We start from the raw sequence: 72,089 nt of genomic DNA, 5'->3' as shown, positions 1-72,089 counted from the left end.
ATTTGCAAATATTATGGGTCCAGTGTCTTTATTTGTATCAGTTTAAATGTCTAAACAATATTCCATTGATTTCTGGACAAAAAAAAAAAAAACATTAAAAATTCCAAGAATCAAGAGGACTAGGGTGTGGCTCAAGTGATAGAGCACCTGTCTAGCAAGCACAAGGTCTTGAGTCCAAATCCCAGTACCACCAAAAAGCCAAACAAACAAACAAAAAACTCCAAGAATCAGAAAATGCTGCAGAAAAAAATATTAGGGATGAGAGATTAAAATTAATTTTTCTCACAGGCAGTATTTTTAGTGTCCGTGTGTTTTGCATACGGTAAACAAGATGATAAATGCTATGCATGTACTCTTTCATGAAATCTTTATATAACTGTGTGCTATGCATAGCAGTATTCTTAGAATTCCCAGCCTCATTTATACACTAAAGAAGTGCTGACAATGAATAAAAGCAAATTATTTAATCATTCAGTTGGTGTCGAGATAACACATGACATAGAAGAATATGGCTTGGCCACCTTCCCACTGTCTCTTGAGAATATGCAATAAACATACTGAATAATACATTTCAAAATACATAGAAACAAAATGGAAGTTATTGAAGACATCCAGAGTGTAATAATATTGAGATACATATTGAGACCATTTGCAGTCTTTTATCTGTATGCCTTTGATTGTAACTTAAATGCTTTTTTAAACTCTATTACTATCTGTAACTCTAGATGGCAAGTAATATTATCACCTCTATTTTGTATAGAAATAAAACTAAGTCACAGAAGATGTAAGTAACTTGCCCAAGTTTGCCTAGCTGCTCAATGGCAGAGCAGGAGGTTCCTTGCAGGCAGGCCAACTCAGAGCCCTCAGTCCCCAGGCATAACAAGTTCAGAATTAGCAGATAAGCTAGGGAAGCAAATCTGCTCAAAATCCTATTGCTTAGGAAAAGGGGACCAGGAACTAGAGAAAAGGTTAGATCAAAAAGAATTCACCTAGAAGGTAACACCCACACACAGGAAATCAATGTGAGTCAATGCCCTGTATAGCTATCCTTATCTCAACCAGCAAAACCCCTTGTTCCTTCCTATTATTGCTTATACTCTCTCTACAACAAAATTAGAGATAAGGGCAAAATAGTTTCTGCTGGGTATTGAGGGGGGGAGCGGGAGGGGGTGGAGTGGGTGGTAAGGGAGGGGGTGGGGGCAGGGGGGAGAAATGAACCAAGCCTTGTATGCACATATGAATAATAAAAGAAAAATGAAAAAAAAAAAATCCTATTGCTTCCATTCTTTCCTGCCAAGAAGATTGACTTTCACCCTGGAAATGGAAGAAAGGATCAGGAGAAAGGAACTTTCAGCTGACCTAGGTAAGAAGTTTGTTAGAAGAACACCAACTATCTCAAAATGATTTTCTACCCAGAGCCCTAAAGATCACTTCTCAAGAGAAGGAGAGAACTTACCACCAAAATGCCTAGACTGGCCTGGTGATGTTTGAGGAAAACAAGAAATCAGGAAAACAGGTGAAATGAAGGTGACAAGCAAACTCATTAAATATATTATAGGAGGTATGGTTTTTTTGATTCTAGAAAAGGAAGTGGTGACAATTAGCAGCCAGGCAGTATGAAAACAAGCAACGACAGTTATGTGTCACTCAGTAACAGAGACACACTCTGAGAAATGCATGATTAGATGATTTCATCCTTGTGTGAGCATTAGTGTCTACCTGCCCAAACTTGATAAGCAAAATCTTCAAAAATGTGTTCTTCTTCCTATCATAATTCCCCTCGTCACTGACAGAGCAACTCCAGAGGACATCATAGAAGAGGATCTGGTCTTTCATGATTTTTTTCTTGCTCTCATAATACACTAGCAGTATGTGATCTTGGTAAGTTTGAAGGCACTGGGGTTCTCACTGTGCCAGATCACAAAGGCATTCAATTTTTACCATGCAATATTGCCCCCAAGAAAGTCTGTTATCTTATGCTTAAAATCTTTGAAACCTGGCTTGATTACACCTCTCCATGAATAAAAGTCCTTTTATACATCCATTTCCAGAATAGGGGCATGCTGAAGATATACTCACTCACTCAGCATGTCTAGGGTTTCCAAAACTCCTTCAGTCACTGTGGCATCAATCCATTATGTAATGAATAACAATTATGAATTGTTTAAACAACTGCCAATTGTGGCCAGTATTCCTTTTTTAAATTTATTTATTCATTTTTTTTCTTGTGCTAGGTGCGGGTACATTGTCACATTTACAAACTTCTTACAATATATTAAATATATCATACTTGAATTCACCCTCTCCACCATTGTTCTTTATCTCTCCCCCTTAGTCCTGAAACAGTTTCAACAGGTCTCATATTTCCATTTTCATTTGTGAGTACATAGTATTTGCACCATATTCACCTTCTGACACCCTTTCTCCACATTCTCTCCCTTCCCACTGGTACCAACCCCCACCCCCACCCCAGGCAAAACCTGTTCTACCCTCCTGTTCTCTGATTTTGTAAAAGAAAAAAAATGTAATTTTTGTTTGTTTAAGATAGCTTCACAGGGAGTTTCCTTATGACATTTCCATGTTTACATGTATTATAACCCGAATTGGTTCATCTCTTCTACTTTTCTTTCCATCTTAGTCTTCTTATGGTGATTTCAATAGGTTTAAAAATTCTATATTCATTCTTGTATAGAAACTACATCAACTATATTCACCTTCTTAACGTCCTTCTTTTACCCCTTAACATGACCTGTTTCTTTCAACATGGCTTTTTTTCTTTGCCTGTGATTTTCATGGCCCAGAGGGACTTATTCCTGGCCTGGTCTTCAATATAGGTCTTTATCCGATACAGGCCTTTCTTGAGTGTTTTGGTCCCCTTGCCTTCTAGGAAGCTTTCATCACTGAGTTCTTGTTCTTCAAGATGGTAGCTATGGTAGAATAAAAGAGACCTGACAGGTGAGAACCAATCACCACTGATTGTCTGCTTTCTTGGTCTTAATCACTTCTAACTTTGTTTCTAGGTCAATCACTAGACTTGGCCTTTTACTGGACACATTGACAGTAGATTGTGTACAAAAGAAAATAAGAATATCAAGAGGTGCATAAACACAAGATGTCTGGCCGTATAAACAGAACATCCTGCTCTGCAGTGACCTTTCTTAATATAGAAATGAAGTTTAGCATCATAAGTACCTAAACCAGCAACATCATTTATTATCAAGTGTCATATGCTAGACTTTTATATAACTAGCAGTTTAGTAGGTTTATTTACACAGGCATTGCCATAAATATGTGAGTTATGCATTGTGCAAAAATGTCACCATAACTAAGACATCAGTAGGTCGTAGGAATGTCTCAGCTCCATTGTGAACTTACAGAAAGACTGATGTATATACAGTTCCTATTTGACTAAAATGTCATTATGCAGTGCATGACTGCATAGCTAATTAATACTACTTTGCCTGAGATTTCTCTTGGACAGCAAGCAGTGGGCACTACCCTTCATAATTATGTGCTCTAGGGTTGACACTGTGCTAATTGCTTCACACTCAAACTCATCACTTGACATAACTGAAATGTTTATTGCAAAAACTTTGTCCACTACCTAGTAAATTGTCATATATCAGCACTTTACTGAACTACTTCTGTTACCTTCATGAAAACAGAAAGAAAGTGATATCAACTATCCACAGATGAGAAAACTGAAGCTCCATCAAACAACTTCTGAGGTCAGAGTTCAAGATAGTTTATTTGGCTGCAAGGCACCATGGGAAACAGATGCCATGACAGTTCCAGGTGGATTGAAGGAACACACTGCAATTTGTGTTACTCAGTTAAAGAAGATATTTGGCAGTGAGTTTTACTTTGTTTGATGATTTTTTTTCTTGAGGACAAAATGAAATGTGAGCTAGGTGAGAATATAAAGAACATGATTTATATCAGTTGGATTTCCTTAAAATAAGGCAGACCCTGAGTAATGCAGCTAGCATCATTGTTCACCTCTCTCAGAGGAGTGATTCTCAAACTAACATGCATCACAATTGCTTGGAAATCTTGTTAATACACAAATTCATGAGCTTCCACTCCAGAAGTCCTAATTCAATAGGTCTAGGGTACTGCTTGAGAACTTGCATGTCTCACAAGCCCTGCTTATGCTGATGTGTGTGCCCTGGTCATGACTTGAGGGCCATGACTGTACTCAACATGGATGTGCTCTACACTGACCTATGTGACCATCTGATGTGGACTGGGATTTTGAAAGCTTACTATTGAAATTCATGAATGGTAAGAGCTTCACTTTTAAAAGCAAATAGCTCAAATTTTTAAGAAATATAACTTACTGTTCTAAATACTGTTCAAATATTATTCTAAATATAAAAAACATGATCTATCTATAAACAAATAAGTAGCTAAACATGTGAAATTGTAGCTTTACATATATATATGTATGTGTATATATACACAATTATATACAATATATAAATACAATTATATACATACAATTGTAAGAATATATATATTATACACAATTATATACTAAATATATATATACACACACAGACACAATATATACTACAATTATTCCGTTAACACTTTTAGGTAACTGTCAAAAGAAGTAAAATATCTTAAACTGAATATAATGTTGCGAATGAAAAGAAAATTTGCAGCTTGAGGGTATACAGTAGTGAAAGACACCCAGTAAAGCACACAGATGACAGGACCATAGGGAAAAGTCTAAGCCTTCCTATGGGAGGCTTCTGTTTCTCTAAGAACAGAGAAAATATCCATAGCAGACAGCATTAACAGGTAGAGAACCACAGGAAGAAGGCAAAAGCTACCAGGAAGGCAAGGAATACTATTTAATAATAATATCATTAAATTGAGTATGAGCTTAGTGTTTGCTCCTCTGGTTTGTGGCATTTTGTTTATGAATTTTGTATCCACATTCATGAGAGAGAAACTATACATTAGTTTTATTTTTGTGAATATTAGTTTTGTTTGCTTGTTGGGTTTGCTACAAAACTTATGTTGGCCTCATAAAAACCAGTTGAGAGTTTCTAACTCCTGTTTTCTCATTTTTTAGTCCATATTAATTGTACAAAAGGGATTTCACTGCTATAGTCCTTGGTTTTCTATTCTTAGAAGTCTTCATTTCAGCTTGGATTTTTTGTTTGTTTTGTTGATTGGTTGGTTGGTTTTCGGCTATGTTAGGGTTTGAATACTTGTTCAGCAGGTGTTCTACTACTTGAGCCATGCCCTTAGTTCTTTTTCACTTTTAGTTACTTTTCATTAAGGTTTCAAATTTTTTGCCCAGGACCAGCCTCAGACTTCAATCCTCCAACCCACTGCCTCCAACATAGATGGTATGACAGGCACAAACCACCATTGCCCAGCTTATTTTGTTGAGATGGAGTCTGGCTAACTTTTTGCCTGGGCTGTCCTCAACTGTAATCCTCCTGATCACCACTTACCATGTAGCTGGAATTACAAGGGTAAGCCATCATGCCTGGCTCTCAACTCAGTCATTTCTAATGTAAGTGTTTGATACAATTTATCACTTCTTAGCATACTACACTAAATCCTACAGAGCACACCACACCACACACACTGGAGCATACTGTGTTGTACTGTGCACCACCACACCCTACACCATACCACAGAGCACAATAACACCCTACACCATACCAATGGAACATCCCTCAAGGCCAAAGAGCAACTCGGTTAATTAAAAGTGGTTCCAAACATCTTCTATTTGTGGACGGTATAGACAAAAAGAAATCTGATAAATACTTCACTAGTGAAATACTGAAAACTTTTCTTTTTGAGATAAGGAATGAAATATCAATTTCCAGTATCACAATAGGATTTCAGGTACTAGTCATAGCAGTAAGAAAGTTATGAAAAATTCACAAAAATTGTAAATAATTAAACTATCTATTGATAATTTGTAGCAATTTTGGAATTAATATGTGAACTGAACAAAGTTATATGATACAAGTTCAATATATAAATTCATCTATACTTACACACCTTGACAATTTTTATTACTAAATTTGATATACCATATATAAAAGCATAAATATTATTATCTAAAATAAATTTAAAGGGCTGACTCACAAGTGTGAGGCCATGAGTTCAAACCCCAGTACTGTCAAAAAAAAATAATGCTAATAAAATAAAATAAATGTGAAGAAAGTTGTCTCAATTTTATTGAACTAATTTATAACTTAAAGGCTATCCAAATCAAAATATTAGCAGGTCTATGAAAATAGATGAGCTAATTCTAAGGTTTACATGAAAATGCAAATGACTGAGAAAAGCAGTCTTGATGAAAGAGCAAAAGATAGAGTAATGTGCTTTAATAAATATACAGATTTTTATAAAGCTACAATAAAGATGCTGATGCCAACTGCATGACTGAAAATTTCTCCTATGGAATTTACTAAAGAGTCCAGAAACAGACCTGTCTGATGATGGACACTCAGAGCAAGGATAAAGGATATCGTTTTTTCATTTTTCTCTTTCCTTTACTTCTTTTTTTTCTATTTCTTTGAAATAGGATCTTGCTATGTTGCCCAGGCTGACCTTGAACTCATGCTCCTCCTGCCTCAGCCTCCCAAGCACTGGGATTACCAACCCAGCCACCATGCTTGGAGGTATGTTAAATAATTTACATGATGTTGGGTAAATTGCAAAAACAGAACACAAAAGCACCAATAACAAAAACAAAATTAATTACATCTTGTTAAAATAAAAAATGTTTCATGTAGCAATATCACTAAGTAGACGAAAACGTAGACCTCTGAGGGGGAGCAGTCAGCTATTTCTATAAATACCACCAATCACCTGCAAACTACTATATCATTTGATGACCCCAAGAATAACTGCTACCCAATAGGTACTAACCAGTTAGATAACCTTTGTGATCTTGGTTGAGCAAGGAAACCACTTCTTAGGTAGGACACAAGAAAACGTAACCATAAAAGAAGAAAATGATATGCACATCTTATCAAAATATACTTTTTCTCATCAAAGACACTATTAAATAAAAGAAAAAGGTAAACCACAGAAAAGGAGAAAATATTTTCAAAGCACTCATGATAGCAAAAGACCACTTCCCACTTCATCTTAATTGCAATAAAACATAAGTACATTTGAACAAATACTCTACTAAATAAGATATATGATTTCTCAGTAAGTATAGGAAAGAATTTCAACATTGTACCTCATGAAAGACACAAACTGAAGCCAAGGTGAGATCCCCTGCTCACTCAGTTATCCTACCTTATTTAAAAAGATTGTAAATACTGCATATTGGGGAGCATTTAAACACCCCTCACTCATTGCTACTGAGCATGTATAATAAAATAACCATATTTGGAAATTTCTTAAAAAATTTTAACCCTAAATATATGGCCAATTCATTCTATTCCTTGGTATATACTTAGGAGATGCAAAAATATTGTATTTTATTTACAATGACCAAAAAGTTGAACTAAACCAAATCACCATAAACAGGTGTATATAACATTTATTTATATATTTGCACATATGTAAGTATATGCATATACATTTATATGTAAATATAGGTAGTCTGTACATATATAGAATTTTTATATATGACAGAACTGAGTGCTATCTACAAATACTTTAAAACTGTAACATCATCTATATACATTGGAATGTTACTAAATTCAATACTAGTTAATTCTAAAAATTAAACTACTGAGGCAGGCTGGATGAATTTGTAAAGATTATGCTGAGAGAAAGAAGCAAACATTCAAAAATATGCATTGCTCAATTCCTTTTCCGTGATGTTTTAGAAAGAGTTCCAAACAGAGCAGTGATTAATCAGAGTGCGATGTGGTATGTATTCATAAGAAAGGGACACAGGGGAAGTTTTTGTAATGATGAAAATATTCTGTATTTGTTGTTGGTATAGAATCAGATACCATGTATCTACTTAAAATATATCATTTTAAAACAGATTATGTTTATCATATGCAGTTACACCTCAAGAGAATTGCTGAACTAAATCAAAACTTATATAAATAACATGAGTTTTCAAAGAAAGAAGGTTTTTGTTTGTTTGTTTTGTTTTATTATTCATATGTGCATACAAGGCTTGGGTCATTTCTCCCCCCTGCCCCCACCCCCTCCCTTACCACCCACTCTGCCCCTTCCCTCTCCCGCCCCCCGCAATACCCAGCAGAAACTATTTTGCCCTTATTTCTAATTTTGTTGTAGAGAAAGTATAAGCAATAATAGGAAGGAACAAGGGTTTTTGCTGGTTGAGATAAGGATAGCTATACAGGTCATTGACTCACATTGATTTCCTGTGCATGGGTGTTACCTTCTAGGTTAATTCTTTTTGATCTAACCTTTTCTCTAGTACCTGTTCCCCTTTTCCTATTGGCCTCAGTTGCTTTAAGGTATCTGCTTTAGTTTCTCTTCGTTAAGGGCAACAAATGCTAGCTAGTTTTTTAGGTGTCTTACCTATCCTCACCCCTCCCTTGTGTGTTCTCGTTTTTATCATGTGCTCAAAGTCCAATCCCATTGTTGTGTTTGCCCTTGATCTAATGTCCACATATGAGGGAGAACATACGAATTTTGGTCTTTTGGGCCAGGCTAACCTCACTCAGAATGATGTTCTCCAATTCCATCCATTTACCAGTGAATGATAACATTTCATTCTTCTTCATGGCTGCATAGAATTCCATTGTGTATAGATACCACATTTTCTTAATCCATTCGTCAGTGGTGGGGCATCTTGGCTGTTTCCATAACTTGGCTATTGTGAATAGTGCCGCAATAAACGTGGATGTGCAGGTGCCTCTGGAGTAACAGTCTTTTGGGTATATCCCCAAGAGTGGTATTGCTGGATCAAATGGTAGATCGATGTCCAGCTTTTTAAGTAGCCTCCAAATTTTTTTCCAGAGTGGTTGTACTAGTCTACATTCCCACCAACAGTGTAAGAGGGTTCCTTTTTCCCCGCATCCTTGCCAACACCTGTTGTTGGTGGTGTTGCTGATGATGGGCACGTGAACTAAACAGAACTTTCTCAAAAGAAGAAATTCAAATGGCCAGAAAACACATGAAAAAATGCTCACCATCTCTAGCAATAAAGGAAATGCAAATTAAAACCACGCTAAGATTCCACCTCACCCCTGTTAGAATAGGTTAATTCTTCTTGATCTAACCTTTTCTCTAGTTCCTGGTCCGCTTTTCCTATTGGCCTCAATTGTTTTTAAGGTATCTGCTTTAGTTTCTCTGCATTAAGGGCAACAAATGCTAGCTAATTTTTTAGGTGTCTTACCTATCCTCACCCCTCCCGAAAGAAGGTTTTGAATGAAAGTGAATATACGTAGAAGTCTTTGTATGTGGACTCCCCTGCATAGCTCCTAAAGACTCTTATCCAACCTCACAGCTCTCTTGGTAGTGACCTGACATTTGGCATAATTCATCTTGGGGAGTACTCCTACACCAATAATTAAGATCTGAATCTCAATTTCTCCTGCCTGGAATGATAGCACCCACTCATCCCAAATGATTGCTTGCATCTTAGATACTGAGTTTTCCTCTTTGATATCTCTTCTCAAACCTCCACATTGGATTGTCATGTGCTGTGTGATCCACTTGAGTTGCCATAGACTTTATTTGACATTTCACTGCACTATTTGCTCTTTGGCACGTAGTTTCTGCTCTTTTCCCACAGGCACTTGTAATTACTGTTGAGACAGACAGAGACAGGCAGAGACAGAGAGAGAAATACAGAAAGAGACAGAGAGAGAAAGAGAGAGAGACTTCCAAATTATGGCAACTTACTAGGAAAAGATAGTTATCATGAGAACATTATTATTTAAAATATGAATTTATAGAGTTCTGTTATTGCTTGCTACTGATATAAATTAAAGAATCCACTTAGACAAGATGATAGAGGCTACCTTATCCACTAAAAGTTACAGAAGGCTTTGCTCTTTCTAATGTTTCCATAGAAACAGATACAGTACTGTCAAAGGTGATGTCAGGTCCTTTAATACGATTTTCTATCACTAGTGATTTGAAGACTCAGGTTTTATTTTTCTGTGATCAAGATCATTATCCAATGTTTGAAGTTTACCAGTGCCCTTGCTTTCACAGACGTCAAGGTACAGCTCATTGAAATGCAGGGTAAGTGGGAAACTGTCGCTTTAGAACAATAAGTCTTGATTTTCTGGATTCAGTGACATCTGACTTATAGCTCTATCACAGCTGCTCCCAGGTTGTTAAAAAGATACCTATGTAGAAGCAGAAAAAGACAAAAATAGCCTCACAATACGGAGATTCAGGACTTAGCATTCAACGTACCCAAGAGGAATTTTTATTAACCACAATGCCAAGAGATTTGACTTGAGACACAGACTTAATAGTTTTCTCATGCTATGTCCTGGTTGAAAAACAGGTCAGTCTGACATCTTTTTTTTCTCATTGACTTTATCTCTGTCAGAAATGCAAGCTCTCTCTTTATTGCAAGACTGGTTTTGTAGTTGTGGTTTTGTGGGATTGGTTTGTTGTTTGTTTTTGACACATCTACCGGTAGTCTCCTCCCTTTCTTCCTGCTAGCCAGATAGTCTAGCCCTGGACAACCTTCACCTTAGGGGCATAATTCAACTGACTCACACACACTAGTATGTGGTCATGCACTGGAGCGGTTGGAGCACTTTTACTCTGTGCAGAGGCACTGGTACAGCAAGGAGGGCTCCTAGGGCACTGTCAGCCTCCTTTAGAGAGAAAGGGGGCATGAGAGAAGGGAAGGGAAGAAAGGATGAGCCATGTTGGTGGTACATTCCCTGTGGTTACTGCTTATCTCATCTCCAGAGTCTAGCATATGGACACAGAAAAGAGAGAACTACCCACCTGGCCTGCACTTGAGGCAGGCAACTAAATAGAATTGCAAATACCAGTAAATCACCTTAGCTCCTGAAACTTCAGTCCTTGTTTCTCTTAGCTATCTGTTAATTGGTCTGGAGTTAATGGTTTCCATCCCTCCCCCAGCCTTTAGCATCCAATTTTCTGCAGGGACAATCAGTTAAAGGGTTTGTGTTAGGTGACATCTTCACTCCTCTCCTTTTTTTGTAGTAGATTTCTGCAAGGCTCTTGCTCCTTTTCTTTGAGCATCATTAGTGTATATTGCTTGGAATTATGTGTCCCCCTAGCATGGCTGTAGAAGGTCACACATCCCTCTATCCTCTCCTCATCATAAATTAGGGATTACATCTAACCTAGGAGCATTTAGCATAGAGTACTGAGTATCTTTGCTCATCTTTCCAGGGAAATAGAGAGTAGTACAATGAAATGAAAAAGAATAGATCATATACAAAGCTGAAGAAATACATTTCCTGACCTGGGAGCATGGCTCAAATGGTAGAGTGACTGGGTAGCAATTACAAGGCCATGAGTTCAAATCCCAGTACAGCCAAAAAAGGAAGGAAGGGAAGAAAGAGAAAAGAAGGAAGGAAGAAAAGAAGGAGGGAAGGAGGGAGAGAAGAAGGAAGAGTTGAGAGCAGAATGCAGAGGAGAATAAGAAGAAAGAATGGAGAATAGTTGATGTAAGATATTAAGTTATAGCTAAATTGTAGTAAGAAATTCAAGTGTGCTATTGCACAGTAAGGTTAATATAGGTAACAATTGTGTACTATGAAAGGATTTTAAAAGTTCTTACCATAAAGTAAGGATGAATGTTTACCTTGACTTGAACATTACACAATATATACATGTGTTAAAGCATTGCATGGTGCTCCAAAAATACCTATGACTTTTATGTTTTATGTATGGTAAACACTAATTTAAATTAATAATAAGAAATACATTTCTAAGACATTGCCCTCAGTCAATTATCTCTACATTAGTCTTAAGCCACAGTGGTTGTTCTGTTTCAGTCATGTTTTTAGAAAGAAATCTAAACTCTGAAGGAAGGGCCTGCAGTCACACCTAGGCCCGTGGAGGCCCCTCCACTCAATACCCAGCCTTGTTTCAGAGACCACCTTGAACTTCGCCATCAGGGGCATTTGTATCCCAAAAGGCCTTCATGCCAGGCAGTAGCACCTCTGTCTCAGGACATCCAAATTGCTTCTACAAGGCCCTCAACCCTGTGTTGACACCTAGTGAATCCTACTCTGATGTTAGCTACAATATCCATTCTAGATGGACATTTAAGAAGTTCTGGGGTTTGTACGGTATTTATTCTTGGCTTCTTAGGAAAAATCTGACTGGGTTTTAAATCCAGTTCTTAGTGTGGGTTTCTTAGCACCAACTCCAGGGAAAGAAATCTCATGAGCTGACAAGGGGAGGGGACGATCAATCCATGACATGACCATACCTGGTGCTGCTCTACTCCTGATACTACAGAATCTGTTAGCCACTGGAAAGGCCATTTTGTGGCAATCACGAGAATTAAAAATAGAATTAAAAGGAAAACAGCATGGCTACATTGATTTTAAATAAAAGACACAAAATTTCTTTTTTGCCTTTCAACTATCCAACTTACTCTGTACTCCAATAATACTGAAGCTCTAGAGACTGGGTTAAAAAAATTACCTCTTTAGTTATCAGTGTTATCTTTGAAAGAAAAGAGAGAGAGAGAGAGAGAGAGAGAGAAGTGGATATATTCCCCTACTGTGCTTGTCAAATATTAAGCCCTCTCACTCTGAAAATGACAAAGGAACAGGAATTCTTGCTCGCAAATTTATGCACACATGTCCCTAGGTTTGGGCTACAAATGCAGAATCACTAAATGACTTAAATCACCCAGAAGCACCCATAACTTCAGGAAAATGGCAGTATTTATTGCAGACATTTCCAAAAGCAGTGTTACAGTGCTTACTTCTATGTGTAAGGAAAAAGAGCAGAGATAAGGGTGTTGGTTGAGTGAATTTATCAGAGTGACAGTAAACTTGCAGTCCTCTTCTCACTGCCTCCTGGGACTTATAACTCTCTTCTGAAGACAGCAGATTGTCTAAGAGGGCCTTGATGATGGAAGTCCTCAAGCTCAGGAACTCAATCTAAGTTAGTGGAAACTGGCAAGTTAATATCACCTTTCCAAACTAATCAGTGTCTCTAAATGGCATTGTTTTGTGTGTGAACAGTTTTATTGAGGTTTAAATAACATAGCATAAAATTCACTCAATAGTATGCAATTTATTGCTTTTAGTATGTACATAAAATTATATTTCATTCTAAATTAAGAAGTGAAGGGAAAGGAAAAATCAGTATTCACTAATCATCAGGCATGAAGTTTCTATTAGGCAAGATGAATAATCTGTAGGAATCTCACATAGTATTTTTATTAGCATATATCAGTTGTATGGGGAGGTCACTGTGAAATTTACACAAGTGCTTACATTGTATCTTCATTAGATTCACCCCCTCCATCATTCTCCCTCATCTCCCCTTTTTTAGAACAATTTCAATAAGTTTCATTGTTCCATTATTATACGTAATTGCAAAACACATCCACCATATTCACCCTCCTTCACCCATTCCTTGTGCCCTCCCTTCTTCCACTGGTGCACACCCCCAGGCAGGACCTCTTTTATCTTCCCATCTTTCACTTTTTTTTTAGTGAATATTGATCGTTCAAGGGGGTTTAGCCTTGACATTTCAGCATTCTGCCATTCAATATTGCACCTTCCCTCAACAATATTGTATTGTACACTTTAAAGTTTGTTTAAAAGTGGTAGATCTCATGTTGGATATTTTTGCCAGACTGAGACAAAAATTATTTGAAAAACATGTTTTGGTTTTTTGGATTCCCTGCATTTCCATGTACATTTTTGCTTCTCCATCTTTATTTCTGCAGTGTGTTGGCTGGAATTTTGATGGCGATTGGTTTGAATCCGTAGATGGAGATTGAGTGGGTCTGCCATTTAAACAATATTCAGTCTCATAACCCATAAACATGAGATTCCCTTAGATACACCCTTAGGTAATCTTCCATTTCTTTCAGTTATTGACAGTTTTCAGCCTACAAGCTTTGCATCATTTGTTAGATTCATACCTTAGCAGTACAGGAGCAGGTGGGTGTAGGCAACAGATATCAGCTGTGGCTACAGCTTAGCCTCCTTCCAGGCCACAGGAAAATTTTTTTTTAATTAATGAATATTTCATTCTTATTTATGATACTATAAGAGTTTTAGTTTCCTTTTCAGATAGTTCATTTCTTGTATATGAAAACATGATTTATTTTGTGTATTGGTTTTATATTCCTCAAGTATGTATAACTTGTTTATTTGAATATTTTAGTGGGATTTATAGTGATTTCTATATGATATAACATCAGCTATAAATTGAAACAGTTTGGTTTCTTCTTATTCAATATGAATGATTTTATTTCTTTTTCTTTCCTATTCTGGTTGAATATGAATGACAAAAGCAGACATTCTTGTCTTGTTATTTATGTTAAAACTATTCATTCTTTCAGTTTTATTGAGGCACAATTTAGTGTAAAATTTTATAGATTTTTGTAGATATTTTCAAAGAACTAACTTTTGGGTTTGTTGATGGTCTGTAGTATTTTACTAGCACTTTAATTTTTATTAATTTATTCCTTCTGACTGCATTAGGTTTCTTTTTTTCTCCCCTTTTTTTGTTTCTTAAGGTTGAAGTTTAGGCTGCTGATTTTAAGATTTTATTTATAATATAGGTATCTTGTAGCTACCACTTTCCCTCTCATAAATCTTACTAGGTTGTGTTTTCATTTTCATTCATCTCAAAACATTTTATTTCTTCTTTTGCTGCTTATTATTTTCACATATTTATTAACCTTGGAATTTTACCTTATATTACTGATTTGGGTCTTTTCCCTCCTCATTTTACTTGTCAATTTTGTTTATTTTTTTTTCAAAGAGCCAGCTTTTTGTTTCATTGATTTGTTGCATGGTTTTTTTTGGTCTCGATTTCATTAATTTTGGCCCTTATTATTATTTCTCTCCTGCTTATTTTGCTTGCTCTTGCTTTTCTAGGTGTTTGAGATGTAGCATTAGGTCATTTATTTATTTATCTTTCTGTTTTTTTAATATATGCACTCACGACTGTAAACTTTCCTCTTAGGACTGCTTTTGCTGTGTTCCATAGGTTCTGGTAAGTGGTGTTCTCATTTTCAGTAGCTTCCAAGAAACCTTTGATTTCCTTTTTTATTACATCTATGACCCACTGATCATTGAGCAATGTGTTATTCAGCCTCCAATTATTTGCATGTTTTTTGTTGCTTTTGTTATTGAGATCTAGTTTTAACACATTGTGATCAGATAGAATGCAGGGAATTATTTTTATTTTCTTATATTTGCTGAGGCTTGTTTTGTGCCCTAAGATATGACCACTTTTAGAGAAGGTTCCATGGGCTGCTGAGAAGAATGTATATTGTGCAGATGTTGGGTGAAATATTCTGTAGACATCAGCTAGGTCCATCTGATCTATGGTGTGATTTAGATCTGGGATTTCTTTATTGATTTTTTTATTTGGATGAATTATCTATTGGTGATGGGGGGTATTAAAATCTCCCACTACCACTGTGTTGGAGTTTATATATGTTTTTAGGTCCTTCAGAGTATGTTTGATGAAACTGGGTACATTGATACTGGTTTCATATAGGTTGATAATTGTTATTTCCTTTTTTTGTTGTATTTCTCCTTTTATTAGTATGGAATGTCCTTTTTTGTCTCGTTTGATCAATGTATGTTTTTGGTTTTTTTTATTTTTTTTAAATTTAATTTTATTTTTTAAATTTTTACTTTATTCATATGTGCATACAATCTTTGGGTCATTTCTCCCCTGATCAATGTAGGTTTGAAGTCCACTTTATCTGAGATAAGTATTGCTACTCTTGCCTGTTTTTGGGGGCCATTGTCTTGGTAAATCTTCTTCCAGCCTTTCATCCTAAGCCAGTGTTTATTTCTATCAATAAGATGGATCTCTTGTAAACAACAGATTGTCTGATCTTCCTTTTTAATCCAGTTTGCCAAACAGTATCTTTTGATGGGGTTGTTGAGAGTCCATTGACATTCAGTGTTAATATTGATAGGTATATGGTGTTTCCTGCCATTTAGCTGTTTTTATTGTTTAAGGATTTGATTGTGTGCAGCTGAATCAATGCTGCTCTCTGATTCCTTGTCTTTTCTTCTCCTGTGGCTTGATACTTCCTGTCCTCTTGTGATTTTGCTTGCTTTCATCTTTTGTGTATGGAATTCATTGTAGAATCTTTTATAGTAGTGTCTTGGTGGTCATTTATTGTTTTAGTTTCTGTTTACTGTGGAAGATTTTTACTGCTCCAACAATTTTGAATGATAGTTTTGCTGGTAGAGTAGACTAGGGTTGAAGTTATTTTCATTCAGTGCCTGAAATACCTCACTCCAGGCCCTTCTTGCTTTTAAGGTTTCTGTTGAGGAATCTGCTGTGATTTTGATGAGTTTACCTTTATATGTCATTTGTTTCTTCCTCTCTTACAGCTTTCAATATTCTTTGTTCTCTGTCCTTGTTTTAATGATAATATGCTGTGGGGATGTTCTGTTTTTGTCAAGTCTGTTTAGTATTCTGGAGGCATCCTGTACCTGAATGGACAAAACTTTCTGAGATTTGGGAAATTTTCAATTATTATTTTATTGAATATATTTTGTATCCCTTTGGTTTGCACAAGTTTACTCTTTTGATGGAGTCACTGAGTTCTTACAGATTCCTTTCACAGCTCTTAAGTTGTTTGACTAAGATTTCTTCTGTTTTTTTTTTTTAATTTCTATTTTATCTTTGAGCTCTGAGATTCTGTCTTCCACTTGTTTTAGTCTGCTGGAGTGGCCTTCAACTGTGTTTTTTGTTTGACTATAGGGACTTTTTATTTCTGTTTTTTTTTAGGATTTCTATTTGATTCTTTTTTCTGAGGTTTTTCATATCTTTGTTCAACTCCTCTTTTATATTTTGTGTTGTCATCTTTAATTCCCCACCTGGTGCTGTGCAACTATGTTTTTAATAGGCTAGTAGGTCATTTTGATTGCCTGATTTCTTTCCCAGATATAATTTTTGTGTTGTGACTGATTTGGTTGCTAACTAGGTTGGTGTGTCTTTCTGTCCCTACCCTGGAGGTATAATTTAGCAATAACAAATTCATAGGTTCAATGCCAGACCAGTTGTTTATATATTATATAGAAAGCCCCTTGATGAGAGGAAAAAAAAAGAAACAGTTGGGGGGTCCTTTTTTCCCCGGGGCTGGACACACCTTGCCGGTTGTGCTGCAGGGGATTTTCACAGCTGTTAGGTGCAATTAAAGGCCAAATTAAGGGTTAGTCTTTGAATTTTATCTGCACTTAATATGATAGTGGTTATTGTTTTGGCTAGGAGCACTCAGAATTAATCTTAGCCCCAACATCTCAAGGAAGTATCTAGTGTCACAGAGCTTAAGATTTCTGATTCCCCACCCTAGCCACCATTTTGGATCTCTCCAACTTATTTCTTATTTCTTTTTTTTTTCACCTTTTTGAAGAAAAAATTAATTTCTCTTTCATTTGTATAGTTCAGCTTTGCTGATATAGATTTATTAGAGTTGTGTTGTTTTTTTTTTTTTTTTTCCCAGCACTTTGGATATCATTCAACTGCTTTTGGGTCTTCAAGGGTTCTGATTAGGAGGTTTTCAATCTAATAAGAAGCTAATCTAAATGCTTTCATATACAGTGAGGATGTTGTCTTTACTTGTTGCTGCTTTCAAAGTTTTTTCTTTTGTGTTTTCCCCCAGGGAGTTAAATATGAGTTGTCTAAGAATGAATCTCTGTGAGTTGATCAGACCTGGAATTTGTTGAGCTTCAGGGGTATGCAGATTAATGGCATTTCATAGAACTTTCAATTACTTGAAATATGCTTTGTGTTCCCTTCTCTCTCTTTTGGGCTTCCTATATGTACATGTTGGTGTCCTTCACTTCATCACAAAGTCTTCAGAGCTCAAGCCATATCCTTGATCACCTTTGTTCTCATGAAATAACAATTTCAGTTGCCCCATCTTCAGATTTATTGATTCTATATGCTCTCGAGCCTTTATTGTGTTTCTCCATGTTTGCCTTGTTCTTTTAAAAAAATATGTAATTTCCAGTTGACTTTTCTTAAGAATTTTATTTTTTTTTTCATTTTTCTTTTATTATTCATATGTGCATACAAGGCTTGGTTTATTTCTCCCCCCTGCCCCCACCCCCTCCCTTACCACCCACTCCACCCCCTCCCGCTCCCCCCCTCAATACCCAGCAGAAACTATTTTGCCCTTATCTCTAATTTTGTTGTAGAGAGAGTATAAGCAATAATAGGAAGGAACAAGGGGTTTTGCTGGTTGAGATAAGGATAGCTATACAGGGCATTGACTCACATTGATTTCCTGTGCGTGGGTGTTACCTTCTAGGTTAATTCTTTTTAATCTAACCTTTTCTCTAGTTCCTGGTCCCCTTTTCCTATTGGCCTCAGTTGCTTTAAGGTATCTGCTTTAGTTTCTCTGCATTAAGGGCAACAAATGCTAGCTAGTTTTTTTAGGTGTCTTACCTATCCTCACCCCTCCCTTGTGTGCTCTCGCTTTTATCATGTGCTCATAGTCCAATCCCCTTGTTGTGTTGTCTTAAGAATTTTAGTATCTTTAAGGATGCTTTCAATTTAGTAAGACATTATATCATTATTTTATTTGATTCTGTCAACATGGTTTCCTTCAGTTGTTTCAGCATATTTACAAAGACTGATTACTATAATTTTCTAGTCAGTCCAAATTTGGGGTCTTTCAGTCACAGTTTCTTTGAGAGAGTCATAAGCATTATTTATTTATTGTACAAAACTGGACCTTTTAGGTTGTCAATGTTCTAACTCTATTTTAAGACTTTTTTGTGGTTTGTTTCTTTTATTTTTTCATTTATTGATTTTTATTTTTGTTAGATCATACATTAATAATACAAGGGGATTTCACTGTGATAATTCCACATATGTATTCAGTGTACCTTGAACAAGTTTACCCCCTCTACTATATTCTCATTCTCTCTCCCTCCTCTTGCAAACAATGTTTGGTGGGCTTCATGATGCTATCTTCATATGTGTATGTGTAGTGTACTTCCATCCTCTTAACTCCTCAATATTCTTTCCTTTTCCCCTTCCCCTCATTTTGATCCCCAGAAAGTTCCCCACATATATTCATGTCCCATTATTATTTTGTCAGTCACTGATTAAGAAAGGCTAAATAGTGACAAAACCTTGTAAATAAGGCTTTTAAAAAACCTGTGGTTGATTATGTTCTAAAAGTAGGTATTTTGAAGTGTGTTAACAGCTCAGACACCTTTCTAGAAACAGAAAGGTGTCTACTTTTCAAGGATTCCATGACACTGAAGACTGAAATGGGAGGATGTGAGGTTAGAGCCACAAACCTTACTGTTCTTTCTCTACCACTGCAGTTTCTCAAGAGTAAACACTACTCAAGACTGCAATTAATTTCAGCATAGCATGAGGCTGGCCCAGGCAAAAAGCTCAAGACTCTGTCTGAAAAATAACTAAAGCAAAAAGGAGTGGGTCCATGGCTCAAGTGTTGCAGCACACGCCTAGAAGCCCAACCAAGAAGTCCTTAGTTTAAACCTCATAGCCACACACACAAAAGACCTTCAAAATACACTCCACACACTTAAAAGTCTAATTTAAATGAATAAAATGTAAATAATGCTGCCTTGGTGTCTGAACCAGCTTGGTGACAGTCATGAGGACACACTGTCACTCAGAAGACAATAGCCAAAGATTTCTGTCTTTCACTTCTGAGTTTCCCAATGAATAAATTCTTCTACACACACCTGTGACCATTATTACCAGTGTTTTCTGTTTATAAAGTGAACAAATGTGCTTATACATACAGCCTTTTGTCCCACGCTTAGAGACAAAGACCCAAAGTCAACATAGTAAAAATGGCTGTACTACCAAAAGAAATCTACATATTCAATGCAATTCCCATCAAAATCCTTAAGACATTCAGCACAGAGATTGAAAAGTGTACGGTAAAGTTCCTTTGGAAACCCAAAAGACCATGAATAGTCAAGGCAATACTGTTCAAACCTTGACATCGAGAGGGAGGAAAATGAGCATTTGTTGAATGTCTACACCAGGGAATTAGGGACTGCGTTAATTTATAATTCACATACATTTTCAAAAGTTTGCAGTTTCTAAATACAAAATTTATATCATAATCCTCATTTTATCTGCAAGGAAACAAAAGAATTCATCCAAAACCAGAAGGGGTAGCAGATCCTATATTTAAATTAAGTTTCATGAGTGCTCCACCTTTTATGAGAAGATCATATATAAGTGGCCATGGCCACCTGAGAAAAAATAATCATAGAGTCCAGAGGGAGTTGTTGCCTATCCTTCTATAAGAGGTAATCATTGGCTCGCTGTCCAGCCTGTCAGCCTCATCACAAAGACAGTGTTCATTGTTGGTTTGTTTGTTTTACAGAGTCGGGGATGGAACACAGAGTCTCACAAATGCTAAGCAAGAACTCTACCAGGTCAGGCACAGGGTTTAAAGCCAATCCTTATGGTGTAAGGATTCTTAGGATTCATATGAAGTATTTTCACACAAGCTCAGTATTATCATGTTTCCAGTAAAACAAGCCATTTTTTAAATGCAGGATAACTAAGAATTCTTAACAAAGTCTGAAGAGCAAAGGTCACTTATGAGCCCATATTTTGGTAGCCAATAAAGGCCAATATATGTGGGTCTTAAAAAGTGTCCAAGTCCTCAAATGGAGTGGTCTATATAGGATTAACTTGAGAGCCCCAGGCTACATTCCTACATCATTTTCTTTGCTCAAAATTCATAGAGGACTAGAAAAAAATGTTCCTACATACTCAGGTATATGATATTTCTTTTAAAAAGCATTTTCTAGGTTCAGCAAAAATGGGGAAAACCACTAGTATTCAACATAATTTAGACCAAGAAGGATCCAATGTGCATCAGAAATTTAGGGAAACTGTGACAAATGAATGGAAAGACAGAATGGAAGAAGGGAGGAAGGGAGGGAAAAAAGAAGAGAGGGAGGGAGGGAAGAAAGGAGGTAGGAAAAGAAACAAACAGAGGAAAGAACATTAAAAAGTGCTCTACCTGACAATAAGTTTGATCAGAGAAGAGATTATGACAGACAAAATTGTGATTATGATGATGGAAAAGATCAAAGTCAGAAAAGAAGTTGGGGTCCTCCAAGAAAATAAGATTGCCACACTAAACCCACTGAGGCCAGGTAATATTTATGAAAGTTTAATCGGTTAGTGGAATTTTTAAAAGACAGATTTTTAAGCAGGCCTTAAGAATATTTAAAAGCCATGAATAACCAAAGCATTGTAAAATTTCTAGGAACAACAAAATGAGTTGTTAGATTCAACAAAAATAAGTGCCCATTTTGTAGAGCCAATAATAGCGATTTATCACATAAGTACCACTTAGTAAGTACTTATTTCACTTAATAAGTACTTACTGACTGTGTAAACTGTGACTGTAGAAGAATATGGAGGATGACAAACAGAGAGATAGATGGACTTGTGGTCTGACCATATTTAAGACTGTAAACAAGAGCTGGAATTGTGGTTGAAGTGGTAGAGCACCTACCTAGCAAGCACAAGGCTATGAGTTCAAACCCCCATACTACCAAAAAAAAAAAAAAAAGAAGACAAATATGACGACAGATAATGAATAAAATGTTGTGTAAGTCTCTATTATAAAACAAAGGATCATTGGGTCTTAGTTTGAATTTACTAAGAAGTCACCATGAGGTTAACTTCATTTCCTTTTGGATGGAAGACTCAGTTGAAGAAAAAGAAAATGTGTAGAAATAACATATGTTACCTGCTTGGACAATGGTAAATACTATCAATGTTCTCATGTGTGATGTCTGCATGAAAGGGCTATTTAAATGTCATGAACCAATGTATTGAACATTAAAATACAGTGTGTATGATAATTATTGAAATCTGACTCCACAATACTGAAAATTGCATATTTGGCTTACACATATTTAAAAGTAAGCACACCCTTCCATAAAGTTGAGCACCCATCTCCAATATGTGTGTGTGTCATAGAACACAATAAATACAAGTGAACTAATAAATGTCTAAAGGAGATATTCAAATGCATTCTTTTCTTTTCTCACAGTGAGGGGACTCTCACACACCTCTAGGATTAGTGTGTCACTGGTTCCATATTTTGGAAAAGAAAAAGGGAAAAGCATCAATTTTGTTTTATAAGACAATAAAGGTGCCTTCCAAATCTGAGATGGCAGTCGTTGTTGCTAAAAATGTAGATATGTGTATTTATAACTCCTTTCTCTGGGATTTGAATATTCTTAAGCACTAGGACAGCATTTTGAAATCCTTTGAAAAATCTCAGAACCTCAACCAGGTAATGCACTTTGTGGTAGCTTCATGCATATTTATTGACTGACTGACTGATTGAGTGAGGGGAAAGATAAAATACCATTGAATGCTTACACACTCAATCTACTGTTAATGTTTGCTCTTGACTTCAAACTATTTTGAAAACATATGAAAAGATGTCTCTGTCTGTGATACCCTGCTTGCCTAGGAATTCTGCCCATCTCTGCCACTATGTTATCAGCCCTCCCTCCAAACACCACTTCTCAGGATTCTAACTCATGACTGCATGGTCTACTTCCCTCTCTTGTCAGATGTCTTAGTCTCCATTTATCTTACCTTTCACTAGGTCCCTGTCCCCTTGGTCAAGGCCTCCTCCCTACAGCCCCCATCAGGAAGAGGGAATTTCATACTTTTTCTTTACCATGATGTAAAATTCTTTTAAGTGACAGGTTTCTTTCTTTCTTTCTTTCTTTCTTTCTTTCTTTCTTTCTTTCTTTCTTTCTTTCTTTCTTCTTTCTTTTTGTTTTTTTAGGTCTGTGCTTTATAACATACATTGACATGGAAGCAAGAAAAAGCATAAAACATAATTTAATGATATGCTCATGATTCTACTATCTGATTTCAAAATTTTGAACCTTAGGTGGAGTCACCTTAGGTGACTCCAGACACTTACTGGCCCTAAATCAAGCCAGTGACATATCTCTCTCTCTCTCTCTCTCTCTCTCTCTCTCTCTCACACACACACACACACACACACACACACACATATATGCACGAGATCACCATGTATTAAGTTTGGTTATCTTTGCTCTACTGACTTGGTATTAAAAATAAGGCTTAAGTACACTAAGGAGAGGTCACATAGGAGAGAGGGAGGATAAAAGAAGGAAGTTAGAACGTGAATATGGTTGATATACTTTCTACACAAGTGAATATAGAATGTTTAAACCTGCTGAAACCACCATATGAAGGGGATTAAGGTAGAAAGGAGAAAAATAGAGGGAATGAACCAATTCTTGTGACGTGGAATGTCACAAGAAAGCCCTTTGTGTAGCTATCTTAAACAAACAAATATGTCAGTCTTTTTCTTTTACAAAATGAGGAAACAAGAGGACAGAACAGGTCCTGTCTGGGGTTGGTACCAGTGGGAGAAAGGAGGCAGTGGGGAAAGGGTGTAGTAGGGTGAATATGGACAAATACTATGCATACATATATGTAAATGGAAAAATGATACCTGTTGAAACTATTCCAGGAATAGGGGGAAGGGGGATAAAGGAGAATGATGGAGTAAATTCAAGTATTATATATTTTCTATATTGTAAGAGCTTGTGTAAATGCCACAATGTACCACCACCCAGAAAAATAAAAAAAAATTAAGTAAGGCTTAAAAATAGGCAATGCATAATTTGCATCTCAGATATCTTTCTAAGAATTTACTTCAATCAATGCAAGAGCTTTTGTTTTCACACTTCTTTTACTGGTTCATTCTCTTCCCCTTCTCTTTCCTCTTCTCCTCCTCCTTCCTTAATTAGTGAATATATGACATGTATACAATGCACAACATTCAAAAGGGACAGAGCAGCTCTTTGTTCTATGTGAATGAAAACAAGTATTATATATCTTTACCCCAACTGCCTCCATGCCCTCCTTGGAAGACAGCCTGTGGTTCTAGTTGTGTGTGTCCTTCCAGATATGTGTCTGTGTACACACACTCATACATGCAAACTCTGTATGCTAATAAGCACAAATATGTATGATAAAATTAATAAGTCACTTAAAGGGATTTGTAGCTTTAATATATATTTTAAGTCTTTATGGTAAGAATGAAACAGCTGATAATCCAGTTTGAAACATTAGAAATGAAAATAAGGAAAAGCAAATAAAATTAAGTAGAGAAAATCAGGTACAAATGTTACTTAACTCATTTATCAGCAGTAGAGAGACAGAGACAAAGAGAGAAACTTCCAACAAATCTAAAAGCTGGGCTGTTCCACACCATGACCAGAAAAAAGACAAAAGTATAAACAAATCATGATAAACTAAAAGAGGCCAAGATCCCAGCTAAAGTGGATCTTTATTTTATTTTTGTTGTTGTTTTTGTCTTATTATTCCTATGTGCATACAACGCTTGGGTCATTTCTCCCCCCTGAGCCCACCCCCTCCCTTACCACCCACTCCGCCCCCTTCCTCTCGCCCCCACCCCCTCAATACCCAGCAGAAACTATTTTGCCCTTATCTCTAATTTTGTTGAAGAGAGAGTATAAGCAATAATAGGAAGGAACAAGGGTTTTTGCTAGTTGAGATAAGGATAGCTATACAGGGAGTTGACTCACTTTAATTTCCTGTGCATGTGTGTTACCTTCTAGGTTAATTCTTCTTGATCTAACCTTTTCTCTAGTTCCTGGTCCCCTTCTCCTATTGGCCTCAGTTGCTTTTAAGGAATCTGCTTTAGTTTCTCTGAGTTGAGGACAACAAATTCTAGCTAATTTTTTAGGTGTCTTATCTATCCTCACCCCTCCCTTGTGTGCTCTCGCTTTTATCATGTGCTCAAAGTCCAGTCCCCTTGTTGTATATGTCCTTGATCTAATGTCCATATATGAGGGAGAACATATAATTTTTGGTCTTTTGGGCCAGGCTAACCTCACTCAGAATGATGTTCTCCAAACAGCGAATGATAACATTTCATTCTTCTTCATGGCCGTAAAAAATTCCATTGTGTATAGATACAACATTTTCTTAATACATTCATCAGTAGTGGGGCATCTTGGCTGTTTCCATAACTTGGCTATTGTGAATAGCGCCACAATAAACACGGGTGTGCAGGTGCCTCTGGTGTAACTTTTGGGTATATCCCCAAGAGTGGTATTGCTGGATGAAATGGTAGATCAATGTTTAGCTTTTTAAGTAGCCTCCAAATTTTTTTCCAGAGTGGTTGCACTAGTTCACATTCCCACCAACAGTGTAAGAGGGTTCCTTTTTCCCTGCATCCTCACCAACACCTGTTGTTGGTGGTGTTGCTAATGATGGCTATTCTAACAGGGGTGAGGTGGAATCTTAGTGTGGTTTTAATTCGCATTTCCTTTATTGCTAGAGATGGTGAGCATTTTTTCATGTGTTTTTTGGCCATTTGAATTTCTTCTTTTGAGAAAGTTCTGTTTAGTTCACTTGCCCATTTCTTTATTGGTTCATTAGTTTTGGGAGAATTTAGTTTTTTAAGTTCCCTATATATTCTGGTTATCAGTCCTTTGTCTGATGTGTAGCTGGCAAATATTTTCTCCCACTGTGTGGGTGTTCTCTTCAGTTTAGAGACCATTTCTTTTGATGAACAGAAGCTTTTTAGTTTTATGAGGTCCCATGTATCTATGCATTCTCTTAGTTGCTGTGCTGCTGGGGTTCCGTTGAGAAAGTTCTTACCTATACCTACTAACTCCAGAGTATTTCCTACTCTTTCCTGTATCAACTTTAGAGTTTGGGGTCTGATATTAAGATCCTTGATCCATTTTGAATTAATATTGGTATAGGGTGATATACATGGATCTAGTTTCAGTTTTTTGCAGACTGCTAACCAGTTTTCCCAGCAGTTTTTGTTGAAGAGGCTGCTATTTCGCCATCGTATATTTTTAGCTCCTTTGTCAAAGACAAGTTGGTTATAGTTGTGTGGCTTCATATCTGGGTCCTCTATTCTCTTCCACTGGTCTTCATGTCTGTTTTTGTGCCAGTACCATGCTGTTTTTATTGTTATTGCTTTGTAATATAGTTTGAAGTCGGGTATCGTGATACCTCCAGCATTGTTCTTTTGACTGAGTATTGCCTTGGCTATTCGTGGCCTCTTGTGTTTCCATATAAATTTAACAGTAGATTTTTCAATCTCTTTAATGAATGTCATTGGAATTTTGATGGAATTCCATTAAACATGTAGATTACTTTTGAGAGTGTAGACATTTTTACTATGTTGATTCTACCAATCCATGAGCATGGGAGATCTCTCCACTTTCTGTAGTCTTCCTCAATCTCTTTCTTCATAAGTTTATAGTTTTCCTTGTAGAGGTCATTCACATCTTTTGTTAGGTTTACACCTAGGTATTTGATTTTTTTTGAGGCTATTGTATATGGAATTGTTTTCATACATTCTTTTTCAGTTTGCTCATTATTAGTGTATAGAAATACTAATGATTTTTCTATGTTGATTTTATATCCTGCTACCTTGCTATAGCTATTGATGATGTCTAGGAGCTTCTGAGTAGAGTTTTTTGGGTCTTTAAGGTATAGGATCTTGTCATCTGCAAATAGGGATATTTTGACAATTTTTTTACCTATTTGTATTCCTTTTATTCCTTCTTCTTGCCTAATTGCTCTGGCTAGGAATTCCAGTACTATGTTGAATAGGAGTGGAGATAGTGGGCATCCTTGTCTGGTTCCTGATTTTAGAGGGAACAGTTTCAGTTTCTCTCCATTAAGTATAATGCTGGCTGTGGGTTTGTCATGTATAGCTTTTAAAATGTTGAGGTACTTTCCTTCTATTCCTAGTTTTCTTAGAGCTTTTATCATGAAATGGTGTTGGATCTTATCAAAGGCTTTTTCTGCATCTATTGAGATTATCAAGTGGTTTTTGTCTTTGCTTCTGTTAATGTGGTTTATTATGTTTATTGATTTTCATATGTTGAACCACCCCTGCATCCCTGGGATGAAGTCTACTTGGTTGTGGTGAATAATCCTTTTGATGTGTTGTTGAATTCAGTTTGCCATTATTTTGTTGAGGATTTTTGCATTAATGTTCATTAAGGAGACTGGCCTATAGCTCTCCTTTTTGGAGGTGTCTTTGCCTGGTGTTGGGGTAAGTGTAATACTGGCATCATAAAATGTGTTAGGCAGTTTTTCTTCCCTCTCTATTTTGTGGAACAGTTTAAGAAGGGTTGGTATCACTTCTTCTTTAAGGGTCTGATAGAATTCAGCAGAGAATCCATCAGGTCCTGGACATTTTTTTTAGGGACACTCTTGATTGCTGCTTCAATTTCATTTTGTGCTATAGTTCTATTCAGGTGATTAGTTTCCTCTTTTTTCAGTTTTGGATGATCGTATGTATCTAGAAATCTGTCCATTTCTTTAAGATTTTCAAATTTATTTGAATATAGGTTCTCGAAGTAGTCTCTGATGATTTCCTGGACTTCCATGGCGTTTGTTGTTATCTCCCCTTTTGCATTCCTGATTCTACTAATTTGGGTTTTTTCTCTCCTCATTTTAGTCAGGTTTGCCAGGGGTCTGTCAATCTTGTTTATTTTTTCAAAGAACCAACTTTTTGTTTCATTAATTCTTTGTGTGGTTTTTTGGTTTCTATTTTGTTGATTTCAGCTCTTGTTTTTATTATTTGTCTCCTATTTCTCTTGGGATTTGCTTGTTCTTATTTTTCTAGGAGTTTATTAGGTCATTGATTTGGGATCTTTGGTCTTTTTAACATATGCACTCATGGCTATAAACTTTCCTCTCAGGACTGCCTTTGCTGCGTCCCAGAGGTTCTGCTAGGTTGTGTTTTCATTTTCATTGACTTCCAGGAACTTTTTAATTTCCTCTTTTATTTCATCAATGACCCATTGTTCATTAAGTAATGAGTTATTCAGTTTCCAGCTGTTTTCATGTTCTTTGTCTTTACTTTTGTTGTTGAGTTCTAGTTTTACTGCATTGTGATCAGATAGTATGCATGGTATAATTTCTATTTTCTTATATTTGCTGAGGCTTGCTTTGTACCCTAGGATATAATCTATTTTGGAGAGGGTTCCATGGGCTGCTGAGAAGAATGTATATTGTGTAGAAGTTGGATGAAATGTTCTGTAGACATCAAGTAGGTCCATTTGATCTTTGGTATATTTTAGATCTTGGATTTCTTTATTGATTTTTTGTTTGGATGACCTATCTATTGATGATAATGGGGTGTTAAAGTCTCCCACAACCACTGTGTTGGAGTTAATATATTCTTTTAGGTTTTTCAGGGTGTGTTTGATGAAATTGGGTGCATTGACATTGGGTGCATAGAGATTGATAATTATTATTTCCTTTTGGTCTATTTCCCTTTTATTAGTATGGAATGTCCTTTATCTCATTTGATCAATGTAGGTTTGAAGTCTACTTTGTCAGAGATTAGTATTGGTACTCCTGCCTGTTTTGGGGGTCTATTGGCTTGGTAAATCTTCTTCCAGCCTTTCATCCTAAGCCTATGCTTATTTCTGTTGGTGAGATGGGTCTCCTGTAAGCAACAAATGGTTGGATCTTCCTCAAGTGGTGCCTTTTGATGGGTGAATTAAGTCTGATAACATTAACTGTTAGTACTGATATGTATTTGATGATTCATGTCATTCAGTTGTCTTAGTTGTTGGAAGGTTTGATTGTGTGTACCTAAATTGAGGTTACTCTCTACTTTCTTGCTTTTTTTTTCCTTTGGTTTGGTGCTGCCTGTCTTTTCATGGTTATGTTGGGTTTCACTTTCTGTGTGCAGAATCCCTTGAAGAATCTTTTGTAGTGGTGGCTTTGTGGTCACATATTGTTTTAGTTTCTGCTTATCATGGAAGACTTTTATTTTGAATGATAGTTTTGCTGGGTAGAAATCCTGGGGTTGAAGTTATTTTCATTCAGTGCCCAGAAGAACTCCCCCCATGCTCTTCTTGCTTTTAATGTTTCTGTTGAGAAGTCTGATTTTGTGATTTTGATTTTGATGGGTTTACCTTTGTATGTTATTTGTTTTTTCTCTCTTACAGCCTTCAATATTCTTTCTCTAGTTTCTGAACTTGTTGTTTTAATGATGATATGTCGTGGGGTAGTTCTATTTTGATCTGGTCTGTTTGGTGTCCTGGAGGCCTCTTGAATCTGTATGGGAATATCTTTCTCTAGATTTGGGAAATTTTCTGTTATTATTTTGTTGAATATATTACGCGTTCCCTTTGCTTGCACCTCTTCTTCTTCAATGCTCATGATTCTCAACTTTGGGCTTTTGATGGAGTCGGTGAGTTCTTGCATTTTCTTTTCATAGGACTTGAGTTGTTTAATTAATAGTTCTTCGGTTTTTCCTTTAATTACCATTTCATCTTCAAGTTCTGAGATTCTGTCTTCTGTTTGTTCTATTCTGCTGGATTGGCCTTCCATTTTGTTTTCAGTTCTGTTTCATTCTTTTTTCTGAGGTTTTCCATATCCTGGGTGGTTTCCTCTTTAATGTTGTCTGTTTTTGTCCTGAGTTCATTTATCTGTTTATTAATTGTGTTCTCTGTTTCACTTTGATGTTTATACAGTGCTTCTATGGTTTCCTTTATTTCTTCTTTTGTTTTTTCAAATTCTCTATTTTTGTTGTCTTGGAATTTCCTGAGTGTCTCCTGTACATTTTGGTTGACCATATCCAGTATCCTCTCTATAAAATTCTCATTGAGTACTTGTAGTATGTCTTCTTTTAAATTATTCTTGTGGGTTTCATTGGGTTCTTTGGTATAGTTTATCTTCATTTTGTTGGAGTCTGGATCTGAGTATCTGTTTTCTTCATTTCCCTCTGGTTCCTGTACTTATTTTTTTGCTGTGGGGAAACTGGTTTCCCTGTTTTTTCTGTCTTCCCGTCATTGTCCTTGGTGTTGTTATTGTCCCTGTACTGTGTGCAATTAAGTATTTTCTAGCTTGTAATAATAACAATGGTGAAATTTAGAATGGAAGGGTGAGAGGAGATGGAAAACAAAGAAGTTAAGGAAAAGGGAAAAACAAATAAACAGACAAGTAGGAAAAAAAACGAAGAATCAAACAAAAAAGTTTCAAAGATATAAACAGGGAGCATTAGTGTACTAATCAACATTAAGCTAAACAGGCATAGAGAGACAGAGAGAGGATTGAAAATAAAAAATAAAAAGAATAAAGATAAGAATAAAAATAAAAAATAAGTAAATGAAAGAAAAAATATATAAGTAAAATAAAATAAAACTATGAAAAATAGAAAATAAAAAAAAACCTCCAAGTTCAAATGCAATGAAGTTTCAGTCTTAATAATTTTGGTGTTCCTCTCAGCCTCCAATCTTGGAGATGGTGCCTCAGATGTTGTCCTGTAGTTGTCTCATCAAAGGGGTAACATAAGAAAAAAAAAACCAAAAAAATACCCCACAAAGTGTCCCAAGTTCAAGAGCAATACCGTTTCAGTAAGTTTTTCAGCATGGAGGTGTAGTTCAGTTGTTTTCTCATCAAAGGTAGAGAGAGAGAAAAAAAAGAGTCTGGAGACAGTTCTGAGAATAGTATATGCAGTTGTGGCTTGCCTGCCTGCTGCTGTCAGCCTGCTGTTGCTGGAGGTGTTATTTATGCAGATCTCTGGGGTGAGCTTAGCACTCACCTGGCCCCACAGGCTTTGTTTACTCAGAGTTCTCCTGTGCGTGAGCCGCTGCTACAAGCTTTCCCCTTTCCAAGCACACTGGGGGAGGTGACACTGCACCTGCTTTCTCTGGCCTGTGTGTCTATTTACAGTTCACATGAGAGGTGGGTCTTCCCTCCTTTCCTGTGGAGTTTTCCTCCCTCTGCCACTGTCACAAGCTTTCCTGCTCCTGGTTGCTGGGCACACGCCCTTGCGACTGCCGGAGCTTCTCTAGCCAGGTCCGGCTTGTTTATTTACAGTTCCGGGAAGGAATCCCTGTCCCCACTCTTCGGTGCTTGGGGCACCCCACTCTCTTTGCAACATGTCTTTATTGTTCTTATTGCTTATTTCTCAGTTTCTCTTTTTTTCCCTAGTGGAGGTCAGTCTGTCCAGGGGGCTGTGCTGTTCTGGCCCAGGGTTGTCTGTGGGAGTACTGCATACTGCTTAATTCACCTTGTCTTCCCAAGCCGTCTGGGTGCTGGCATCTGGTGGCCCAGGGGCCCTCCTGGTTTCTCCGTTTAACGTGAACTGGAGATTCTCTACACAGGCTGGAGGTGTGGAGGGGTCAAAGCTTTGCCTCTTCTTGGTGGCCTTGTCTGCAAGGTGTATCTCCAGCGTCTCTCCAAGATTTCACTATAAGAGGTACGCTATCTGCTTCCTCCCTCTAGCCACCATCTTGGAATTCCCTTACCAAAGTGGATCTTTAAAACGCTTAAGGTAATGTCATAAAAAATTTATTCCATTAAATATTTTTAAAAGTTTTTACCAAAAAACAAAATTCCCAACATCTGTCTCCAAAAAGGGAATAAATCCAGAAACATGAATATATTCAAAACCATTAATGTATTCAAAACAGATGAATAAACACCTGCCCACTCAAGACCTCAGGTATACATGGTTCTAATGTGATTTTTGACTGAAATCTCCCAAGGAAGTTTCTATTCTACATAAATTGCTTCGGAAAGAAAAGGAAAGAAGTGAGACATCTGCTCAGTATCTAAATAATTGAGAATGATGTAACTGCATAATTTTATGACATAATTATGCAATCCAAATGCAGTTGTGAAGAGAGTACCAAAAGTGGAAGGCTCATCGACTGTTCCTGAAAAGCAGAAAATGAATGTAGACAGAAGGGAAGAAAGATAGCAGGAGAGGGAGAACAGAGAATGAAGGAAGGACCACAAAGAAAGGAAGGATGAAAAAAGAGGAAAAAAAAAAACAGAACACAAATGACTATTATTGCCCCTTTAAAGCAAGGTTGACTTCACACCAGAAGCTTGTGGATGATCACATCCAGAAATATGACAAACCAGATATCCCAAACAACACTTTAGAACAAAGCATTTGAAGTAGTGAATAATCTAGATTTTAGCATTTCCTGAGCAAGCAGGAGCTGAATAAATGTCCTTAAAGGTGAAGACAACGAACCCAAGCAGATCTTTAGCATGCATGATTGCTGAAGTCATCAGGCACCTGATAACCTGAGCATGGATGACCTGGAGTGCCAATGAGCTGCACATGGTATCCTGAAGACAAAACTTGAGAACACTGGGAATACAGAACCAAAAATGTGAAATTCATGGCCCTCTGAAAGGCAGTGGTCAAAATGCCATGAACGTGGAGGAAAGAATTGCTTTCTAAAGAGTGGAAATCAGCTGGGCACTGGTGGCTCACACCTGTAATCCTAGTTGCTCAGAAGGCAGAGATCAGGAGGATTGTGGTTTGAAGACAGCCTGTGCAAATAGTTTGCTGGACTCTATCTCAAAAGCCCATCACAAAAACAGGGTGGTGGAGTGGCTCAAGGTGTAGGCCCTGAGTTCAAATCCCAGTACTTGAAAAAACAAGTGTGAAAATTAACTATTTCAGCCTTCACTCCTAGTGGAGAGAGAGAAAGTTATGCCATACAAATCTGTAGGAGTATAGATTTTCCCTACTCTGTGTTAACATCAACATTCATACCTTATACTTTGCCCATAAAACTTCAAACCAAAAAGGTAGGTAAAAATATTCTCAAATTGGCATTAATCCCAGGCATTAGATTGACAGAAGAATCAAGGATTCTCACAGGTAAAATCCAAGGTATGTGAAAAATATGACACGAAATATCATCAAAAGTAAAAACAACTCCCCTGTAGCAGAATTCAGTAGAACAAACCAGGATAGAGTCAGGTCTCTACAGCCTGCAGGTGCAGACATGGTCAGACACTGAGTTACCTCACAGTATTGATGGTTTGATCATTCTTTTTAAGATACAGAGTATCAAAAGAAAACTCTTCCAAATTGTCAGGCAAACTTGAAAAGTCAGAAAATAGATGTTTTAAAACAAATATGGGCATATAAAAATGAACTCAGAAACATGAAGAAATAAATGCAAATTCCAGAAGGGAGAGGATACATGAAAAAAGATGTCTAGCTCCAAACATGGAATACAGAGTAAAAGGGTTGACCTTGTACCCCAAGGATGTTCCAGGACAAACAAACACTGACAACAGGAAAGGGCTGTGTTCAGAAAAAGATAATTATTGTTTTTTCAGTTTTGTGAGATATTTTTGGTAGAATCAATAAAAACCCAGCAGTTTGCAGATTTAAGAATTTCATTGAGCCCCAAGAAGGACAAGCAAGAACAAATTAAACTCAAAGACCTTAGTAGTTGTGAGAATCAACTAAATCAGGTCTTTTCTGTCAAAGGAGTTGTATAGATGCCAGCTATCCTCCCCAAATTGCTGCCTGCATGCTTTGTGAAATGTTGCTTAACCTTGCAAGTTTCTTCTGGTTGAACAAAGAGCTGCTTATTAATCTCAAACTGCTTTTTTAAAGATGAAATTTTCTTGTTCTCCCTGCTTCAGGGTCTCCCTTACCCCACATGCCCCTTTCTCTTTTAACCAATCACAAAGACTGTGAGCCCATCAGGGTGAAGGGCAGACTTGCATTAAAGATAAAAACTAAGCCGACTTCCTGCTTGGTGCACTTACTAACCATACCCTGTGTGGTGTGCACCCTTCTGCAGAAGTAAATTTTGCCTTTTGTGTTGTGTCATCTCTCTCATGACACCTCAATATCCAAAATTCATTTCTAACTGTACTTTAACTGCATGGTATTTAAGATGAAAACATCTTAAAACAACTGGAAAGAACATGGTTACCACTAGAAGTGAGGTGTTAAAAACCAAGGGTTCAGAGCAGAGAACAAATTCCAAGCTTATGGAGTTACATTCTGATGGGGGACAGAGAAAATAAGCAAGAAACTGAAAAGAAGAAAAAACAGATAAAAAATTAGGGGAAAATATCTCTGAATCTGAAAGTTGAATAAAGATTAATACAGGAACTATTCAACAACTAAAATAAGTAATAAAACACCAACTTGATAGAAAGTGAATTATGAGAGCCCAGAAAAATGGAGTAAAGGGAAATACATTTCTCAGAAGAAACAGAAATACTATAAAATGTGTATTTCTTTACCCCCATGAAGATTCAAGAAAGACTAAGTTGAAATTGTGCAAGAAATTATTCCACGTATCACACTGACAGAAATTAAAGCCATGCATGAGGCCAACATTTGAACTCTCCTATGCTGCTTCTGAGAATCAGCAGAGATCACATCTTGGCACTAAATTTTTAATTTGAGAATGTGTGCATTTAAGAATCCAGCAATTCTAGGTTTACAGAACTCCTTCAAGTATTCCACTATTCTCAATCAGATTTTCAATTGTACTTATTTCAGAATTGTTTCTAATATTTTAAAAATGTGAGTGGTGTTTTGGTGTTGCCATCCCTGCTGTGGGGGAGGCTGAGGTGGGAGGACTGCAGTTCAATGCTAGCATGGGAAAAAGTTAGCAAGACTCTACCTCACAAAACAACCTGGGCATGATGGTGCACATCTGTTACCCCAGCTAGACAGGATGCAGAGACAGGAGGCAGTGGGCCAAAAGTGCAAGACCCTTTTTGAAAAATAAACTAAAGTAATAAAGGCTCAAGGTGTGGCCTGAGTGGTATAGTGTCTTGCTACCAAGTGCAAGGCCCTTTGTTCAAATCCCAGTCCCAACAACAAAAAATCCCTGAAAACAAGCTGAACATCCATTCACAGGTGGACATTTAAATAGCCCTGTGGTGATATGTATTAGAGTAATACATATCAAAAGAATTACCATTATCTATCTACCTGTGGCTAAATTATAAAACCCCTAATTTTTTGGCAAACAGGTTAAGTGGAAAGCAATTAAGAAAATATGCTTTCATTCCTATGCATTTAAACTAAGCTACATTTTAGAATAACTCCATGTGTGATCAAATATTTTAAAAATTAAGAAAATGTTAAAATAGCCACAGTATTGGCAACTTTTGAAGAGTAGGAATAAAAATGAAACTAAAAATCCAGTGTTCAATTTCTTATAATGGTTATTTGGGACTCAAGTTTCAGCATTTATAAGTAAAGCACCATCTGAGAACTCAACTAACCAATGAAATGAAAACTTATTTAATTATTTCTATAGATTCTAATGATGCACTGGATAAAATCAACCTTATTCATGATTTTTCGAAAAAACTGTCAGAAACTAGTCATAGAAGTGAACATATAGAATCTGAAAAGATAATCTGAGCACATATCCAAAATTTCCAGGCAAAGCACATCTTAGGAGGATGTTTATTTTAATAATAGGGAAATGGTTAAGGTTTAAACATTTTATTGACACTATTCTACACGGTAAGCAAAAGAGAATAATTCAATTCATTTTTATGAATTTTAAAACAAGGATTATGGTGAGAAATTTTAGTTATGAATATAAAAATTATTATGCTGAATCTTGACCTTATAACTATATGGAGAAATTAAATTTCAAGTGAGTTAAAACTGCTTAATAAAAATAATTATGACCCTGACTTGCTGGCTCATGCCTATAATTCCAGGCACTCAGGAGGCAAAGATTGGGAGGATTGCAGTTTGAGGCCAGTCCAGGCAAAAGTTCATAATAAAAACAAAAAATAAAAAAGTTCAACCAATAAAAGTTGGATGTGGAGTCACATGCCTGTCATCCCAGCTGTGTGGGAAGAGAAATAGGAGGTTCACAGACCAGGCCTACACAAGAGACTGTATGTGAAAAATAACAAAGCAAACAAAGGCTGGGGGTATAAGTGATAGAGCCCCTGACCAGCAAGTGTGAGGTGCTGAGTTCAAGCCTCAGAACTGTAAAATAATAATCATATTATTATATAATGACATGTTATATAACTATATACTTATTGTTTATAGACTTATTAAAAAACATTCTGGATGGCAGAAATTTAGGAGGCATGTATTTATGTGCACACGTACCTCTACCAAGATTTGGTGGATAGGTGAGTCTTCTGCAGTGTTTTTACTATGGAGAACAAAGCCAGCAAGGAAACAAATCTCATTTATTTATCCACTGTGGGTTTTATGGGTCATTAGTTTATTTAGAGAGAATTTCATTCTGTTAGGTTTTTAGACGATACAAACCTGAGGCTTCAGGGGAAAGGAAAGTTGAAAATAATATTTTTTCTTTTTTTTATTATATTGTTGTTGTACTGGGGCACATTGAGACATTTACAAGAGTTCTTACAATATATCATAGTTGACTTCACCCCCTCCACCATTCTCCTTTGTTCCCCTCCCCCCATTCCTGGAATAGTTTCAACAGGTCTCATTTTTCCATTTTCATACATGAGTACATAATATTCCACCACATTCACCCTCCTCACCCTTTCCTCATATCGTCCCCCTCCCACTGATATCAACCCCCCAGATCTTCCTTTACTTTTTTTTGAAAAGAGACATTTTTGTTTGTTTAAGATAGCTGTGCAGGGAGAGTCATTGTGACATTTCCATGTGTATATGTATTATAACTCGAACTGGTTCATCTTCTCTATTTTTCTTCTTTCTACCTTAGTATTCTTCTTATGGTGATTTCAACAGGTCTAAAAATTCTATATTAATTCTTGTATAGAAAATACATCAACCATATTCACCTTCTTAACTTTCTTCTTTTACCCTCCCTCTCTAGTGTGTGACCTCCCCTTGTGTGACCTATTTTTCATAATATTGCTACTATAATATTGTGTCTATATTCCACATATGAGAGAAAACACATGACCTTTGTCTTTCTGAGTCCAATTAACCTCACTTAAGATGATGTCCTCCAGTTCCATCCATTTACCTGAAAACCACATGGTTTCATTCTTCCTTGTCGCTGAATAAAACTTCTTAGTATGTATGTGTGTCTATATGTCTGTGTGTGAGTGTGTATGTCTGTATATTTTGTGTGTATATATGTGTATACATAAAGAAAATACAAACTTTCTTCAATTCTTCATTTTTTAATAATTAGAAAGCTATTAAAGCAACTTAAACTATCTATCATATTAGGTTTCCATGAAGCTTAATTTTACCCTATTTCCCAGATTACTGTTAAATCATGCTTTATGTCATGTGCATCTCATAATATTCTGTGAGTTATGCATAGATCCAATGGAGGTGGAACAGTGGGGAGGGAATCTTTTGAGCAACAGAAATAATCACATCCACGTACAGTATTTGTGTTATCACTTGCCTTCTTCTCACATCTTGTAGCAAAATCCAAAGAAAAGATGTGCTAAAGAATCCATTAAATTGTAAGTGCCACAGTTTCCTAAAACGTCTTCAGATATGTTCTAAAATGGCTGGAAATTCTTCTAAGAAAGTCAATGAGAAGGTCTAGATATGGTAGTGCAGGCCTTTAATCCTAGCTACATGGGAGGCAGAGATGGGAGGATCACAGCCCGAGGCCAGCAACAGCAAAAAGTGCAAGACCCTATCTGAAAAATAACTGAAGAAAAAAGGCTGAGGGCATGGGTCAAGTGCTCTAGGTTCAAACTCCAGTATTGAGGTGGGAGAGGGGGAGGGAGGAAAGCAGGGAGAGTGAAGAAGGGAGGAAGAGAGGGAGGGAGAAACAAAGAGAGGATAGGAGAAGGAAGGGAAGGAAGGAAGTGACAAAAAAAAGAAAGAAATGTTGAAAAAGGAAAAACATATCAGCTTTCCTGTTGTACAGCATGCAATATGAGGATTAATCACAAGTGTCTCCTCCTCCTCCTCCTTCTCTGCTCTCTCTCTCTCTCTCTGTGTGTGTCATTAGTTAAGAACCAGTGTTCTGGTTAGAATAAACAGCCAGCCAATCTCCAGTGGATCACACATGTAATCCTAGCTACTCAGAAGGCAGAGATCAACCGGATTGAGGCCAGCCCTGGGCAAATAGTTCACAAGACACTGTCTCAAAGGAAAAAAAAAAAAAAAAACAAAAACTCCAAAAAGGTCTGGTGGAGTGGCTCAAGTGATAGAACACCTTCCTAGCAAGTGTGAGGTCCTGAGTTCAAACCCCAGTACCACATTAAAAAAAAGTAAACAGACAATGGACATCCCAGTTGATGCAGAAATCCCAATACCCATAAGGAAACAGGGGTGAATAGAGAATTAGATGACAGGAAGGGCCACAATATGCTCCCTTAGGCATCTGTAATTATAGTTGTCCTTCCCTGAGCTCCCTTCCTAGCTTCTTGGTAACTCTGTCCACTCTTACTTTTTTTTCAATTTTTATCCTAATTTATTCTTCCCTCTTCCTTGACCAACATACATAAACATACACACACACATCACAAAGCCAGGCATGGTGGTACATGACTACGACCATAATCAGGCTGAGGTAGAAGGTACTCCAGTTCCAGGCCAGCTGGACTACATAGTGAGACCCTTTCTCAAAAACAAACACATACTTCAGCACTGATGAGTTGATCCAGGTGAGGAAATACGAACACTCTTTGTAACATATTGTTGTCTCTTGTCATCACTTATGGATGAAGTCAAACTTAAATTGTTCTTCACAATAATTGGAAGCACATTATTCTGTGAATTTGAAAAAGTCCTAAAGGTTCTGTGTCAGCCATATTGCCAGGTCCTAGTTATGTCCCTTTCCTAATAGCTGTCTTTCTTTCCTTGATCTATATTTTAAAGTTCTAAGTGGTATTTCTAACCATTTTATGACTGTGTATCTTTTACTCAAACCCTTATTTCAGAGTCTTTTGAACCTAAACAATTCCATACAGAATTAGAAAGTAAAAACATACATACATAAATAGGTGCACATAAAGAAGACACGTTAATTTTGAAATTATGAAAACAGTTGCAACATTATAATTATATCTAAAAGAGGCACATTAAATGACAAATATGAATATGATTTTCTTAATAAATAAAATCTGCCCACTCTTTCCAGAGAAAATCATGTCCTTTTATGTCAGTGACTGTCACTGGGATTCCCAGAAGGTCTTTACCCCACAGGCATCACTTTATTGGGACCTATCAACACCACCTCCTCCACAAGTTCCCCCCTTTTTATCACTTCCATATTTATGCTTTGTTTAATTGACTTCTTTTCAGTTACTGAGCTGTGAGATTATCACAGAGATGCTTCCTTGGGCCCAGGATTTTCAGGAGGTTCCTTCCTTTTCCTCTTGTTCCCTGCGTATGCCTCCATGTATCCTCAGCTCAATCAGAGATCAGCATGAACCCTCCAGTTGCCAGTGCAGAAGGCAAGATAGTCAAGTATACATAGATGACGTGAGAGCACGTGGGTGTCCCCAGTATCTTAGGGCCATAAAAAAGGGAGCAGACATCCACTCCTGAAAGTCACAGAAGAGTGAAATTGGATGGGGACTCTGAAGAATATATGATTCCATGACCAGTGGAAGCTCAATCTAAGTCACTAAATTCAACTCAATCTAATTCATGTTTGTGGGGTGTGTATTATGGATGATCAGGAGGTAGGTGTCAGAGATTCAGGAGATATCTGGCCATGTTTTCCGTGCATCAAAAACAGAGTCTAACAGGGAAGGTCTGCACTGAAGTCATGGGAGGTAAAAGAATAATAGTGCATTTAGAAAGACACACAAGAAGGCTTCCTGAAAAACAGCACTCAGGTTGAAATGTGAAAGATGAAAATGAGATAGGAATTAAGGGGTGACAAATGAAGTGTTACAGGCAGGTGCAGAAAAAGGAGAAGGCCTAAATATGACAAGAATCAGGGAAAGGATGAAAATTCTGAAAAGGATTTCAGTATTGTTGGGATGTCCTGAACAAAAAATACAACATCACCATGACAAATATTAAGTAGGCAGTAATTTGGATTTGTTCAACATCACTGGCTAAATTTATTCATGTGAATTGACTCAAGGATTTAACAAATCTCTGTGTATGTTGATGGGAGCTCTCTTCAATTTGGGGTTAGGACTAGATATTGTACCATTGTTATTATTACTATGATATGAGTTAACATTATGCTTAGATGTCATTCTTCCATCACAAATGGACCAAAAGTTCACAGCTGTAAACTTACTTGATTTCTCTCTGTGAGTGCAGGGCTGGGACTTGCCCCTGCCTGGCTGGCTTCCAAAATGTTTCCATTACCCTCAATAACTAATTGCATCTCCAGGGCTGATGAGAATGCCACAGGTGGCAGAGCTGAGGCCATCATCTCTCAGTGTGACTGGATCCTTTCCTCTGCAGCAACTCGGTTTGGTCAATTGTAGGATACCTTTAAACTGTGACTTGTTCTTGTTCTTGTTCTCTTCAGAAATGCCTTGTAGAAATCAAGGTCACCCATGTCTAAACTGAATGACCTACATCAGTATGATCCTTGGAAATCACCTTCTTTGCCTAGTGTGACTCAAAGAGAGGAAGGTAATTAAATATTCTATAATTATACTACGATCATGGATTCTTTCTGAACACGTCACACATGCTGACAATATTTTGCCATGGGTATAGGCATAAGTAGACACAGCACAAGGCATCTATATCTTGTCACCAGCATAGCATCCTTAAGACAACTCAAGGTCTTCTTTATTAATTCTTGAGTGAGAGGACTTCTCTATGCAATGTTCTATTTCGACTTCAGGACCAAGACAGATGTGCAGAGATTCTGTCTCCCTGACTGAACAAAGCCAGTCGAAGCTGTCTCACAATTTATGAATATTGCTCATTGCTTTTGGGTCTGTTGGGTTTGAAAGCTCAGAGCTCAGTCTATCTGAGCTCAGCATGGGGATTTGGGGACTTAAGGAGCATTTCAGTGGTCATTGTTTCTACCAAGTACAGGAACAGAACACAGCCTCACCATCTCAGCATCTGGACAATGTTTTTTTAAAAATCCTCCTTCAAGACTCTGAAACAAACTGTAAAGATGAAAGGGATTGCTAAAACATTAGTCAGGCCATCTTTCATTTCTTTGACAGGTTAAAACTCCATGCTTGTCATTTTAAATGATTTCTGAGGACAAAAAGCATATTATAAAGTTCTTTGATGTCCCCTTTTGGTAAGTGATAACGCATGTCTGTGGTAGTGGTAGGCTGGATTTCCAGTACTTTCTGTAACATCTCAAATGAATATCCACCATCTACCAGTTGTGTAATGAGTAGAAAGAAGAAAGGCAAAAGGAGGGAGTGTGACAGTACTCCCTCCCACATCACTTCTGGATGTTGTTACCCAGTTTGCCTTCTTATTCTTCTAAAGTTCCAATAATCATATGGAATCAGTGGAGTGGTCATTGCTACATTAATGTTAGTCATTCCACCAGTTTCTCCTGGTGATGTGCTCTCAAGCCTAAAAATACTTTGATTTTTGTTTTTCAGTTGATATTTTTTATGGGTCCTCTTTCCTTCTTTTCCACAAATACTACGTTCCTATATCTCTAAAAGTAACCATAGAGGACATCTTGTTAAGTGAAGAAAGCCAAGCTCAAAAGGTCAAGGGTAATATGTTTCCCCTCATATGTGGGAGCTAGACCTGTAAGTTAAATGTATAGATATATAGATAACATATGATCATATATATGTGTGTGTGTGTGTGTGTGTGTGTGTGTGTGTGTGTATGGGTGGGTATATATATATGTATATGTATATATATACATATAAATAAAGAAAGAGAACAAAATTGTGTTAGTGAGTCTGTCTGAGGGAACTATGGAAGGTGGGAGAAGGAAAGAACATTTTAGAGAATGAAAAATATTGAAACAAGACATCTCTCTGTGAATATAATATAATGCACTGTACTGTAAGCTGTTGAATATCAGGGGAGTATGGTGATAGAGAGAAAGTAAGTAATGGGAGGTCAATTTAATTAAAGCACAGTGTATACAGACCTGAAATGTCAAGATAAAAACCCCCTTGATCTATCACTATACACTCTTAAAGAAATGAGGGGCAGGAGGAAAAATTAGGTCTTTTCTAGGAGAGAGTACTAGAGGGAGGTGGGAGGACATAAGGAAAGGAAGAATGAGGGTGAATTTGTGGATGTATTTTGTATCCATATATGAAAATCGAAGAATGAAACCTGTTGAAATTGTTCTAAGAAGGGGGTAGGGGAGAGAGGGAGAATGATGACAGGGGTAAACCTAACTAAGATATATTGCAAGCACATATGTAAATACCACAATGTATCCAACAATTATATGCTAATAAAAATTTTTAAAAGTCCTTAATAAAAACAAAAATTTTTTAAAGTGGTAATTAGATTAGGGATCAAATAAGTATCGGGGTGTCTTTTGAAAATATTGATTTAGTGAAAGAACAGTATAATTTAATTATATATTTGACAGATATCACTTTCCAGAACATGGTAGAAATAGAGTCCCCAAACACATAGGTTAAAGTGTATCAGCAATCATATATTTGTGAAGAGAGGAAATTAAACCAATGTTCAATGTAAAGACTTTTCTGTGACAAGCTAATGTATAACATTTAAAAAATACTGAGTAGCTACTTTCGGAAGAGAACACCTTTATGGGGTACTGCAGGAAGTCTGAATGGACTCTTCTCTTCAGAGTCTATCTAAGAGAACATAGATATGCTGGAGAGGAGGTAATTATACTAAACAGGTGATTATGAATTTTCCAGTTAGACTTAATGAACTTTAACAGGAATATGGTGGTTGTTTTGTTGTCATGGTGGTGGTAAAAACATACATAACATAAGATTTACCATTTTAACCATATTTAAGTGTTCAGTTCAAGTGTATTAAGTATATTCACACTGTGGCATGGTGGTCCAACCATCACCACCATCTATCTCTAGAACTTTTTCATCTTCCCAAACTGAAACTCTGTCCCCTTTAAAGCCAACTCCCCAACCCCTAGCAGCTACCTTTATGCTTTCTATTTTTATGGGTCTAGCTACTCTGGGTACCATCCAGAAGTGGAATCAAATGGTATTTGTTCTTTTGTGACTGACTTACTTCACTTAGCATAATGACTTCAAGGTCAGGACAGGAATCAGTATTATGTCACTCTTGTCTCACCCCGATTAACTCCTACCTTCCATACCCAGGAAAACCTTAACTTTTTTTGGGAAAGCCACTTTTGCCATCACTTGGAAAATGATATCTGTTAAATATAGAATTAAAGTATTACATTCTGTCACTAAGTTAATGTTTGCAAAAGACACTCCTGATATTTATTTGGTCTATAATCACAACCTTAATTATGATACAGTTTATTTCCCATTCTAGACATCATTGTCTCATTTGAAATGTTTGCAAGAACACTTATGATGTGTTTATGTTACCAGCATTAAATAAAGATTCATTCTTTTCCTTTTTTTTTTTGTTTGATGGTACTGGGGTTTGAACTCACACTTGCTAGGTAGGCACTCTTCCACTTGAGTCACTCTTCTAGCCCAAGATCCATTCTTTAGTTGATGGATTTGCAATTTCTTCAGTTTTTATTAATGCTGTGAGGTCACCATTCTACTTAAGCATCTATTCAGTATTTAAAGTGACTAAAAGTTGATATAGTCACTCAAATATGTTTTTAACCTGTACCAAAACTGTTGTGACTTAATGTTTAACAGTATGTATACAACATATTGTTCCAGGCTCCTCAGCTGATTGCCCAAGATGAGAACCAGGAAACCCCAGTGGATAATCCCTCTGTGTGGGCAGACAGCCCTGTGTCTTGCCCTGGAACCCTGACATGCTTTGTGGAGGTGACATGCTTTATGGGGGTAATGAACTTCCACCCATCTCTTACTAAGACAACAGATCAAATGTCACCTGTATTTTTTTCCAGAGGAGATGATTTGGTTCCACTTTTTAAGAAACTTCTGCTTCTCCTCTTCATTAACCTTCATGTTTTTGTTTTGCATTACTGGGATTTGAACTCAGGGACTTGTGCTTGCTAGGAAGGTTTGGTGCTGCAAACATTTCCATATTTTTGTGACGAGAAAATATTCTGAGTGTAGAGACAAACAGTAAGCAGAATGAGGGTGGTTTTTTTTGTTGTTGTTAGTTTGGGCTTTTTTTTTTTCCTGTACAGAAGTAAAGATGTTAATTTTTGAGAACCAATTTCAATTCTGGCCTGAGTGCTGGAAGAAAGAGTACACTACCTGATTCAAATATGGTGGTATACTCTCATTCTCACTTAAATTCTTAAAATTATGCTTAAATTTCATTGCCATAGCCTTCCCTATCTAAACCCTGTTAGATAGCCCCTTTATCTCCAACTCAGTGAAATGGGTGGAGCAGTTTTAGATTTGACCTTCAAAATTCAATATTTCATGAGGAAGCAGAAACTAAATACTAACTCCAAGATCAACTATGAACTTTTGTCTCCATACAAATTTCCTTTGCAAGCTATAAACCATAACAACGAGTGCTGTTTTCATGTCCTGGAAGACTCCTCTTCAAGTGATGGTAAGATCACTGTTATTATGGTTCAGTGTCAAGGGATTGTGTCTCAGTTCTGCCATTTATCAGCAGTGTGTCCTTCAGTAAGTCACCCCACCCCTCTGACCTTGGTTGTCTGTAAAGTAGAAATAAGAGTAAATATTTCACAATTTTTTCTGAGGAACAAAATGGTACTCTGATGGAGAACATTGTAATATCTATGTACCATGAATCAGTAGTCATACTGCTCAAGTAAACATCTCTTGAAAATACAAAATCTGTGTTTTTTTCTTTGATCATTCATCGCTGAAACAAAACCTTTAACTTACACATTTCATATAGCTTTTCCAAACAAAAGAACTTTTGCTATCTAAATGATATCATCTATTCACTTGCAAGAAATTCTAAGTTTACTATCTTGTTATATTTACATTGTTTAAAATGTTGAATGAGCAATAATACCAAGACAAATTTAACAAATAAATACATTGCACTGTAATTCCAGAGTACAAGTTCATATATTATTCACTCTGAACCAGATGTAATATTTTATACTGTAGCAATGTATTTTTATTAAGATGAGATAAAGATTAGTAGGATTTAAATTTTGGTCTTCCAAAATTATTCTACTTTTCATACATTTTCATCAAGGTATCAATGTGAAAATGTTGTTGCTAAGGCAATGTCAGCAAAATCTTCACTTAGTAGCACTGCTAAAGGGTTAAGATGATTTAAACTAGCAGCATTTGTTTTCTATGGTAAGGTCTTTTATGTCTTTGGCTACTAATGTGTGTATCAACAACAAGGTATGGATTAACTGTTGTGTATACATTGATCTTTCATTTCAATGAGACAGGCAATAAATTTATCCAAACAAGATTTTTCCCCTTTAATTAATGGGTACATTCATTCAGCTGCCAGTATTGAGTACTCTGCCTTTAGGTAGATATGTCATGGTACTGACAAATGTCAAAACAAAATCAACAACAACAACAAAAAGCTATTTGGAAAATTTTTAAAATGTTTTTCTGTTTTTAAGAAATCACTTGCCATTCAAACTATGAAATCTTTCACATTATGCTTAAAATGAATATAGCCAGTATCATGTACGTAATAAATTATGTCAGACACTTTTTTAAGTAGTTTGCATGGTTGATCAATTTTACCTATGTACACAGCAGGAAGAAATCTTCCAGATCCTTGTTGAATATATTGATATTTTGGTGGTACTGGGGTTTGAACACAAGGCCTTGGGGTTGCTAGGCAGGTGATCTACCATGTGAGCCATGCCCCCAACTGGAATATATTGATATTCACTTGACATGAAACTGTCTTTAGGCTGCTGTCTGATATAAATATAACACTGAAAATGTCACAATGATAGCAACAGATAACTGTGTTAACCATAGCTTGTGCCACTGAGTGGATAAAAACAATGTTAAATTTGTCCATATTTGTGCATGTGATATTCTTTAGAAACTAAATACAACACTTGTCAAGTCTCCAGGCACTGCTAAAATTCCACAGGTAAGGTTACCACCAGAGCATGAAATAAATTCTGACACTCTGTTTTCCATCCTTCATCAAGCAATACATAAATTGAAAACCAGATATTGTTATTAATTTTCTCTTTGCAATTCCAGGTGGAATCTCCTAAATTGTCCCTAGTCTCTTTTGCTAAGGATCAGCTGCTCCAAAGAGAGCTACTTGGTTAAAGTGAAGATTCTCCCTGAGGACAGACAGTAAATACAGTGGGGAGGAGAAGGACAACATGTGGGATGGGGTGTTTAAGGTAGTAGGTAGTATACATATATTCTTGAGAACTTATTGAAAATGACTTCAATTAAAGTAATGGCAGAATCAATGATATACTGAGAACTTATTTGGAAATGTTTCCAGGGTAGGTCTTAGTTACAACATGTGAGACAAGGTACACATTCTCTGTAATATAACACTTGTTATTGATAACAATTCCAAAGGTGGAGGACTCTAAGCATTCCCTCCAAGGGCATTGGGATAAAGGGCATTAGTGGTGTGTTTCAGAGTACCACAAAATTGATTTATTCCAGGGCAAGTGACTAAAGTTTCCTTATGGATATTACAAATGTGAGTAGTGTTACTATTGCAAACCATTGCATCAGCCTGGGTCCAATCAAGAGACAGAAATTTTAAAAGAGGAAATTTAATACATGTTTATATTATTGTAATAGAGAAATTATTCTACTCAGAAAGATGAATAAGTATAAAGATGTAAAGATACTGTAAAGAGTGCCCTGAGCTAGGTATCAGTGGTTCATGCCTGTAATTCTGGCTACTCAGGAGGCAGAGATCAGGAAGATCATTGTTGAAAGTCAGCCCGAGGATAGTTCACAAGACCGTATTTTGAAAAAATCCATCACACAGAAGGATTAGTGGAGTGGCACAAGGTGTAGGCTCTGTGAAGCCTCAGTACTGCCAAACAAAAAAAAAAAAATGGCACCCTGTGGCTGAGGGAGTGCACATTCAAGGGAAGAAATGCTGGAAGAGGTCTGTCACCCAGTCTGCCCTTGGCTGATGTACTTGCACTTCTGTTGATCAGTGGATAATTGCTGAGTCAAAGTTGGTGCAAGCAAGAGACAACCCCATGGCAGGTGAGCTGAGGCTGGCAGATGCACATGCAGAGGACAATGGTGGTGATGCTGCTCTGGCACCAGATGGGAGGTGTATGGTATCTGTATTGGGAAGACTGAGCAATTTGGTCCCAAAAGAGTGCACTCATACTGAGGCTGCAGGGTCTAGGAGCATGGCTGAGGAAGAGCACTACCAGCCTTTCCATCCCAAGAACAAAAACTAGCAAACAGAACAGGGGGCCAGAAGGATGCTCAACCCCCCATATTGTCCTGCCTGCGTCCTCCAGAGTAAATGCTCAGCTCCATGATTCCCTGTTAGGAAAATTTCTCTAATGGAAATCCCAGAATCGTCCTTCAGTCTATTGCACAGTAGATTTGTATCAAGTCACTCAGCTTGTCTTATTCATCTCTGACCTGAGTTAAATGCTTCCTGAGTCTACCATAAGTAGTTTCAAAAGCCTCTGCTCATTAAACTACTTGTACTATGTCTTGCTAAATTGAAGTGCCATACTGAAAATGAAAAAAATAAAAAATAAAAAGAATCCATATGATGACAAAATGTGACAAAAAACTACAAAAGAAAATGGGAATAATAAGTAAATTATAAATTTAAGTGCACAAGTACTTCAGACTTAATATTGTAAGAGGCACTCAAACTGCTTTTGCTGAAAAGCACTGATTCCTTACTTGGTCCCACAAATTAACTAAAAACAGGAAAAGCCTGGCATTTCTGCCTCCCTTTTGTATCTGTCTTTGTTTTAAGCCATTCTCTTTATAGTCACTTTGTAATCACCTTGGGTTCGAGAGACAGAAAGGACAGAACTGATAATACCTTTATGACAAGGAATCAGGGCCACCTGGAGCTGCCACCATTCCAGTGAGGACAATCCATATCCCAAACCAGAGTAATCCTCTCAAACAGGAACCAGATTACTCCCTCCAGGTAATAACTTCCCAGAACTGGACCGAACCACTTGCCTGACTATGACTGCTCCACCAGTCACAACTACACCTATGACTGGGACTGTTCACTATGCATATCTTTGTTCCCTGCCTCCAGTTATTTGTCTACTTAAACCTATTACTCATGTCTGTTCCCTGAAGACGGCTGAAGATGAGCTGAGTGCTTACTCTGCCTCTTCCCATGGCATGTCCTGAGCTGTGTAATAAACCTCCTTTCTCTGCCTTCACCATGCCTCTTTATTTGGTGTTTAGGAGCAGTTGGCTGGACCTGGCATAGGAATGTCAGGAATTTGGGCCTTGGGTCCAAAACTCCAGTTTCAATATGAGCGAAGGGAAAATCACTCTTTATCAGCACATCCTAGGTCGTTCAGGTTTTTGCAAAACATGAGCTCCTGCCCTATGTGCTCATATGGCTAAACAGTGCCAACCTAACTCCACATCAAAGACCATGTTTACTTTTACTGCACTCATTAAGTATTGATGTATTTATTGCAACACATATCACACAAATACAAGAGTGCATAAACCTAGAGGTGCTCCTAGTAATTATTTAATCAACACGCATGCCTTGTTCAATCACTATTTCTTTTAAAACTTAAAGCAAATCAGTTTCCTTCATGGCAGAAACAATTTCCTCATTATCTTACATAAAATTCTCTCCATAGGCATTTTAAATAATATTTAAATAATATTATAGTTGCCTAGTTTTGAAAATTATGCAAGCAAAATATGTTCCATTTATTTTGTTCACTCTCTCTTTTAATACACTTGTAGCCATATGTGTGTATATGTAGCTGTGGCTGGTTCTTTATCATTGCAGTATAAAATTCCTTTATATGGATATGTGATTATTAGTCATCATGAACTCACTGAAAACTTTAATGACTTTTCCTTCTACAGAGTGGTATTAAAATCTAGTACTGTGGATTTTTTAAGTTCTTGTGATGGTCTGTCCCATTCTGCCTTACATATTTTCACTTACAATCTCTTCTTTGTTGTTCTGAGGAACCAAACCCCAAAATCTAGTAATTATGCTTGAGAGGTCAGTGACTGGACAATTCCAAGAGAAACTGTGTACAAACATCACTGAGCTTAAACAACCCATACTTGTTTCCTTCAGTGAGCTGAAAGGGTAGCTGTGACCAAGACAAAGCAAGAGGAGGGGACCAGCACCTCAGCAGAATGCCTGTCTCCCACTGCCTTGATGGTCATTCACTCCCAGCAGGCACAGCGAGGACAGTATTTTACTGGGCAAAAAACTCTCGCTGCACATGGTAGGTATTTAGCAAACCAACAGTGCACTCCAAAAGAGGGAGGATTTTGGCCTTTGCAATAGTTTGGAGAACAGGTCTTAAGGGCTTCTTGGAAATCTTCCCACTCTATTAACTTAGAGTTAATCAGTTGCCTTCTGAGTTTTGCCAGCATTCCATCCTTGGTTATGTAAGCTGTTTACTGCATACACCACTCTTTATCAATACATCCTAGGTTGTTCAGTTTTTTACAAAGTATGTTGGCAATTTGAGAGGTACAGAATGTGTTTATCTCTTTGGGGTAAGGTAGGCGTATGCATAAACATGTGTTCATTAATAATGACATGTTTATCAGTACTGAGATAAACTTGTTAACAAAATTAACAATTTTGGAAATAAAATGTCTATTCAACTGCTTTGAGAAAAGCCTGCTTCCTGATTTTACTTTGAGAAAAATCTTGTTTCCAAGCAAAGGACCAATTCTGGAAATAAAGTTTGTTTATCAATTTAAATCACAACTAACTACTCACAGTCACCTTTGAGATACAAAATGAACAAGTTTCAGTGTAAAAATTCACTTTATGTTTTAGGATCTACCTTATCATATAGGAACCAGATTGCTTCCCTGAAGTGGCGGTAGTGATAACAACTTCTCTGGGACACTCAAGAAACAAGGACTGACATAATGATCAACCAGGCTCCAGTGGACCACTGGAACACACCTGTGACTGGGACTATGCATACCTTTTGTCAACTGCCCTAATTCTTTGTATATTTAAAGCTAAAACTCAGGTCTACACACCAGAGATGGCCGAAGATAGGCTGAGTGCTTACTCTGCTTCTTCCCACAGCATAACCCAAACTGTACTAAATCTCCTTTTTCTGCACTTCACCATGTTTCCTAATTTAGCTTATAGGGTGAGTGGCAGAACCTGACATATGGAAGCCCAGGAGTTTAGATCTGGGGTCCAAAACTCCAGTTTCAAATCTATTTTGACCCATTGAGGTTGCTACTTCTGTGTTATTTCTTACAATTGTTGGATCTGGAGACCTAAGACAGATGAGTATACCATATCCCCTGGACAGCAATATCATTTTTGCATCCTGAGGAGTTAGAGGCCTGTATTCTTGCACCCTGAGAGGCAGTTGTAAATCCACATTTCTACATCCTAAAGAAAAGATACGTGGCCTGATAGATCTGTCACAGGGCTGATGAGCAAAATGCTCTCAAGACTGTTTCCCCTCCCCCATAGAGGTCCAAACCAAAGCAGTTCACCTGAGAAACCCACAAATCCACAGCCAATGAGAAAAATCCACTTAACCCAGAGTTAAAACATCCATAAAAACCCTAGCCTTCACCTGAGCAGTGAGTTAGTGGTTTCCAGGCTCCACTGCACTTCTCTAGCTGTAGCCTTTCCTTTCTCTCTAATAAATTCTACTTTATATACCAGCTTTGGCTCATTATTCAGCTGCCTCATGAGCCAGTTCCCTGGCCTGTGAAGGCAACGACCCTCAACACTGGCCTGCAACACTTCAAACTGGCACATAACATTTTGGCAATGCACAAAGGTACATTTCTTCTGAACCAAAGTCAGTACAGGTTGAGCCAAACTGGAAAGGGCTGCCTAAAAAGTGACCATGATTGTCTGGCACTCTGGTAGAGTCTATTTCCAGGAGAGACCCCCCCACCATGGCTTAGCTACAGTGGACCACTCTCTCTCTCTCTCTTTCTCATTAAGGAGGGTTTCTCCCTCGGGAACCTGAAGAAAATCTCTGAGCCCATTACAGCTGTAAGGTCGGCAACCCGAGAACTCAGAGGCCTATCAGGGGTTTACACTGGACTGCCAATGCTACAGGGGCAGAGCCAGACTTCAGTGCACTGAGGCCTTTTTTTTTCCTCTCAACTCTTGGCTCCCTCCCTCCTTAAATTCTGTCCCTTTCAAGATCTGCCTGGCTTAGGAGGAGGTCTGAAAACAGCCAGTGGAAAGGAAGGTTTCTCTTCAAGCTATAAGGGTGCTATGGCCAGGGCAAATCCCAGGAGTCACATGAAGGCTGGAGATGCAACTTCCTGACCCACCCTGAGGCTCCAAAGGAAGCTAAGTCTCAGACCCCTCAAGCCATGTCTGCGACAAACAGACAATCAGATTTCTTACACTTCCTTCACGGTTCCCATGGCCAGTACTGTCTCAGGAAGGACCTATCTGGGCAGAAGCAGTGACCAATAATCCCTCATGAGGTGAACATGGAAACTCTCTTTTCCCCCAATCCTCAGCCTTTCCTTCCTCTTTCCCAAGCAATTCAGGATGAGTGCCCTCCCCCTTTTGTTCTAAATAGCAGTGGGCTTCCTTCCTCAGTGAGTTTGGAAAAAAACCCTTACACCCATTCTGCTCCCTCCCTGGTCCTGCCTTGTCCTTTATCTCTGTCTGCCTTCCCCTCCTTGGGCTTTCATGGGGACCTTGGCCTCCCAAGAAAAACTTGTAACATGGTATCTTATGCGTTTCTTAAACTAATTCCACACCTAGTTTGTCAGGCCCCTCAGTTGACAGCAGCTTTAAATCAGCTGCTGGATGCCACACTTTCTTTTTGTAAGTACAAAAAGAAAAACCGTAGCCACCACACTCACACCCTAACTCTGCCCCCACAGGAGAAGGAGGGAAAACAAACAGGCATTGCTTATGCACGAGGTTGCCGGCCCCTGGAGAATCCATAGAGAGGGTCCAGTATACATCCAAAGCTGCCAGCCACTCCCCCTAAAGGGGATGAGAGGAAAAATACACGTGCACAAGCACATGTACACAAGGAGGGGGGAGGGGGCGATGGGCAGCAGGATGGGGGTCACTCATCCTGGGCATGGGAGGGGGTGGCGGTGCTTTGTTCAAACCTCGTTCCTAGCCCCACCTTATGCCTTGGGCCTGACTGACCCAGCCCTTGTAAGCTAATTTTTATCTCGAGGTTATAGTCCCAGAAACAGCAAAATGGGTGTTACTGTGTTCTCTAAAGTTCTCATTTAAAATTTCCTATACTTTTGGCCTCAGCATAAAATGTTTTTCCCTCCAAATATTAAGACTAGTCATTCCCTTATGGCACTGTGATCACCCCACTTCTCTGAGTATGCTTCTCTAACCTTACAGGTACCTCTCCCAAGGGGACATCCCTTTAAAGAAGCTGCCTGCTGTTAGCTAAAAGGCAGGGTTCTAGAGTTTTTCTCACTGCATCGGTCAGGTGGCCTATTGTGACCAGTCACTTTTTTTCTTGGTCCTGGTCATGGATGACCAAGACAGGGATGCCTGGTCTCCTTAGTTAGGTCATTATCAGTCAGGACACTGACAAGAAAGGATCTGACCAAATTGTTGTTATTATTTTTCTAGATGAGACCTGCCCCTTGCAGTCTTCCAACCTCAGTACCCAAGCTGTCCCCACTGGCCTGTCTACTGAAACACTGGAAGGACCTTGACCTTAACCTCAAAAAAACCTCATCTTTCCTTGTACTGAGGTTTGGCCTCAGTATCCCTTAGATGACCAAGAGAAGTGGCCTTCACAGAGTTCTTTAAATTACAATACCATACTCCATTTAGACCTTTTCTGTAAAAGGGGAAAAAAGTGGATTGAGATAACCTATATACAATTTCTCCTTCATCTCTGAGACCACCCAGAATGACTCCATAATTGCTATTTAGATACTCAAACACTGGCCATTTTTTGTAAGCCACGGGATAAACATGGGGAAGGAGGACCAGAAAAGCCCTTTATCAATGACAAGTCTCCCACCCCTACTGCTCCACCCTCTTCCCTACTTTCTAAGCCACCCCAATATTTAGAACCTCCTAATGGGTGCTTCTCCCTTCAACAGGCATGGTAGGAAGAGGGCAAGTCTATGTCCCCTTCCAGCTATCAGATCTAAGGGAGATTAAAAAAGATCCGGGCAGCTATACGGATGCCCCAGACCAATACACCCAAGCCTTTATCTCTGTGATCCAAACCTTTGAATTGGCATGGAAGGATATTATGCTTCTGCTAGACCAGACTCTTTCCTCATTAGAAAAGCAATGGGTCCTGGCCCAAGCCACTAAGGTTGGGGATGATTTCCATCTACCATGAGACCCAATACCTGTGGCACCTAAAAATGAGGAAATAAATGTGCCTCTACCCACAGGGGCATAGGCAGTCCCCTTGGCAGATCCACATTGGAATCAAAATGGTAAGGAAGATGAATGGCATCGATGCCATTTCATCCATCTTATAGTGGAAGGGCTAAAAAGGGCCAAAGTCAAACCTCTAAACTATTTCCAGATGACTGTAGTACAGCAAGGTCCTGAAGAAAACCCCCTTACCTTTCTACAGCATTGTAAGGATGCTATCAGAAAGCATACCACAGTGGACCCAGAGTCACAGGTGGGAGAAGTTCTCCTCAAAGATAAATTTCTAACACAGTCAGCCCCAGATATTCATAGAAAACTCCAAAAGTCTGTGGCTGAAGGGGAAAAATCACTGGACCAGTTAATGCAATTAGCCATGTCTGTATACTATAACCAGGACATTATTAAAAAGAGAGAAAAAGACAAGAAACACCATGACCTCATTGCAGCTTTCAGGGAGGGCCCCACCCAACTGGGGCCTACATCCAGATCTTGCTACCATTGTAGATGGGAGGGGCACTTCCACAGAGAATGCCCAAAAGGGGGACAGCCTGGAGACAGTCCCGCCCCCTCCAGGACCCTGCCCTCTCTGCAGAGGTAACCACTGGAGATTTAAGTGCCCCCATCTCCAGATGGAAGACGGATTGCCACCTCCTATGGATTGATGGGTCCCGGGGCCTCCTATGCAGACTCCACTTCTTAACATCAATGTTGAGGAGCCTCAGGTAACCATAATGGTAAAGAAGCAAAAGATCATTTTCCTGCTAAACAGTGGAGACCATTTCTCTGTCTTACCATTCTCTCCTGGTCCAGGGTCCAATGATAAGGTAATTGTTCAAGACAAAACTGGCAGGCCCCTAGAACACTATTTTACCCAGCCTCTGGCCTGCTCTTGGAGAGACCTCCACTTCTGTCACTCTTTCCTCATAGTCACTGAAACTCCAGTGCCCCTGCTAGGATGGGATTTACTATCTCAACTAAAGGTTCAAATGCTCCTCCTCCCAGATGACTATCTCTTCTGCCCCTTCCTTCAGGAACAAATAGATCCCACAGTATGGATTGATGGGATGACTGAAGGGTAAGCCAAAACAGCCCTCCCTACTCAAATAAAACTCAAAGATCCCTCACAGTTTCCACACCAAAAACAATATCCCCTCAAGTCTGAGGGAAGACAAGGCCTCTTACCTATCATAAATTCCTATAAAAAACAAAGGCTGCTAATTAGTTGCTCCAGCCCCTATAACACTCCTATTCTTGCTATTCGCAAGGGGCCAACCAAGTGGAGATAGGTTCAAGACCTCTGGCTCATTAATGAAGCAGTCATTCCCCTCCACCAAATTGTTCCCAATCCCTATACTCTATTGGCTCAAATACCCTCAAAAGCCCAACATTACTCTGTACTAGATTTAAAGGATGCTTTCTTTTGCATTCCTCTGCATCCTGGCAGTCAGCCTCTGTTTGCCTTTGAAGATCCCACAAACTCTTCACAGCAACTAACTTGGACAGTTTTACCACAAGGGTTTCGAGACAGCCCTCATCTTTTTGGACAGGCCCTAACCAGAGACTTATTAGATTGGCACTGCCCAGAGACCAACCTTCTTCAATATGTTGATGACTTACTTCTGTGCAGACCACAGAGCCCCTCATCTCCAGGGTGACTGAGTCCCTTTTAAGCTTTCTGTTTTTCTGGTGATAAAAAGACTCCAAAGAAAAAGCTCAATTATGCCTCCCACAGGTCACCTACTTAGTTGTGGTCTTAAAGGTACAGAACTTCTCCCAGAGTCATGAGCAAATCAACCCACCCAGTCCTCCATTTTTCACTCTTCCAGACTGTAAAGCAGTGTAGAACTTTCTTGGGAGTTACAAGATTTTGCAGAATCTGGATTCCTAGATATGTAGCCTTTGCCAGACCACTTTTTATGCTTCTACTAATATTCCTATTTGGATAGCATAATAAATGTTCTCTCCAGATGTATATCTCAACAGGTCCAGCAAATCAAACTCTAGGTAGCTCTTAGTCAAGGAATACTCACTCTGCCTACACATGAGCCCTCCATCCTGCTCTATTGGGGGGCCCCGTAGACTACACAGGTCAACCCCTGAGACAAGTACCACCACCGCTACCCCCCATCACCCCATTGTCAGCATGATGCAGCTAGATGAGTCATCCCCCCTCTCCCCAACAACAGTTGGGTACTTGTCTCAGAGGGGGAATTTGTTGGGTCTGGAGACCTAAGGCAGATGAGTATCACATACCCCCTGGAGAGCAATACCATTCCTGCATCCTGAGGAGTTAGAGGCCTGTATTCCTGTACCCTGGGAGGGAGTTGTAAACTGCATTTCAGCATCCTAAAGAAAAGATACAGGGTCTGATAGATCTGCCCCAGGGCTGATGAGCAAAATGCTCTCAAGATTGTTTCCCCTCCCCCATAAAGGTCCAAACCGAACCAGTTCACCTGAGAAAGCCCACAAACCCACAGCCAATGAGAAAAACCCACCTAACCCAGAGCTAAAACATCCATAAAACCCCCAGCCCGGCTTCCAGGCTCTGCTGCCCTTCTCTAGCTGTAGCCTTTCCTTTCTCTCTAATAAACCCACTTCCTATACTAGCTTTGGCTCATTATTCAGCTGCCTCATAAACTGGTTCCCTGGCCTGTGAAGGCAAGGACCCTCAACAGTGGCCTGCAACACTTCAAACCGGCATGTAACACAATCATATAATGTCAAGCCAGGGGAGCTTTTCTTCTGTATTCTGTATTTCCTAATTTTTACTTATTTTCTAAATATTTCCCTAGTAGAAATATCTATCTGGGAAAAAGTCCAAATTCTTCCCCAAATTCGTGGATTGTCTGCATGTCTAAATGATACCTGTTTTTCCTTCATTGGTCAGTTACTACAGAATGGCACTTCTTATGCCAAAAATCAAGTTCTTATCTCACTAAACTGTAAGACCTGCTTTTCATCTAGACAAGTCAACATTGTCCAATTTTGAGTGGCCAAGATCATTGAAGCATTCACTCTCTGAGTTATATTTGACACTTTCTTCTTAAAATGTCATACAGTCCCTACTAGAAAAGAATTTCCTTTTTATCCTTTCTAAACTGGGTTTCCTACTCTGTTCAGTTAATCAATCATTATCTGGCTCAATACACTATTGTTTCTTCTTCTGATACTTCAAGTATGTTTCTAATTGCTTATCTACATATTCTGACATGCATTTCTAACACAGTAAATCAAAGCAATGTCTTTTCTCTTCATAAATACAACCCACTGTTAAGAAAAATGCCTCCCACAAAGAAAGCTCAGGAGAAAATCTCAAGTCCAAGAGCAGGGTTTAATGACAGGCACAAGCCACCTGGCTGACCCTGGAAAGATGGCAAAGGAAGAGAGCAAGTCTGGACCAGGCATGGCCTTTTATAGAAGAGGGAGGGTAAGAAGTTGGTGCATGCACAGGAATCTCTGATGGGGGTGGAACTTGTCTTGGAGCATGAGAAATTTTGTTAAAGGGAGGGGCTGTCATTGGGAATGGCTCCATTTTCCAAGAGGTGAGGCCTGAAGATAAAATGGCTGCCAATTTATAAAATGGAGGCATTATTGTTCTATCATTCCCCCATTTTTTCTTTAACAATGATGAAGATAGGGTTTGAGGATCAGGAATTGGGGCAAAGCATCAGTCTCTTAGCTGATTCTTGCTGGCAAGGGGCATTGTATGGAGCAGGATCCTCAGACTCCTGTGGTGTCCTGGATGGGGCCTTCACAGTAGTTTTTTCAGGGGGTTTTGAAGAGATTGATATCCCTGGAGGTATAACTGGTTAAACTTTTGATTAGCAATAGCAGGCATACAATCTAAAAGAAATCTTTGTATCATTCTTACGATACAAGGAAGGAAGCTCAAGAATATGAGAGCAAGAAATATAGGCATTAGGATGGGCATTAACCAGGAGAACCACTGTGAAATATTATTCCCTAGAGGACTCCAAGAGTCCTCCATCTCCCTTCTCCATTTTTCTAATTGTTCCTGGACTTGTCTAATTTTATTTTTTACTACCCCCAACTGGTTAACATAGAAGCACCACTCTTCTTGTAAAAACAGGCAGAGACCACCCTTCTCTGCAGTAAGCAAGTCAAGGTCTCATCAGTTTTGGAGTACAACTGAGGCTAGGGAGTCAAGTTATTTTTGTAAGGTTAGGATAGACTCGGCTACCATTTGACGATTACTTATCAGCTGATTAGAGAGTTTTGTGTAGTAGTGGATAGAGGTTCCTATTCCTGCAGCCCCTGTTCCCATGGCAGCCATTATGCCCAGGGTAGCTAACAAGGGAATAGCCTGTATTGCCCTTTTAGATCAAAGGCACACAGTGAGGGGAATGGGGAGGTCCTGATTTTCTGTAATAATATTTATGTCAGGAACCAGAAATACCCTTCCAGGCTTGGAATAGGTAGGGGTATACACTCTCACCACATAGAAAGAGAGTCCCAGGAATGGGGGGGGGGGGCAACAGATATTGTTTCCAGTTTCATTGGATGTTCTAGTAGTGTGACATTTCTTGGCCACTAGGGAGCCTACCTCAACCGTCCCTGAGGAACTCTGCAGGCAAAAAGGGGCTGGCTGGAAGAGGGGAACTGGGGAAAGAGTGGAGGCAGTGGGCCTTTTGGTGAAGTAACAGTTTAAGGTAAATGGTGTGGAAATGTTTATGAGGCTGGTGATGACCTGAAAAGGACCAATCTGCTGACACATCCAACAACCATGGGCTAGAGTAGGATTGGTGTGGTTCAGTAGCTGATGAGTGGTATTTATGACCTGGAGGAGAAAGGTTTCAGAAAGGGACAGTGTGTGTAAAGGAATTTTAAGAGACTTTCTGATGGGAAAGAATAAGTCGTTTAGTCTTTGAGGTACCTGGATGTGGAGGACCTTCTGGAGGGCCTCATCCTGGACTCTGCCTCCATCAGATACACCAAACTGTGAGAGGTAAGTCCAGCATACCTGTTGCCCCCTCCTCCCGTGACAGTGGTAGCCAGCATGGTTGCCTTTGCTGATACCCGTCCAATATTTTTAATCAAAAATCTTAATCAAGATGTTGACATAAAGTGATGGTGCTATAGCACACCTTTTGCATGATGGTATATGCTGTAAATGGCTGGCATGGGCAAGCCCCAGCTTGTAAAGGTCCAAATCATAAGAAAAAAGAGAGCACAAGGAATAAGGAACACAGGGTGAGGTATCCAAAACAGAGAACTGCATGATGAGGCCATCTCCACTCAGGGGGAGAAATTGCAGACAGGCTGATACTGAGGAGAGAGGGGATGAGGACAAGATTTACCCACAGAAAGGGATGGAGTGAAAGCATAAGTGGTGCGGTTTACAATAAGGCAAAGAGAATGTTAGAAAATGAATAGATTTCTTCAGGAGTAAAGTCTGAGAAAGTACCTTGGAGGTGAAGGTCAGCTATCCAATCTATGAAGAAGGGGTAAAGAAGGTATGAGAAAAGAGGGAGGCTAATTGTGTTGGGAGGTGGGAAGAGTAAAATCTCAGAGTACAGTGTATATAGGAAAGAATAAAAGTGTGGGTATGCAGTGACAGGAAAAAATGGGGGGGGGAGTATAAAAAGTGAGTAGGCAAGATACCAGATCCCTAGGCATAGGGCTCCTGCCTATACCCCGGGAGTCTCCGTGGGTGTGTCTCCATCTTCTAGGATCTTGGGGATGCAGGAGATCTTTATTTTTGTTGGTCCTGTAAGAAGAGATTGGTAGGTCTTTTGTGGGACTGTCAATTTTAGGTTTTTGACATGTACCCAGGAGGGAAATTCTGCTAGCTTAGCAGCCATGGGAGTGGTGAGGATGACCTTAAATGGGCCTCTCCACTTTTCCTGCAGATGGCCAGGTGTGGCTGTACCTTTTAGATAAACCAGATCTCCCGTTTGGAGGAAGGGAGTTATTTCAGTGGTGTCAGAATGCTGTGGCAACTGATCATGAGCCTGAGACCAAAGGAAAGAGTGAAGAAAAGTGAGGAGAGGATTGAGGAGAGTGGGGGAAATGTTAGGGGGTTCTGGCTGAACCATGATAGGGAGGAGCAGATAGCCATAGATGAGCTCAAAGGGGCTGAGCATGAGTGGTCTTTTTGGAAGGGCCTGGAGGCGGAGAAGGACTAGGGGTAAGAGCTTTGTCCAGTCTAGGTGGAGCTCGAGGGAGAGTTTGGTAAGAGTATTTTTTAGTGTGTGATTGGCATGCTCAGCTTTACCTGAAGATTGGGGGTGATAGGGATTGTGAAACTTCCAGTGAATATTTAAGGCTTGTGCCAATTTTTAGGAAATAGAGGAAACAAACTCAAGCCCATTGTCTGACTGGATGGAGGCCAGGAGACCAAACCATGGGATGATGTCTGTGACCAAAATCGTTGTCACTGTGGAGGCCTTTTTATTGGTCATAAGGAAGGCTTCCACCCATCCTGTGAAGGTGTCTACCAATACCAGGAGGTACTAATCCTCTTTACTGGAGGCATATATGTGAAGTCCACCTGACAATCCATGGCAGGAAGGCATTCCCTGGCTTGGTGGGTAGGAAAGGGAAGGGGTCTAATATTGGAGTTGGGGTTTGTACACTGGCAAATTGAGCAGGATTGGGTAATCTGTTTAAGGTATTGTATGTCTCCTGGAGATAGGGAAAGGGATTGGCCGAGAAAGGTGTAAAGAGCATGAAGATTAGGATGAAAAAGTTTATGTAAATAGGAAAGAAGTTTTAACTTCAGAAGGGGGAAGAGTGAGTTTAGTGAGAGGGGGAAGAAGCTGGGGTAAGGGAGTATATGGCCAATTGGGGTGTAGTTTGGAGGGCTGCCTGCTTGGCCTCTGTATCCACTCAGTTGTTCCTCTGGTAATTATGGAAGAATCAGTTTGGTGGGCTTTGCAATGAGTAATGCCTACCCAGGAAGAGAGGCGTGAATCTCTTTTGCCAGGGTTAGGGCTCTGGCCAGGGCAGTCAATTTCGCCTTTTGGGAAGTAGTACCCAAAGAAGAGGATGTGCCTCAATGATGGTGGAATCAGACACGATAACATATCCAGCTCTTTGCTGTCCATTATGAATGAAAGAGCTGCCATCAATGAACCAAATACAGTTAGCCTGAGAAAGGGTGCCCTTCTGAATGTGGTCTGGGCAGGGCAGAAGTTCCTCAAGGATGTCAAGGCAGGAGTGAACAAGTGGTGTTGAAGAGAGAGGAAAAAGAGTGGCTGGGTTAAGTGGGGGACAGGAGATGAAAGTTAGGGTGGTATCCTCTACTAAGGCCACCTGGAGGAATAGGATATGGGAGGGGGGTATAGAGTAAAGTCCCTTATATGTGAGGAGTTCCAAGAGGCTATGAGGGGAGTAAACAGTAAGGAGGGACCCAAAGGTAAGTTTTTTGCTTTCCTGGATCAAGAGAGAGACTGCTGCCAGGGCCCTAAGGCCCATCCCCTGGTTGTGAGGTCTAACTGTTCAGAGAGGTATGTTACTGAAGTGAAGAAGGGCCCTATGTTGTGTCCCAGAACTCCTAGGGCAAACTCTTGCCTCTCAGAAATGTAAAGAAAAAAGAGGTGAGTAAAGTGAGCAGGCAAAAAGCTGGGGCTTGTAATAGGGCTTGTAAGAGGGTTTTAAAATGACTTGACACAGGCTGAGAGGGGTTCAGGGGCTCTTGAATGGAACCCTTGGATGCCTCATATAGAGGTTTGGTCATTAGACTGAAGTTGGGTAGCCAGCCAGGCCAAGGAAGGAGAGAATTTCAGCCTTGGTGGTGGGGGCAGGGAGAGAGGCTAACAGGGCCTTGCAATCTAGGGTGATAGTCTTGTGAGTAGGGGAGATAGATAGGCCCAGGTAAGTCATCTGGGTGACAGTTGAGACTTGTTAGGGGACACATGGTGTCCCTTTTTTCCCAGAAAATTAAGCAGGAGGGCAGTGTGCTGTTGGCTATCCTCGAGTGAGGGACTGGAGAGCAGGAAGTCAGCTACATACTGGAGAAGTTTACTCTAGGAGAGATGGAGGGTAAGGAGGTCTCTAGCCAGAGCTTAGCCACAGAGGTGGGGACTGTCCCAGAACCCCTGAGGCAGAACAGTCCAGGTCAATTGTTGGGAAGTATGAGAATCTGGGTCAGTCCAGGTGAAGGCAAAAAGGTTTTGGGACTGTGGGTGGACAGGGATAGTGAAGAAAGCATCTTTTAAGTCCAGGACTGTGAAATGGGTGGTGGTACCAGGGATGAGAGACAGGAGAATGCAGGGGTTGGGCACCACTGGGTGTATAGGAGTCACTGCCATGTTGACTAAGTGGAAGTTCTGTACCAACTGGGAAGACCCATTGGGCTTTTTTACAGGCAGAATAGGAGTGTTACAGGAGGAGTGGGTCCGGTGAAGCAGGCCTTTGGTGAGAAGCTCTGAAATGATAAGCTTTAATCCCTGTAAGTGGATTAGAGAAATGTGATATTGAGATTGGTTTGGGAAAGCAGAGGGATCCTTGAGAGTAATAATAATTGACTCATGATGTATAGCAACTACAGGGCTCTGGAGGCCCCACACAATGGGATTCACCAGTGTAGCGGGTAAGGGCAAGGGATCAGGAGGGGCTTGTGGAAGCAGGGTACCCATAATGGCAAGGAGGGGCTGTGAGGATGGAGACAAGGGGTTAATGGGTCACAGCTTAAGAGGGAGTTGGTGTAAGGTGAGAGTGCCCTGGAATTTTGATAAAATGTCCCCTCCCAAGAGTGGGGTGGGGCAATTAGGGAGGACTAGGAAAGAGTGTGTAAAAAGTGTATCTCCCAGTATGCAGGTTAAAGGAAAAGTCATTAAGGGCTGGGTAGGAGTTCCCTCCACCCCATCTATGGAGGTTAAAGAAGGCTTGGTAGGTCCCCAGAATTCTGGCATGGCATAAAAAGTGGCATCAGTGTCTATGAGAAGAGAGATAAGCTTACCTTTGATGAAGGCAGTTACTCTGGTCTCCTGTGGAGTTATGGTTGTTGGGCCTGGGAGTCCTGGGCTCTGTCAGTCATCAGCTGTAGTCGCCAGTCCTAGAAGATCAGTTAGGGAGGAGGGATGGTGGGGGGGGCTTAGACCCTCTACCTTGAGGGGTGGAGGGGCAGTTCATCACCTAGTGTCCCTCCTGTTTGCACCTAGGACATGGCCCTGGTGGGCGGCATGGTTTAGGACATGCACGGGCCCAGTGTCCCTCAAGGCCACACTGAAAACATGGGCTGGGAAGTGTTCGGGATTTTTCCCAGCCTCGGGAGTTAGAGGTAGGAGGTCTTTGTAGAAGGGTTTGTGCCAACATCTGGAATTTAGTCTTATCTCTCCTCTCCTTATCAGCCCTTTGTTTTTCTTCTCAGTAATTATAGACCTTGAAGGCCATGTTTAAAATTTCAGCCTGTGGAGTCTGAGGACCATTTTCCAGCCTTTTAAGTTTTCTTCTTATCTCTGGGGCTGACTGGGAGATAGAATGGGTCATAAGAATGGTTGTCCCATCCTGAGTTTCAGGGTCAAATTTTGTATGGCATCGTAGCACCTCTGTGAGCCAAGACAAGAAACTAGCCAGATTTTTCTCTTTTTCCTGTTGAATTTCACTGAGTTTATGAAAATTAACAATTTTCTGGGAGCCTTTTTTAGTCCTGCCACTAAACAAGTAACCATCTGATCCCTAAGCATTCCACCATTGGTTTGGTAATCCCAATTAGGCTCCTCAGTAGGGATTGCTGTAGCCCCTACAGGATGGGCAGAGGTGGTGCGATGGACCTCTTCTGCATGTGCCCTAGCTGTGTCCCAGACCCTTTGTGTCTCCTCCAGAAGGAGGGTGGAGGAAAGAATGAGATAGATGTTGTGCCAAGTAAGGTCACAGGATTGAGCCAAGTATTGGAACCTAGTTCCCAGGGATGGGAGTGAGCCAAGACCTAGCGCTAGGATTTCAAGGAAGTGAGAGAGAGATCACAGCTCTGTGTGCAAGCAGGACTCACTGAAAGAGGACCTTGAGGGAAGATTAGCCAGCAGTGGATGGTGGTTGGAGGCGTGCTGGAGCAGAGGAAATTCCCTGTGAGCTAGTGAGGGAGCGGGACTTTCTAGGATTGGGGGTTCCAAAGCAGCTCAGGTCCTGGAAGAAGAGAATGGGAGTAGAGAGAGAAAGGGAGAGTGGGATGGAATAGGGAGGCCAGGAGAGCAAGGTCAGTGCCGGGAGCACACCCAATTCGAGTCACAGCACCAAATGTTAGGAAAAATGCTGCTCACAAAGAAAGCTCAGGAGAAAATCTCATGTCCAAGAGCAGGGTTAAATGACAGGCATGAGCCACCTTGCTGACCCAGGAAAGATGGCACAGGAAGAAAGCAAGTCTGGGCCAAGCATGGCCTTTTATAGAAGAGGGAGGGTAAGAAGTTGGTGCATGCGCAGGAGTCTCTGGTGGGGGTGCAGCTTGTCTTGGAGTGTGGGAAATTTTGTTAAAGGGAGGGGCTGTCATTGGGAATGTCTCCATTTTCCAAGAGGTGAGGCCAGAGTATAAAATGGCTGCTGATTTATAAAATGGTGGCATTATTGTTCTATCACCCACAAATGTATGGAATATAAGAAAACTATTGCCAGGTAACCTGAAAATGTTTGATCCATGTACTTTGTATATGTATATGAAAATAGAGCAATGAAACCTGTTGAAATTGTTCTAATAAGGGGGGAAGAATGATGGAGTGGTGAATCTAATTAGGATACATTGTAAGAGCATGTGTAAATGTCACAATGAATGCCCCCTATATAACTAGTATATGCTAATAAAAATTGTAAAATAAAAAGATTCAAAAGTCTATCAAATGTTCTTTATATTTTCCCTAGACTTCATTTTCACTTCTTTAAGCAGTGTTAACCTATATGTTTTATAATTTCTGTCTACATATTAAAATACATGACGTGTTTGCAGATTTCTTTTTGTTGCCTTATACCAATGTGTGATTGGCTATTATTACTACTGACAGGTAGCAGTTAGGCCACAAGAGGAAGAAAGGAAGAAACCATTGTAATTCAACTTCCCAACTCCACTAATCTCCATTTAAGGTCAGGGATCCAGAGCCCAGGGGCTATCACAGGATGCCTTGAAGTCAGCCACTACCCTAAAGTTTAATTCACCCTTTACTCAAGAGTAATCCATATCTTAAACATCAACTATGTCTAGAGCAGACAGATTTTCACAAGTAAATTTAACAAAACAAAAACCCAAACCAGAGAGCCAAATAGAGCAAAGGTTAGGAATTTTAAACAGAAATTTTCTATCAATTAGAACAGGACCAGATAGATTACTCAATGTCTCTTTTAACAAGACAATGACCCAAACTCAGGAAATCACCCTGAAGGCCAAAATGACCCAAAGCTGAGAGTTTCTCAACAAATATTTCAACTTAAAACCTGACTCCACTGCTCTCACTCTACAAAAAACCTGCTTTCAGTGTCTTGAAAGTGTATCCTTTTCCTAATAAACTTTATTACTATTTTTACTACATCTTTTGTGTCTTGCATGAATTCTGCCAGACACAAGAACAGAGGTAATTTTCAAGGCTATCTTTCTGCTAACACTACTATGTCCAATGGATCTACCCTCAACTAAATCACTGTATTTCTTAATGTCTTCAATGTCATTTGCACTTCTGGCCCATGGCACTTTCAGCCTCACCCATTCCTGTTCCAACTTACCACTCAAACCACATCAAGATTTATTTCTTTTCACTAATCCTGACCACTTTCTGCCTTCCTAAAATTCTTCAGTGGTCTGTATTATACATAGGGAGAGGAAGATATCAAGAAAGTTTATATCCTGCCCCTCCAGTACCATTCCAGCTTTATGTCCACTTTCCTCCTTCATAATCACAACATCTAAGCTCCCCTGAGCTACAGGATTCCCTTGGTACTCATGGAGATATACTCTTTTACTTCCTGCCAGTTGCATGAGCTTTTTCTCCTTGCTAGAAGGTGATTCTTTCCCTTATATCTGGAAAAATCTTCTGCATCCTTCAGGATTTATCTTAGAAGATTGTTTGTTCCTGGTTCCCAACATACAAGACAAATTAGTTATAATATTTCTTCCTGGGCATAACTTCGCTCTCTCTCTCTCTTTCTCTCCCTCTTTCTCTCTGTTTCTGTCTCTCTCCATGCCTGTCTGTCTTCCCTGTCTCTATGTGTGTGTTTATGACTGTCTTCTCTGTCTCTGTTTCTCTGTGTGTGTGTCTGTCTCTGTCTTCTCTCTCTCTCTGTTTTATCTGTCTCTCTGTGTGTGTTTGTGTCTGTCTCTCTGTATATCTGACTGTCTCTGTCTTCTCTCTTTTTCTCTCTCTCTCTCTCTCTCACACACACATATATACACACATACAGATCTATCACTGTGTTACAATAATCACTTTTCTTTGAGTTCCTTATTTAATACATGCTGAGTGCAAAGGCTGTCTCACTTCTATTGAGGTAGGCTAGAAGTTGGAAAAGCTTGGGGCTCTTGTAGGTTGCCCCAGGATGGCCCAGACCACCCACACCTGACTGGGAACCACCCATGTCCCTCCCCACTCATTCATTATTGGGTGGGAATCTCCTGGATTTGCCCTCTCCATGGGTTATTGAAGGTTTTAAAAGTACCTAAAAAAGAAAAGCACACTCCTTCTGCTGGCAGACTCCATCTGCACCTTACCATGCTCCTTTTCCCTAACTTTTAATAAACACTATGTACATGCTCCTATTCTGCTTGGATTCTTCCATGTTGGAAATCAAGGACCAAGGTCTTCTGAAAACACCATTTGCCATGAACATTTTGTCTCTACTGACCAGCCTGGGGTACTGAAATATAGCATAGTCATTGAGCAAATGTTGAAAGAAAGAATGTGCATTCCAAGAAATATACTTTTAGGAGCCTTATGATACCTGTCTTCAAATGTGCAAAGGACTTATTTGGAAATGAAAAAAGAACACATTTGGGGATGGATTTTGGACAAGTGGCCATAGTTTCAATGATTTGGTTCTAATATATGTACAATATTCCTGTAATGAGTCTTGCCAGGAATGGAATGGCCGAGTTCTTAAAGTTCTGTGTTCCTGATTTTGAGTGTAAAAGTGAAGGGTAGTCATCAATCTTTAGAGGGAACCTTCAGAAAGGAAGCACTCTAAGTGATCTTTTAAGGTCCCTTTTAACACAAGAGCAAGAGCTTATAATTCTCTGTGCATGGAAGTGGTAAAAAATGTTTGGTTTTTTTTAAGTAAGCTATGCCACTTTTCCCCTAAGTTGAAAGCTTTGTTTTTCTTGTTTCAGAAGAAAATATGAACACTACGCTCACATATCAACAGACATTAAAGTAAAATCACTTTCTCTGTGGGTATGATTAGAGAAGATTTGCCATTATGCTCTGTTCCTTGTTTTCTTTTCCTTAAAATATAATGTCTTCTAAAAGTAAGTAATGGAGGGGTTAAGCTGAGTAACGAACAATATATGCACGTCTTAAATGACAAGGTGAAACCCCCTTAGACTATCAACACCCACTTTTTAAAAATGAAGGACAGGAAGGTAAAACAGGTCCTTTCCAAGGGTGGGTGTCAGAGAGGGCATAAAGAAAGGGAGAATGAGGGTGAATACTCTAGAAGTATTTTGTACCCATGTATGAAAATAGAAGAGTGAAACCTGTTGAAATTGTTCTAAGAATGGAGGAGGGGAGAAGATGGGGAATGGTGGAGGTGGCATATCTAATTAAGATATATCTGTAAGCACATATGTAAATATCACAATTTATCCCCCTCTACAACTGTTATATGCTAATAAAAAATAAATAAATAAAATAAAATACAATGTCTTCTAAAAGCCAGGACTTTTTTTGTGGCTAATATACAGACCTGGTAAATCTAACATGCTAAACTACTGTTTAAGAGAGAAACTTCTTATTAATAAAACCTCAGAGGTAGAAAAATAACTACTTTCAATGAGAAAACATAGTGAAACTTAAGTAGGCCATGTGCAAATAGAACAGGCTTAGCACTTACAATAGTGATAACACTCAGAAAGTGGTCTCTGTTTCTGCATGACTAAACACTTGCCTTCTTAAATATGCATGGGAGAGAAAAAAATCACCAAAGCTCACCAACTCTGGGATTGATATGTTTTGTATATGAAAGTGTTGATTTTTCAAATGTTGTCATTTCCATTACCAAAAAGATATAAATCTTGCCAGTTGTCATTTTTATTTGGTATAGATGAATACGGAGCTCAACATAGTCTTGGATTCAGAAACCCATGTACCATTTGTTCGTTGGTGTGATCGCCCAGGTCTTATGGAGCTGTCAGCTTGTGTGCCCGACTCCTTCCAAGAGGGGATTATTTGGAGGGCTGGGCATCTCCAGCACTTGCTGAGCAATGTGAGTACACGGTACCTTTGTTCTGATCTAGTCCTAATATCCTATCAGTATTCATTCCTGCAGAGCACACTTCCAAAGAACGGCAGTTTTTTGCAAAGAATGCTTGTGATCGCTACATGCCAAAATGACTCTTGAGAATTTTCATGCACATAAAGAGTCTCATTCACAGTGGAACTGGTGATAAGGAACAGGTGGCATGGAAATAGGAAAAGATAAAAGAATGCTGTATCTATAACTACAGAAGGTATCCAAGTGTCCCCAAAGATTAACTTGATATTCAAAAGATGAATTAATGGAATTTTGGTAGGTATAGTTAGGAGGGTTGACATAACATAGATTGAAATGGAAAACATTTCAAGAGAGGGAGAAGACCAGGAGAGCACACTCCTTTCACTCAGGACTTATTTGCTCATCTGCTTGAACACTCTGTAGCAGCTGCTCTCTAGAAGAGGAATGCAGGACAATGAGTTAAAATCTCCTGAATTTGACCCCTCATATCCTTCTCGATATCCCAGGTGCTCACAGCACAAGCTTTTCCCATAGTAGTGATACAGGAGATTTGTGTAGGACCAAAAGCCTCTGCTCACCCTTACTGGCTTAAGTGTTTAGCCAGAGATATGGTCAGCCATCTGGGTTCTTGTCTCAAGAAGCTAAAGAATGAACTTCACCAACAAGAAAGGGTAAACATGGAGTAGGATAATTTATTAAGTGAAAGAATGAAAGCTCCTGTGGGAAGGGAGGGGTCTCGAGTGGGTTGTCAAAAACTCTGCAGTTTCTTGGGAATTTTTCTTCACCAGAGCAAGATGTTACCCAGTTTCATATGCTAGCCAGGTATTGAACTAATGCAGGTTTATTGGTTCCTTTTATGGCTATGTACTGAGCGAGCAATGAGGTTTGGAAAAGGTTGGTTCTCAAACTCCTCAAATAGTCCTCAAACTGTTTCTCTCTGCCCCCACAGTCTCCAGTCTCCCCTTCTGCATAAATGAACCTTAGGTTATCCTGTTTTGCTGCCCCATTCTGGAACACATGCTTTACAATGAAACAGGAATGAAAAACATACTGTGACTTTTTTCCTTTGTTTTATTGTGTGACTCACAATTAGGTGTTGGACTCTTTCCCTACCTGCCTGGCTTGTTCCTGACTCCTAATCTCTCAGTGGGTAAGGGACTCACTTCCTGCAGACTACATAGGAGATAAAGCTGTTAATAGAGCCATCTCTGGAATGATTTTTGAAAGAAGAGCAGTTCCAAGGAAAGGAAGTGCAATACAGAGAAAAATGAGTTTCTACAATCTTCCTTTCTCAGAAGTGTGTGCCAGCATCACAACACTCCAGAGCTGCCTGGTGTCCTATGCCCATGCAGCAAACCAAGCTAAAAGACTTTGCAACATCCCTTCAAGGACCCAACACATCTTCTATCCCAGGACTATACTTTGTTTGGCCATGCACACAGGGCATCTCTAGGGCACATGGAATCTACTTCCCATTGCAATGTCAGGCAAATTCTTGCCATTGCTAGTGGTGAATACACTAGAATCTCATTTTAATCTATGGGTTCTTGCTTGCTGCTTTCTAAGCACTACATATTCTTTTTTTTCAAATTTCTTTCATGGTTGTGCTGGGTGAGGGTACATAGTTGCATTTACAAAAGTTCTTATATCAAATATGTCATACTTGAATTCATCCCCTCCACCACTCTCCTTTATTCCCCTTCCCTTCATTCTTGGAAGAGTTTCAACAGGTCTCATTTTTCCATTTACATACATGTGTGCACAGTATTTCCACCATATCCACCCTCATACACCCTTTCCCACTCCCTCCCACCTTCCACTGGTACCAACCCCCCCAAGCTTACCCTGTTCTGCCCTCCTGTTCTCCGAATTTGTATAAGAAAAAAAAAATGACATTTTTGTTGGAGATAGCATCACAGGGAGTTTTCTTGAGACATTTCCTTGCATATATGTATTATAACCTGAATTGTTTCATCTCCTTTATTTTTCTTCTTTCCATCTTAGTCTCTTTCTTATGGTGATTTCAACAGGCTTAAAAATTCTATATTCATTCTTGTATAAAGAGTACATCAACCATATTCACCTTCTTAACTTCCTTCTTTTACCCTCCCTCCCTCTGTGACTACCCCTTAGTGTGACCAGTTTTTCATAATATTGCTTTATTTTTATTAGGTCTCTATTCCACATATGAGAGAGAACATGTGGCTACTACTCATCAGTAGTGGGGCAACTTGGCTGTTTCCATAGCTTGGCTATTGTGACTAATGTTGCAATAAACATGGGTGTGCAGGTGCCTTTGTTGTAAGCTGATTTACATTCCATATCCTTGTCCACACTCTGGCCTCTAAGTTCCACTTCAAATTACCTTGCATTTTGGACATTTGCACATTGGACATTTCTGTCCCTTAGCTCAAAACTTTTTAGGTGCAGTATGGTATTCATACAGCATTCAGCTCACATACCAAAGCTGGTTGGAGTTGGCAAGTTGTCCCACCTAAGGGTAGAAGAAATTGAGGAATCTGGTCTCCTTCAGTCATTACTGTGAAAATGAGAGTATCAGTGATAGTAAGCCTGATCCTGGGGCACTCACTCTGTGTGGACAGGGGTCATGGGATTTGAGCTTCATTCTTTGGGGAAGAATTTATGTAATCCCGCAAAATGCAAATATGGAGCTAATGCTGCATGCCAGCCCTCACTGACATCCTGACATAACACCCCAGGTTCCTTATGCACAGGGGGCACTTACGCCACCTGTCCATGTGGTGTAATACTTTGCTTCATTCTCAATAAAAGAAGCAGTGGCCTGTGCTGTGTCAGGGTAGGCAGTTTAGAAGCCAATGCATGGGGATTCTGTAGCTTTCCAACACTGTTGAGAGGTTCCTTAAAACTCTTCCTAAGAGCAAGAAGCACACCAGTCACTGGTCCAGATACCCTATATCTGGAACAAGACCCAAGTAAAGTTCTTGGGAGTGGATGAATGAATGAATGAGCTAAGGAATGAATGCATAATGCAAAGTGGACCAGCACTCAGTTCCAAGAAACAATATGTTATTTGAAACTGTCTTTCCTTGTCCTTAAAAAAAATTTGACCTCCAAAATCTCCTTCTCTAGTTCTCCAAGAATTCTTACCTAACTTTTGGCATCCAATTTAAAATGCATGCGTCCATGCACATTGGCCAACACTAGTCTTTTCTTTGCTTGGTGCAGCAACTTTCTACCAACTAGGACTCACTTTTGCACATTTCATGAAGAAATATCCATTCCCTGATCCTACTCTAGCCTCTTCTTGACTCTGTTGTACAGAGAAAGTTACAGCCAAGAGGAACATGTGGAAATTTACTGATCTGAGAAAACGTTAAGCCTGTTTAATGAAATTCCAGGAAATCATAGCTGTTCCAAGACTGGGAAATACTGGGAAAGATATCAACTCACTTTCCCATTCTTGAAGTGGATCCAATCTGCCAGTAAATATGCTTTCTGAAACCTTAAGGTCAGCAGCAGAAAGTACATGGGAGGATGTGTGCAGGTAATATGCAAATACCATGCAATGTATATAAAGAGTTTCAACATCCTGGAACCAATCTCCCAGAGATACTGACGGAAAACTACTAGTGTGGGGTACTTGGAAGATATGCCTTGCTCCCATGATGATATGATGATATAAAGGGAGGATGGTCCTCTTATTGTCTGTGAGAACCTGCTTGTCTTTGTTAGATTGACATGAAGTGCTGGGTTTTTACTACTGGAGGAACCAGACAATGATTTAAGCCAGTGTTGGGAAGTTGGGTATTTGAGGATATTTATTTCACCTCACTAAGCTTTTTGTTTGCCATCTTTTCTATGGGAATGATTGGTAATATCTGGTCCTACAGGGTTGTTATGAAACTTCAAGTACATAAATAGAGGCAAGCTCTTAACCCATTATCTGGTGCATAACACAACACATTACTTTTTATGATAACTTTGGATCTTTGCAAAAATATGACTTCTTCTAGTTAATTATACTATGTTCAGATGGTGAAAAATTTTTGACCTTGCTTCCAGATTCTTGGTGGGGTAAATATCTTATTTTGGATCACAGATCCCTTATACATGTTGTGATGTAAGATCTTCATACCCTCCTCAAGAATTATTTTGCTCACACCAGTCTAATCAGCGCTATGCTTTTGCTTTAAACAATTAGTGTTCCAGTTATCTACAAAAAGAGATTTTGATTAATCTTTAACATCCAACTTACTAACTATTCTATTTACTCTCTATTTTAGCAATCACTTCAAATGAGCATTTGAATACTTCATCTAATTTATACTGT

The sequence above is a fragment of the Castor canadensis genome, chromosome 2 (assembly GCF_047511655.1).
Source record: "Castor canadensis chromosome 2, mCasCan1.hap1v2, whole genome shotgun sequence".
Classification (NCBI taxonomy): Eukaryota; Metazoa; Chordata; class Mammalia; order Rodentia; family Castoridae; genus Castor; species Castor canadensis.
The sequence above is the reverse complement of the archived record's forward strand: the minus strand, read 5'-3'. Positions refer to the sequence as shown.